Source organism: Sinohyriopsis cumingii, chromosome 5 (genome assembly GCF_028554795.1).
Source record: "Sinohyriopsis cumingii isolate HCF-2022 chromosome 5, ASM2855479v2, whole genome shotgun sequence".
NCBI lineage: Eukaryota > Metazoa > Mollusca > Bivalvia > Unionida > Unionidae > Sinohyriopsis > Sinohyriopsis cumingii.
Genome location: NC_142965.1, coordinates 125,597,100 through 125,669,188, shown reverse-complemented (window position 1 = coordinate 125,669,188; position 72,089 = coordinate 125,597,100). Strand labels below are relative to the sequence as shown.

The 72,089-nt window shown below is 35.1% G+C and overlaps 1 protein-coding gene across 1 annotated transcript; it reads left to right on the top strand.

The window, feature by feature from the left end:
• The first annotated feature begins 14,827 nt into the window (after positions 1 to 14,827).
• On the top strand, positions 14,828 to 71,748 carry LOC149800134 (toll-like receptor 4). The gene is made up of 4 exons (XM_089958353.1): positions 14,828 to 14,925; positions 35,979 to 38,743; positions 68,513 to 68,538; positions 69,502 to 71,748. Exons 2-4 carry the CDS (start codon positions 35,982 to 35,984, stop codon positions 71,004 to 71,006), a joined length of 4,293 nt encoding a protein of 1,430 aa, XP_089814479.1. The 5' UTR covers positions 14,828 to 14,925; positions 35,979 to 35,981; the 3' UTR covers positions 71,007 to 71,748.
• Positions 71,749 to 72,089: the final 341 nt, after the last annotated feature.

The window sequence follows — 72,089 nt, the reverse complement described above, 5'->3', positions numbered from 1 at the left end:
CCACAGTTCGTATACGGCTTCTTGGAATCCTGTCGTCTGTGCTAAAGATGAACTCCCTCATCGCAAACCTCAAGACCATCAAGCTTATGTCATTAACACGGACGACAGTCATCTTCCAGGAACCCACTGGGTAGCCGTCTACTTTCCTCAAGAAGGATGTGTGGAATATTTTGATTCGTACGGATTGCCCCCTTTGGAAGACGATATCATTGACTTTATGAGAAGAAATGCTCAAGCCACCCGATTCAATAATGTGAAATTACAAGGCACAGATTCCTTGGTGTGTGGACAATATTGCGTGTATTTTCTGCATCATCGCAGCCTGGGCTATTCCTTAGAACATTTAGTGACTCATTTTGATCCTCGTTCTTCTTCAAGAAATGATGTGAAAGTAGATCGATGGTTTTGTGACCATTATGCTTATCTTTTGTCTCAAGCTAGGAAACGTAGTGTCCATCAATGGCCTAATGATTTCCAACAGTGGAAATCACAACGTTGTCAGCCCTGTTTAAAATAGAGTGTGAATTGAGAAAAATGTTTGTCATTTGTTTTGAAGAAAAAAATGTTTGATGGTATCATGTTGGATTATTGTTAAAAATGTTAGAAATGTTGTTGTCCTTAATTTCCTACTATCCCTCTCATGACACTCATTGAACGTTGCGACTCGAAAACCGTGTGGGGGATGTTTTCCTTCACGTCCGCGCTTTGGCTTTAAGAACCGGGGTTGTTTCCAGTCTAACCATCCATTGTCGACTCATCCTCCTACGAAGATGTGCTCCAAACTAGCTAAGCTGAACGAAGCCTACGTGAATTTGCATAGGGTCAGACACAGTCTGATACCGAAGCCAGAAGAAATAGAAAATGTGAGAATGTTAAAAGTCACTGAAGACCTGATAGAAGAGCTCTTCAGAGAAGAAGTGAACAGGGAGAAAGAAGAATGGACAGACAAGTACAGACTTCAGAGACAGCAGCAACAGCAGCAACAGCAGCAACAAGAGCAGCAGCAACCTGAAGCTGACAGAGGCTTTGTCGATTGTCGTATCGACACCAAAGAGTTCTTCTGCTCTTTCCGAAGAAGCAGACCTATCGCCAGAAAGTCTATCCTCAGAGGACATCGCATTCTTAGAAACTAAAAAAGATTGCCATAGCAAACAAAAAAACAGCCCTTTTCAGGGCTACCCAATACTCTAGAAAAGAAATAGCCATCAATTTGCCAATGTGTGTAGGTAGAGTAGTGTGAATATAAACACTAACTCTTTTTTAAAAAAAATGTGAGGGTATGTGATTGTGTATAGGATTGTGTGTTTGTAAGTGCTCACGTACGTTGGTGTGGATAGTAGATTAAAATAATGTTTTTTGGTGTTTGAGGTGTAGATTTGGGGTTAGATTGGATTGATTTGCGTATGTAAATAGTCTATTGAAGTGATTTATAAAAAATTTTAAAATAGTGATGGGTAGCATAAAAAGTGAGTGAGTGTTTCTTTTAGGTCCGCGCGTTGTTGTTTTTCGTCATGATCTAGGTAAGATCAATTTTATGTTTTTAGGGGGATGTTTTCCTTCACGTCCGCGCTTTCACTATAAATTGAAACTCGTTCGGCAGTCTAGCTACCCTTGTTGATTGATCAACACCAAAAATGAACACGAGACTGGCGAAACTGTTGGAACTTCATGTGCATCTGGAATATGCCAGGCGCATACTAAATGAACTGGCCGCGGAAGCCATTGTGGAAGAGGGAAGGATAAGAGAGGAGGAGGAAAGAAGAAACAAAGAAGAGGAGGAGAGAAGATACAAAGAAGAGGAGGAGGAAAAGGAGAGAAGAAGAAATTTCAGAATCCCAGATACCGAAAATTGGGATTCTGAAGCCACATATCCTGCCTCTGCTCTCTCCCCCCAAAAAGTAAAAAGTAACTGGGGAACAAGATGTGTATGTGGCACCAGGCCTGGAAGGTGCCACCATTAACCAGGTGTCCATGAAGTTCAAAAAAAAAACAAAACAGCTACACAATACTCAAGAAAAGAAATAACCATCAATTTGCCAATGTGTGTAGGTAGAGTAGTGTAAATATAATAGTGTTTGTGTTTGTGTTTGTAACTGCTCAAGTAAAGTTTGTGTGAATAGTAGTTTCTTTATTGTTTCTTAGCGTATGTGGAGAGTATAGTTTGGGTTTTATTATATGAAATGAGAAAAGTGGGGATGTTTTCCTTCACGTCCGCGCGTTGTTTGGTCATGATCTAGGTAAGATCAATTTTATGTTTTAGGGGGATGTTTTCCTTCACGTACGCGCTTTAAGTATAAGAACCCACAGTATTGGTCGTTCAAACCATTCTACAGAGAAGATGGCTTCGAACCACCTAGATAAATTTCAAACATTGCAAGACGTCCTTGACAATTTGGGAATGATAGAACAAATGCTAGTAGGACTCAATGAAGACCACTATTCTTATAGTCCGCATAGAGTAAAAATGGAAATTAACAATTTAAGAAAAGCAAAGGATATGATAAGTGCTGTGATGAAGGAAATGAAGGAGGAGAAGGAGGATGAAGAGGAAAGGATAAGAATACGAAAATGGAATGAAAAAATTGAAAAAGAAGAAGAAAATGAGAAGAAGAAGAAGAAAGAGGAGGAGGAGGAAGAGAAGAAAGAAGAGGAGGAGAAAAAAAGAAGAGAAAGAGTGTAGGTGAGAAAATAAGAAGTTGGTGGAGAAAAAGAAGAAATTAGAAGCAGAAGAAGAAAAACCAAAGGCCCTTTTCAGGGCCACGCATATTTCTCGAAAAGAGAATGACTTTTCAATTGCCTACCCCTTTTTTAAATTTATTTTTTCAATTTAAATTTAAAAAAAAAATGTAAAACCCCCCCCCATATTCAATTCCCCTTGTCCCTAGACAAGCCCAACTCTATTCCCCCATGTTAAATTCCCCTTGTACGTAGAGTGACCCACGATTTATTGCCATGTTAAATTCCCCTTGTACGTAGAGTGACCCACGATTTTTCGCCATGTTAAATTTCCATTGTACGTTGAGTGACCCAGGGTGGTTTTTAATGCTAATTCCCATTGTACGTAGGGTGACCCCATTCACTACTCTTGTAGCAAATTATAAAAGTACGGTATCCATTTTTCATATGTTTCTTGCGACGAGGATAATATTTCTACGTGGAGCAACTACATGTATTCATGTGATAGGAACGTATATTGTTCATCTAATTCGTCATTAACTGTACGTGTTTAAAATAAAATATAATAGTTAACAACATTCTTACTTGTGTGCACTTCACACACATATACCAAGGCTCTTATGAAGGCTCTCTCTCTCTCTCTGCCTCTGTCTGTCTGTCTCTGTCTCTCTCGCTCTCTCGTCACCTAAGCGCTAGGAAAGGGGCTTTTATCACATCATCCCAAACCTCAATAAACAAAATACCTCTCAAAACCAACAAATGTGGGTCCCAAGTGTTTTTGGTTTCGAAGACTTTCACTGTAGTTTCAAGGCAACCAACGCTTATATACCAATATCATTTCATGCTACAAAATCATGACATTTAAACCATAATGATTTACAGGAGAGTGTTATAGGGTCGTATGTTCATAGCTCATACATATCATTCGAACTATGAAATGTGGATGATTTATTTCAAAATCTCATACCTAGTCAAATTTTGACAGATCCTAGATTGAATGAAAAACAGGTTACGTAGCATTCCCTTTAACTAATGATGCAATTAATTCTTCTGAACAGCTTCCTTGGGCTCCTGACTTCTGTATCAATCACAAAACTTCAAAGTTTGGCAAGGCAAACAGTTGGTGATCAGTATAATAATAGGGGAAAATCTAAACAAATACCAGCTAGATTTGTTACACTAGTACCGTTTGAGCTGCACATATTCCAACCGAATTTAAATTTTGTTCATAAAGATGACACAATATTATCTGAGCTGATGTTTTCTTTATCAACTACACAACTACACTACCCCAGATTGCCAAAGTGTTGATACAACCGATATGTTGCATGCGGTTTAGTGTTACAGTTACTTGACCAATTACACCTCGAATTAATATGGCTCTTGCCTTGACAATTGTAGTAAACAATTATATGGTCTCGATTCCCACCGTTAATGCTGCTTGGAGGAATTTTAGTTGTTTATATCTGTCAGTCAACATGTCATTATCACTAAGGTGTTTGGACATTCCCGATGGAATCAGACTTGAAACTTATCAACTGATGCTCTGTGTCCATGGGCTTGTCTCATGTTACTTTATGTATGGCATTTCGATGTTTCCACAATCATCTTCTGACAACAACAAAAATTGGGATGGAATCTCCTCGATAAACTTACATATAGTTTCTCTTTACCCTTTACAAAGTGTGTGTCTCTTCTCTAACACGAGAGATTGAAACACTTCGACGGATTATCCATCCCGTAGTCTGATGTTCTCAAAAGAGTCTTTTTGACATTACATCTGGGATTTCCGTTCGTAATGTGTTGCCAGAAACAATAGTCGGACAGTAGACATAACAGTTTGGACGTAGCTGCAGGAAGGAAAACCATATAATGACTGACCCCTGTAGGTTTAGATGTTAGTAGGTGATGCGTCTCAGATTCATCTACAGCATTTGTAACATTTTCCTGCATATATTATGAAAATTTCTTTTAACAGTTCTGTCTACAACTGCAGGTTGCAGAATAATACAAAAGTGTGTGTTCCAGCAATACGTTCTTGGCAACATGTTGAATACACTCATGGTGGCGTTCCTGCCATCATCGAAAGGCTCATATTACCACCGTTGTTCTCTTTAGCAGAATCTAAAAGAGGATTTGTTAAAGCTCGATCTAATTTCAGCGGAAGTGTTATAATACTAAAAATACACTTTTTCTATTTCTTCCAAAAAGGTTCCAAAACAACCGCCAATTCAAGATAAATTTCAGATTTTCCACCGTGTACAGAGTGACTTCCTGGCAGGGATACAGCCGACATTTAATTGGTCTAAGTGTAAAATAGAAATAGTCCTACAAATTGCTTCTTCTTTGATTCTTTTTTCTCGATCTTTTTTGTCATTTCTCCTACTTAAATGTTGTCCTGGTGAGTTCACTCCAATCCCGAAACATAGTTAGGAAGGGAACCAACTCAGCAAGGTTAAATGTCAACCAGAAAAATGTGTTATCTTTGTTTACTTATAACTCACTCAATTTCTTTTCCAAAAATGCCACACTAATACAAAAGCATAAAGCAAGGTTGAAGGATGCAGATCATACTAGCTCTTTATACCCTTTCCGTTCCATAGTATTCGGAACTTCGAAACGTCGAATAAACTTAACTGTAGCAAAGTAGAAATTTTCATCCAGTCAAACATATTGCACATAAAGCTTACTTAGGCGAGCTCGATATATATAATTTTGATCTACTTTGAAAACTCCAAACCTCCAGTCCGGAGTATTAGATGATCGTGACACCACCAAACTCGGATCTCTGTGAACATCATTACTACTAACGTGGAGAGTGCTCCATCGACAAGATTGTAAGTTCGTGGATAGTTGTTGCAGCATGGCTTATGCAGTAAAGTTAAAGGGGTCCTCTGTCATCTTGTATCTTCTTTGTAAGGCAATCCCCTTGTTGCAATACATTGATAACCGTCCGGTTGAACTCATGGTTGGCCTTCGGTTAACAATGTATACCGTTGGCTGTCGCAAAGTCGAGGCCGGTGAGTTTTTTGATAGTAACCGACTGGTGCATCGTCGAATACCACAACATTTATGCCAAACTTCTACAGCTTTGACAGTCGCTGCAAGAAAGATAGCCGGTGTAGTTCAGTTCTGTCTCTCTAGGTTTCTAAATCAATTGGCTAATATTATTGGTGGTTTCCGTCAACTATGAGGTGCAGATTAGATCCAGCTCACCATTATCTTTGGTCCTGGTAAAAAGGTGTGATTCTGTACCTACCGTTGAATTTACAATGCAAACTTTTTTAATGCTGGACAGTCTGTGAAACATAAAATTCTTTGTTCCATGAGGGACGCAAGTTCAGCGATTGAGACTCGACAATTATGGTTGAACTCGAGTTTTATTTGTGTTAGAAGCTTTTAAAGTGGCATCACTCACAATATAAAATGATATTGTGTTTACAAACATTTGACATTTAAAATGATATCAGGACAAAGAACAGATATATGTTTACCACAGTGCGACTCAACGGTCTTTAAAAAGTACCAGATAGAAGCAAACCCAACAAGTTTGGAAAACTAAAACAAATAACCTAATTGTCGAAGTTATAAATTGGAAATTAAGATAAAATAACGTTATTCTAAATTAAATTAAAAATATTCATAAATGTGATAGTCGAAAGGAATAGTGTTTCAAACGAATTCCAGGTCTTGAGTGCGCTGAAGTGCCAACAGTTTTGATGTATCGCAATGGCATTGTCCATAACTCCTTTGGATGAATTTACAATAGTCCACAACGTTATATGCAATGAGTACTTTTAATTCCAGTGAATAATTTAAATAAATTATTCGTCTCAAACGCCAAGACATCGCCGTGAGATTATTTCCCAAAGCGAAAATAGACACACAGACGTGATCTTTGTGACTCGTCAACAACCACACATGCATAAAGTGAGTTTGGACAACTTCAACATATTATTACCTCAACGATCACGATCTTATTAATGGCACCAGAATATTATGTAAATTTATGTACATTAATCATTATGATGCAATCTCGCACACACTAGCGTAAATGTTAGTGAATTACAGTTGGATGCGTTCAAATTCTCGCAAGATAGTGGTACAGTCTGGCTAGAATTTATAAGTCCTATGGGTGCGTACTGCAAGGAATCTACCAATGAAGTGATTCTACCTTATATTTCATTGGTAACTGGCAAAAACGCTACATTTTTCATTAGCGAAAATGAGCACAGTCTCAGATTTGCCATCGAGCGGTTGTCCGTGAGAAGAATTTTTGGTTGGCCTGAAAAGATTAACGGTAGTCCTATACGCAACAACTGGATTCCATACCGCGTCAGATAGTGTCAGGATTACCTGAATGATTGAGGTCAATTTAATATGTTACGCGATCAATGGTAATTAAGAAAGCGGATTAGCATGCGTGGCCTCTCAGGGTAATATATATTTCAGGTTCTCCCCAACTGTGGAAGCGGATGATCCATTGTCGATTGCCTCATCAACGACCGGGTCTCTTCCGTTTTACCAATGTGGATCAGGACGGGCAAGTGTTGGATCTCCTTGCACAGATATTGGCACTGTACATAAGAGATCGACTTGATTTGTTAATACAATAACAGCCGTGTGATACCCGTATGTATTTTTAACGCGAGAAAGACCTGTTTACAAATATTATCTTGGTGATGATTTCCAGAGAATTTTCACGAGAGCTCCAAAGCTGCTGAAGGCTTTATTTTCGCGCGATATAGCACTCAGTAAACAGGTCGAAGAGCGAGTCGTTGATTGCATTAATAAAATTTGCTGTGGATCGGTTGAAAACCCTGGAATTACGAGCAGTCGATTCGCGACGTTCTGCATTAATGACTGTTTAAACGGTATTAGACGAAACCCGTAATGTATAAACAATGGCAAATTTTGAAGATGCATAGAATTCCACGTTTCAGTGATATCCGTATCCGGCTAGTGTTTCTGACCAAAAGACCGAGCAGATTTACAGGTCCATGGCACGTTTCTGGTCAGCTGAGTTAAATTTATGTGGATACGGAAAATCTGCAGAGTAATTAAAGTAGCATAAAAACGTCATCTTGCCACATCCTTATGTTTGTGTCAGGTAAGCAAGAAAAAAACATGATCCGTGGTATATATGAAACAAAAAGTCATTTTGCCACGTCTTTGCTATTGTCGAAGGTAGACAAAACAAAAGAAATGATCCGTGTTATACATAAAACAATAATGATACATATATACGGTATACATTTTCCTAGCATTATTTCTTGTACCGTGAAGGACCACCCAATCACTTATAGTGTAAAATACTGTCCTATGTCCTAAACTGGAACCTAATCATGCACGACGATAATCTTTCTAGAGTTTTGCTTACCATGTTTCTCAAGCTGTAATATTAAATATTCAGTATTACCAATCTTTAACTGTTTAACACTTGTATTGTATTTAGATAAGACGACAACAAATTCTGTATATAAAAAAAAAACAATTAAGTAAAGCAACATTAGGTAACCGTATTTGCATCCTATAGTAATAGAAAGTTTCAGGAAAAAAATTAATTTTGAATATCAGCTGCAGTGATAGATTTATAAAAGTTTAGCAGTATGTATTTTGACAGAAATGGACCACATTAAATTGGAATATATAAAATAATAATTTAATTTTTTCTAGAGGGATATGGAAACAACGTACAATCGATATACAGGATCATAATGTTATTTCAAAAATGATTCACACCTATTTTCATAACTACCAAAAAGGCTTTGTTCTCCTGGACAATATTCTATTATCTCTTTCTCTGTCTCTCTAACTATGTCTCTCGCTCTCTCTCTCTCTCTCTCTCTCTCTCTCTCTCTCTCTCTCTCTCTATATATATATATATATATATATATATATATATATATATATATAATTCGATCCAAGTTTATATTATTCATGTTATCTCTTCTGAAGCCTTCTTTGATGGTGATTATTACCATACGACATTGCCTCGATTGTAATCGTCTGATAATGTTCTTCTTATTTAACTCATTTCTAACTCCAGTTTGTACCACTATAATGTTGCGTATATATCTACAGTTTTCCAACCGATTTTGTGGTCTAGATAAATTCGCATGACGTTTTAACTCCTTCATATTTAAGTGCACTATTGTGACTACATCCATTACGTCGTTGAAAATCATTTTTAAAACAAGTTCTCACACCTGTTATTACTAATAAATATTAATTTTGTTTCAATCATTTTCTGCTTGTTAAAACGATTCTTCATATCCATTCCCTTTCACAAGTACATCCCTTTATTTTTTCGTTGGTTTCAAAATTTGTATATGTCATCTCGCTAGTAGTAAACATATAATTTTTGTTCGTGCAATATACTTTCTACATCCACTTAATCTTTTACTTCAAATTTGTCCATAATCGGATGCATTGTAGAGACTGATGTGCTCTCAAGGTATACCAAAGTATCTTGTAACAAATGTGAACGTACATGTGCATTTTTCTGCGACTGTTATCATGCAGTGTACGAATCAGTCGTAGGAGTTTGAAAATGAAACAATGTCAGGTTGAATATTGTATGAAAGAAAATAAGCGAATGCTGTTTTATTGTTTTTAGGTAGGCGACGAAGATGACGGGCAAATGACTGGTCCTCCTTCATTACATTACAGATCGGTAGAAATAACAACTAACCTCGTGTTATAGGTTTGAAATCGACGAGTAAATAAACATATGGCAATTGAATAAGTGTAATTTAGCCACGGTGTTCCTAATTATTTTGTCACGACTTGTGCCAAAGATGTCTTAGAATTTTAAACAGCACCATAAACTTTGCATTGAGACTGATGCGACTATGCGATTTACTTTGTTTCTTTTCTTTTATTTGTAATTGACAGAATTAATTGTCTTGAGACCTATTTTCTTTTGGTTGAAATTTATTTGAGGTTTATGTATTACAAGTATTATCCGTTTATTAGTCAACAAAATCTTTAGTAAAGTATTATCCATGTATACTTGTCCCTTTGGTATATTGATTATACTGTACATTAATAATGTGTTTATTCTATACATCTTTTTAAATCCCTATCTGATTATTTAAAATATAAAAATATTACACAACCTGGATTCTTTTTAAAATACAGACATTATCAAGCTTACTTTCTACATTCTACATGCTAATGAGTTCTAAAGATCGATACAAAACGGATAATATTTACTAGCAAAACAATTAGAACCCGAGCTTTTATTATGACAAATCTTCTCTATATATAATGTTTGCATTTTAACTAATTTGATTGAAGGTTATTTCATTTGGCTACACTGATGTCTTTCAGAATTCTCATTCCATTTGAAGCCATTTCACTCTTCGATTCCTGAATACAAATTTCCAAAGTAATATATAATTGTTTCAATACAATAAATCCCTATAATGAATCCGCTCATTAGTATTGTCTGTACGCTATTGTTTCCATCATTTTGTTTTTAAAACAAAAATAAATAAATAATTGATTTAACTCCTTTTCATCCTACTGTGCCTTAGACCTTAGACTTCTTCGTTTCAGTTTACCTCTTTTAATATTTTCTTCTTGCTGCAGATAAAGTCCAGCTACATATGTAACAAGATATGTGGGAGGGATTTTAGAATTACAACAGAAATCTTTTGATGGTGATACAAATGAAAGGTTTAATAACTAACGACTTGAATGTGCAATCGATTATGATTAATATGTGCCTGTATATGATCAAATATTGGATTAATTAATATAAAACGTACGGAGTTATAATGAAAATACAAATAAATAACATTACACAGTACAAGGACAAGGGGTGAATGATTCACAGTGATTTCACAACAAAACCATTGATGTGTTTTACTCAAATAGTGAAATGAAGTATTTGGCTTATATAGAATATATTCACTCAAATAGTGAAATTATGTAAACAAAATGGACAGATTTACAAAGTATCTTTACAGTCCCAAAAGCACATCGGGTGTTACAAGCCCCAACAATTAGCCCACGGTTAAACGATTACATGTATGGAGTTACACACTCTGTCATCAGCACACTCACACTGGCCAATCAAGCCGTTAATATTCCAGGCTGGTCAAACAAGCAGTCAGCGCCAACCAATTTCGTTCAGCAAATCCCGATCACCTGTTACTCGACCAGCAACACTGTTTACTCAGCTCTACGGCTGATATGGTACAGCTTCACAGCTGTTATGGACGAAGTCTATGGTTAGCTCTGCAGCTTGCACCAAGTCGACTCCGATCACTCTGATAACTTGGATCGCTCCAGTCACTTGGGTCAGCTGAATATACATTTAACACCGTGTACTTTACGTAACACGGGCATATACGATAAAACGTAATGATGTTATATACAGTAAGTTATACAGATTACATTATCGGCACAATAATTACAAAACAACAAACAGGTTCAGAAGTAAACCTAACCTTGCCCGACAAGAATCCTACGGTACTAAACCTTTCTTAAAAATGAAGCTTTATATTGCTAAGTCACTAACCAGAATAGAAAATATTTGCATTACACTACGTAAACCGAAGCTATATAGCAAACATACAAAAATAAACGTGGTTGTACAAAATTTATAACTTACAAAACAGAAATTAATAATTCACAAACCTCTACAGCTGGAGATGTGCAAGTCCTATATCTTACGGTGACACATTTATACACAGATTAAGTCGTCATACTTGTCTGTGCGCTGAAATCATTCGGTTTTTCCCATTGAAAGCACTTGGCACGTGCAGCATAGGATGAACCGAACTCACTATTTCAAAATAGTCTACAATATACAGAAATCGCCCTCGGGTATCGTTGTACAACGAAACCAAACCCGAGTACATGTATTTAATAAACAAACGGACTTTTACACTTCCGTGACAACATAACATGGTCCCATACGTACACTAGCACGATTTCGTTCAGGGACTCTATTCTTGTTGTATTCCAGCATCTCGTATGCAAATCATTTATTCGTGGCAGAATCTTCGGTTAGGGAGAAATAGTTTTCTTTCCTTTTCTAGATCGCCTCACGTGAATGGATTAGAGCTGAAAATGTTGAAAATATTGTGTTGGCTGCGTCGTTGGCGTGACCTCCCACCTGCCGTGTCGAGATCTGTGGGCGGTACCTCTAGGAATAGCGCTTATGTACATGCATGTTTGCACCATCATCTCTGTGCCTTTGTGTGTTCCAAACTCTGAGCGACATGCCCTGTATTCTTTTTATGGCAATCACGATTTGTATCTCATCGATAAAGCATTTGGGTTTTTGTTTGGTAAAATACATGGAAGTGTAAAACGCATGCGCCGTTGGTGGTCTGTAGGCTGTTTTCGCAACCATTGATGGCTTATCACATGGTAACATTAACGTTATTTGCCTGAATGAAACTCCACGTTTTCGTTGCCGGACATCTAGCGATTGTATTTCGCCTCACGTTCTATGTTCTGTAACAAATAATCTCCACATGTGTTATACCATGTATCGCTTCTGAATACGTTGACGCCACGGACATAAACATTTAAGTTGAGCAATATGCAGCGGACGGCTGAAGATTTGGAATTGCCGGAAATCCAGCTAACCCGAAATCTTTTGTTACACTATTAGAGCGTACTTCTTGTTCTCGCGCCTATTGATCAGATTTTATATGTTTATATGTACCTGTGAAAATTCTTGAGTGAATTTGCCTGAGTTTGTTGCTCTACACTACGTGGACCTTAGTCGGCTAATGTAGGAGTGTTTTGTTCTCCGTTCCTAACATTTGCTGCGGAAAACATTTTGACCTTGGGTGTAAATCGAATCGAGGCGTTGCACGCAATATTTGAGCACACAAATAACACACCTTTCACGCACGGATCTATTTTTTTCTCATCTTATTTTTATGACATTTTAATTCTTTTGACTTTTCTTCTTGTAATATTCGTCTTTAATTATATAACGTAAAACATAATGAGACACGGGTAGGTGCTGTAGCCGAGTACCAAACCGTCTTCATATAATATATAGGAGTGTGTACATTTTTAATTATTCTTTCCTCTGTCGCTGTGAGAAATCAATTACTCGATTATGTATTCCATACACACATTTCTCGGAGCTTAAATCACACCAACGTTGCAACCAAACTAGGCTTTCTAGAGGTTACAGTGCCATTATGGGCCATCACACACGCAAAGACATCTTAGCTGTTGCCCATCATAAATACTGATCAGTAGTTTTGATCTGTAATCGTGAAAGATAGAAATGATCAAAATCTACACACCTCAAGAATAGCCAGGTTCATTATAACAAAGGCAGGAAGATTACCCGTGAGCAAAACTCTAACCGTAATAATGCAGATTTAACGGCAGCGTCCAAGTCCAGACTATTTGAATGTTACTCCATAAACCATCCAGCAATCGGACAGAAGACAATAATGATCCAAATAATGCTTGGTTTTATTGCTAATATTATTATAACTCCTACTATTTAAAACTGACATTCAAAAAGGCAACACTGCGTTGCTATGACAAAAATTGCTTCCGATGCCAGAAATAATCTATGATAAGTGGTGGCACGTTTCCGAATTTACCGGTCCAAATGAAGTCATAAAAGCTAAAATTAATAGGGACAACAATCAATTACTACTGGAAAGTCGTGGAAATGAAGCTAAGTGAAACTGCTTTCCTGACATTGAGACTTTACACAAACGAAGAACAATATCAGACCATGATCGGATCAGTAGGTACTTATGCAAATAAGAACGGCAGCAACTTCAGGAACATCGAATAAAGATGTGAAACAACAATAAACAGGGGAAATATATAGTAATAATGTTGGAGTAATTTGAGGTCCTTGATTCAAATTGAACACAATTCTAACTTTGAGAAAAAAATACCGTACCAGACCTAAAGCCAAGAAAAAATATTTGGTTGGGAAAACAACGAGTACAGCCTTTATATATGTAACACGTATGTGGTATTGTGATATTTGCTATGATCGAATTGACATCCATGGAGCAATTGGAAAGCTTTATATGTTTCACACACACACACACACACACACACACACATACATATATATATATATATATATATATATATATATATATATATATATATATATATATATATATATATATATATATATATATGTGTGTGTGTGTGTGTGTGTGTGTGTGTGTATATATGTGTGTGTGTGTGTGTGCGTGTGTGTGTGTGTGAAACATATTTTAAACTCGTACATACAGTATCGATTTTTGTGTTATGATCTACTTCATGAAGAATTGTCTTCTGGCCTTTAAAAGTTAAACTCAGACATTGGGATATATGTGACTTATTCATAAAATCATGTAAGCATTTCTCCCTACATGTATTGTATTCTACTATTTATATAGTTATTTATATTTTATATATAGATATTTGTATGTAAATGCAACATATTTACCATTTGTTCTTGGACACTAGTCCCAATGTGGCATTTTTCCGTTAAGACTAAGGACTACATCTGCATTACGTTTCAGTGTAAGATTTTGGAAACCCCATTTCATGTTCACTTCTACAAATTACAGTTGGCGTATCAATACAATAAAACCTCATCACTCATTAATTTCTTTCAAAACATACACAAAGTATGTCCACATCTTAAAATACAGGAATTTAACAAATATTTCATTTTATAAAATTTAAAAGATCATAAGCATGAATATTTAAGTTGAATGTTTTCTGTGAAATGTTATTGCAAAAACAGCAAATGTGCCACGCTTCACCTGTGTGCGAAGCAGAGCCAATAAGATGGATTTTAACTTTCAATAAGCATTATGTCTGACGGTGATCAGATCACCATTACTTTGTATTTATATTCCAAACATACATTTCTGTAGGATGAACTGATACAAACATTGCAATCACATTAGGAATCCAAGAAGTGACAGTTTAATGATAAATTATTGCACACACAAAGTTTTGTTTAATAAATTACCCCATTTGAGGTCAATCAAGATATAGTTCAATCATCTTAATGTGGATATGATATACTTAACTGGATACTGAACCGGAAGCATGTTATCGTGATCTAGTTATCTAACCTCTTCTTAGTGGGTTATTTTATTTCCTAGTTTTGTAACTATTGGTCGGTTGGGAAGATAAATCAAGTCCATTCAGTACGCCGTGCTTTCATGTGAATACATCATTTCTTTTAATGCCCCTTTTTGCAACGTCCGGGAACAAAACGTTTTACACAGAAATGTAAGTAGTGAAGCGTTGAAAACTTTTATTTCAGGAACTACTTGAATATCTAGTATATTTATTACTATCATATGTAAAAAGCAGGTATCTTTTTACAGTTTTGCACTGATCGATTTTGATTTATATCTTTTTTCTGAATTCGGGTGGCAATTGACACGTCAAACAATTAGGATACTATTTATCGGTGGTGCCACTGGACAGCTGACCAATCAGACTATGAACCAAATGACACTTGTTGTGTATGTACCCTATAGCTGCATGTTGACTCAAACCTGACATATATAATTATATGACATGCACAAATGCGTCGCTGTAGAACGTGTCGATTTTCATCCGAGTTTTTAAAACAAATAAGAGATTTATTTTGTCATCAGCAATTAATAAGGCATACAAATTATCCGAACAAATATATTAAATTTAAAAGAGATTCTGTATGCGAATTAACTGTTTTGTATATATTGTACTGAAAACCTAATCCCTATTTTTGTACTTATTGTGGTTTTATTTGTCAGGCCCTTGCAGTTCCAAAGTGAGGCTCGGACGAAAGAAGTGTCGCTTTTTGTACAGAGAGTAATAATGAACTATTGTGTTTCATTTGCTTGGCTCTCACGTTCTGACAGATTGTTTTCATATTTGATACATATTTGTATTTACATTTAGAATGGGTTGCTAGCACTAGATGGATATGAGCACACCATTTCATGTTACTAGTGTGCAGCATGTATACTCAAATATCTGTCTGATTGGGAAAAGCCCAATTGTAATTATGAAATCGTTTCTTTTTTGTTGTTAATGCTTATAATCTCCAATAATGCGACCACCGTACTTACTGGGGGCTTCCACACTTTAGCGCACATCTTAACTTTGCAAATAGACTCCGTATTTGTATAACGTGTGTGTGTGTGTGTGTGTGTGTGTTCATACAATTATATGAAGTCGCTAATATAGCTTCCTTATATAGCTCTCATTATTCCTTTCAAGGATAAGTCCTATTTTTGTTTCACAGCATTATTTTATCTTGTGCGTGCATATGAGCACCTTCTTTCGGCGGACTCTTTAGATATTCTGTAAGGTTTTGAACATCACAATAATGTGCATTTTGTTTAACGGTGAGATTCTGAGACCTTTGTGAAGAGCATGTCCCCTTTGTGATTCAGCAGAGTGATATATCGATCAGTATATCTCCTTTGTACTCATTTATTGACACATTGCTTTCAAAGTCTTTATTAACCATTATCGAAAGATTAATTTTATATTCCTCTATTATGTTGTAATGACACTGGTGAGTTTTATGTTCTCTTTTCTTTACTAGGGAGCATTGTACTACTACGTGCCTCGTCTATGCTTAACATGGCGGTAATGTTGGGACTCCTTTGATATCCTGTTGCCGTTTTTTCCATCACCTTAAGATTCACGTTTTGTTCCACTTTGTTTGTATGCAAACGTGTGAGAGAATCGTTAGTCCTTGTGTTGGTTTTGGTGCTTTTGCTGTTGTGTAGGACAGCATTCAGCTTCTATTAAGACTCGAAGTTTGTTTTGTACACAATCTCCCGCTTTTTACGTTTATTTCATGATACATTATCACATAAAGACTCTAATATTCTAGCAATGTAAGGCTACCTGACAATAATGGGAGTTATATCGCTGTGGGGACGTAGGTGTATGGAGATCAGAATTGTGGTACGTATTTCATTTTATAGCTCACGCAATCCATTTTAGTACATTGGTTTACTTTATAAATATATTGCGTACAATATGGTTCAAATTTCGTCGGAATTGGAAACATTTTAAAGAAAGCTATTTATAGATACCGATATCATTGCTACAGTGCTTGATATAATCTAGTCATATATAGCACTGTGTACAATATTATCATATCATCATCATTACTTATGCTGTATTATACTCCATGACAGATAGTAGACAGAAAAATGAAATAGTTGTGAAATAGAATAACGGACAAGTATATAATTAGTGAGTATGAGCAACTTTTCCAAAGTCACTTATCATTACTTTGAATCATCATTGTTTAACATTTGCTGAATTTTCCTTTATGTAATATCTACATACTAACGTTATGAATTTACCCTTTTCTTCACATTGTCGTGAAATTTAGACCACATATTTAAAAGTTGTGGCCGAATTAGGCCCTAACAACTGCCAGATATAAGTGATTTAAAATAAATTACTATGAGGTATAACGGTACCAATTGCGCAAGTCCAGGTGGGCGGAGCTTAAGGTGTATGGAACATTGTATTCAGAATTAAAGAACAAAACTAGCTGTGATTGGTGCATTATGTAAGACTTGTGCTTTCTGTTTGGCTTAAAAAAAAGTTGAGCCTCTTGGCAACATGTGAGTTTGTGTTAATTTCTATCTAGATCATATTTTGTATTTTTTATGATTTTTTTAAAATATGGTACACATGACTGAAAATGTGCTTGTTGTGACTAGATAACTCTTACCCCTGTCTAGTTCCAGTAGAGTTATCTCTCTTAAATGCAATGGAGTACCTGGTTATGTCATTGTCAAATTGACAATCTAGCATTGTTCTATATGACAGCGTGTGACATGCATGCCCAAGTAGGACAGAAAGTATATTTATTTCACAAAACATTAGCATTGAGGTATATGGAAAAACAATTGGTACCGTGATACCTAAAGGAAAGAATAGCCTCACAGTGTTTCCATAGAAACGCATACATGTGGGCGGCATTTATGAACTATACTAGTTTGATGTAGGAAAACAAATGTATGCTGAACACTTTTGGTCAAATATTGAAAGTTCTTTAAGAATAAAATGTATGAAATCTTTAGAAAATAGCACAAGATGGCTTTGGATGGGGACTTTTGATAACTATAGCTATGATAGATATAGACTTGTGTTACCTGATGCCTTTATGTATGTGCTGTTACCTCCTAGATTGGAATGCATGCAACAAAATAAGTTATGGAAACATAATATAGTTGATTTTGGCCAAATATTGGCTATTGTACCTGCAAAAGATGAAAAATCATGTGTACAAAAACAACTATCTTGTTCTTGTAAGGCATGCCATAAACCAGGATAGAGAACATTCTAAGTACACTTGTAAATAGATCACTTGTATCATGTGGGATGTTCTGGCATGAGTAAGTTTTAGGTAATTTATTAAGGATTTGGTATTCCTTCCCATTTTGATTTGAATTGTCCTGCTCTAATTGTCCCTTTTTTTTTTTTTACACTCTCCTGCTTTGAAATTGTTCATGTAGTTAGTTCAGTTCTCTTGCATTCCCTTTTGTTGAAGTAGCAGTGAATACCAACAAACAAGAACAGTTTCCTTAAGTCAGCATTTCCCATTGGCACTTATATAAGCCCAATTATAATCTACTATTGACTTTCAATTAATCCTATTTCTTTCTGTCAAGCTGCTCCTGTGGAATTTCCATGTTTGGTCCAACATTACAGAATGATAACCATTTTAGTCACACAGTGCGTATTCATTCCATTCAAATCCACACTGTTCTTGAAACTTTGCATCCCATCGCAAGAATCCAAATTGGCATGAGATGATATCTGCATGGTTATGGAAGGCTGCACTCTACATGCCGGCATTGTAGAAAATATGAACTATGTGATATGAAAGAGCTGCGTCATCTTAGAAATTAAAATTACATGACTCTTGAGGTCTCCACTAAACATAGGAGTCTAAATGTTAGGTTCTCACTTTGTCAGTAATGTATTTTGAGATAATTTAATTGCAATGAAGTTAATACAGGTTGTTGATGAACTCATCTATATTACATGGATAATGTATTCAAGGTTACCACACCTTATGTATATCATTCAGTTATCTCCCTTACACCAGTCATAACATTTCAAGGAAATAAAATCTCACATTTTCAGTGACTGATTATGAAAATAAAGAGAAGATTTGTGAAGTATTATATTAGCCCTCAATCTTGATGCAAATGTAAGTAGAAGCAATTTGATAATTTCTCACAGTAAAGTTTACAAGTTTTAAAACTGATAAGGTATGTTCTGCTTGGCTCTGAGATAAGTTTCTCTCTATCTTATGCCAATTATTATTAAATTCTTATGTAGAAGAAATATACTTTATATGTATCTATATTATCTAAATTATTCACCCTTTTATATTAGATGGAAATGAACACAACTTCACTTGAAATTTGGGTCCTGTAAGGGATGTTATAGCACAGTTGCCTTTGGGCTGTCCTTGGACCTGTTGGGCCCTGCCCCATATATTTGTCCAAGGTAAGGTCATCAAACTTTCACTTCTCATTTTTCGCATTGCTGACTTTGCCACCTTTAATTCCTTTATCATAAGCTACCTCTCCCTTTTAGATAAACACTTTCCTCCTGTTTTTAACTCCATTTGATGTGCTATACTTAGTGTTTATATTTGGCATTTTTCTGTATTTTATTCCCCTAATTTCACCTCCCAATCCAAACATAACCACTTAGAAGCTGCGATTTACTATATTTGGTGACTGACTGGCTTATTGAAACAATTTTATTCACATTACAAAGGAGGAAAGCTTACTATTTGTGTTACAAAGAGGATGGGTAGGTGGACCTTTGTGTGAGGACTGGTGGTTAGTGACCTCTTGTATCTGTAGATAGTGTAAAGTGGTCAAAGCTTATACTTTATAATAAGATTGGGTCATGTCCACCTGTCTCTGATGTTAAGTTCTGCACCTACCAAACAAATATAAATTCCTTTCTTTTAGGTGAATTGTACATTTTGAAGTAGGACAGGTGCATACTATTTGGTACATTGACCTTTGACCTAGTTATTACATAATATGATATAATGTGATTTATCCCATATCACCTATGTGAAGTTCAATAATTGCTGATATGAATAAGATAGAACTCATAGTTGAAAGAATTCATTTTATTTCAAAAGATGATTTTGATGGTGAAGCAAAAGTATGAAAACAATAGTTCAAACAGCTCAATGACATTTCTATACACATTCATATAAGACATAGGTTAGTACCTCATCAAATTGTTTTTCACAAGTGAGACTAAGTATATTTGTTACTTATACAGTCCCGAACTATTTCACAGATTATTGGAAAAATTAAGGTTTGCTATAGGTATAACGGTACCAATTGCGCAAGTCCAGGTGGGCGGAGCTTAAGGTGTATGGAACATTGTATTCAGAATTAAAGAACAAAACTAGCTGTGATTGGTGCATTATGTAAGACTTGTGCTTTCTGTTTGGCTTAAAAAAAAGTTGAGCCTCTTGGCAACATGTGAGTTTGTGTTAATTTCTATCTAGATCATATTTTGTATTTTTTATGATTTTTTTAAAATATGGTACACATGACTGAAAATGTGCTTGTTGTGACTAGATAACTCTTACCCCTGTCTAGTTCCAGTAGAGTTATCTCTCTTAAATGCAATGGAGTACCTGGTTATGTCATTGTCAAATTGACAATCTAGCATTGTTCTATATGACAGCGTGTGACATGCATGCCCAAGTAGGACAGAAAGTATATTTATTTCACAAAACATTAGCATTGAGGTATATGGAAAAACAATTGGTACCGTGATACCATGAACCTTTCTCGGAAGCAAGACAACTTGTCGGTAGGTTTTGACAGCAGCTCAGTTGTATTGATAGAGTTATGATCGTATGTCACATTGTCAAATTGTTGAATGGGGGTGGATTGTGATCGCACTTTTGGAGATTTTCACCGTCCCTGGCATCAAGTCATGGAAATGAGGTGGTATTGCCTAAATATTCCAATGAATCTTGAGTTGAAAAGCTTACATGTATGGGAATCAATAAATCTGATGAACGACACATTAAAATTCATCACATATAAGACTAGGATCCCGGGGTGATAAACAGTGGTCTGTATCTACCCATAAGAAATGTATTCCCTGGGTCAAACCATAGAAATTACTTAAATCCCCACCATATAACGATGACTTACCAAGGTGTTCATCTCTACCCGCAGGGACGTAGACCCTGGATCAAAACTTGGCAAGTATCATGATTATTCGCCTTTATGAACACACACACACACACACAAATATATATTTGATACATGTAGTTTATTACTGGCAAGACATAATACATCCACTTTGTCAATTGCCTGCTTTGATCCCTTTCGGACATCAATTGGTTTCTGTTTTTATCTCCCTTTCATATTGTTATGGATAACATGAATTTTCTTGTTGTATATTACCAAAGATTAACAATTCAAATATGTATTATCACAGTTTTGATATAAACGATCTTTGTAAACACTATCAGTGCATAATGTTAATAATTCTGAAATAAGAATAACAGACGATTCATTGTAAATTGCTTCAATATATTCTTAGGATTTGGGGACCCAGTAAAAGTGAGTAACATATATGATTAACTAATAACGAGAAACTGCTCATTTTATCTATTGCAAGATACACTCAGTATACAAAGATGGCAGACATATATTAGATCAGCTTGGGCTTAAAATATATTTTCAACTCCTTTTATTAAATTCACGGATAGCAGCTATTTCACTGAACAATTAATTTAGTTTGTTATTAATAGGCCTAAATCTGATGCTAATGGCAATAAAAAAGTTTAAAATTTTAAATATTTCAACTGTGTTTTACTGGTCTACATTTAAAAACAGCTACGGTGCTAAATATGACACTCCAGTTGTTTACACTGAAGTGAGACTTGATAAAGACGGCTTAGAGAATCACATTCTAATAGCGGCGTCTTTGATTTAGTTATGAATCAAGAACCCGATGCATCTAAGTGAAACTCCTTAAATAACCAACATTCAATTGAAGCAATAATTGATATATGTGCTGGAAATAATTTGAATGAAATCGGGCGAGATAGAAATATGGATATAAAGATACATTCGGAGAAAGATCAGCTCCATCAATCAATCAACGGTGTATTTCTTCCCACTTTCCGAACCTCTTTCTGCAAGATTAACAATGCCAGTATATAATCAGAATAAAGGACTAAAATGTTCTAGTCTAATTAAACTCATTTTACCAAAAAACACAAAAAGACATAAGATTCTGAAAACGTACCGATTAAAAATATATAATGCTTGTTAAAGATGCAATTACAATCTGGAAAACAGTTATTTATCTCCCACATTGAATTCTAATTTGTACAAGTTCATGTTTCTGAGATGAGATTCTCTATTAATGAACAACTACTGTTTAAAATTAATTTTATTAGAAATATCTAGTACACATATTTCATATGCAGGACAAAAAAGGACAAAAAGATGAACTGGAAGATCAAATTATAAATGCACTTACTATTTTAGCAGGGTAAAACAAAAACAAAGTACGATAAACTGTGTAAGAAGTGCAAAACAGCACGTTTGTTAAAATGAAAGGAATTAGGGTGAGGTCTAAGGCACAATATATTGCGTTTTGGAAAAAAGTTTCAAAATATTTCTGTAATTTCGAGAAAAAGAAACTATGCAAATAAGATCATACCGCATTTGGCTAAAGATGGATCATAAAACATATGAACAAGAAGGGACTATATTGAATAATGTCTCTATTTTATCACCGTTTTTGTGCAAAAGTTATTATTCTAAAATTGCATGACTGTGTATTGTTGTTATAAATGCAAATAAAAGTCTTTTACATTCACCATGTTTATTGATTGCTATTTCATGTTAAAAGTGACCTTTGAACTGGTGTTAGAAATTTTAGAATTATTGCTGCATTTATCAACTTCATAATCAAAATTAAATATGAATGCACTCTTGCTCTACGGAGACATTTTAGCAGACTGTGTGTGTGTTATGTGCAATATTGTTTTCAAAATATCATCGTCGAACAAAGTTGCCCTTAATATTACCCAGTTTTACTGAATACGAAGCATTAGCATTTGTAGTCTACACTACCCGTGTAAAGAGAACTTCTGGTTCCATAGAATGCTATTAAATTATTACCAGTACTGTACTCAAAATATTCAAAAACTCATCTCCCGAAACAGGATTTGAAACAGTCTTTTTTATTTCTCTCTTACATTCTTTATTACTTCAGAATTTAACTTGTGCACATGGCTCAATGGTTAGGATTCGAAAAAGTGTAGAAAGATATTGAGCGTGATAATATTACGTAACGTGTTATTACGTGTTTATCACATAAAGCATGTCATAATTAATAGAGTCACAAGTAGATTATTATATGCTTAAAATGGAAGTATGACAAAAGGATTTAACGTTTTAAATTGAGTTATGTTATGAGACAGCGCATCATGTAGATAAATTAATCTAGGAAATATGTCGTAAATTAAATAATGTGTTTGCCGCAGGGGACATACATATATTTTACTTTATTTTCACCAAAACTAAGAAAACAATGGTTAGTTTAAATCAACAGGATTGTTGAAAAGACTTATAAGTCGATTTTAAACTTGATGGTGCAAGCCAATATATTTGATGAACCTAAGCTTTGGTAAAGCATCCGACAGCAACATGGTAGAACCAGGTTAAAACATCAGCAAGGTTTTTGTTTCTTGTACATTTACTAACCTTAAAACGTGAAAGATATTTTTTTAATAGCGATGGGCTATTTCTTTCACGCTACTTTTAGAATAGTATTGACTATTTCCAATCCGCGATACCCTCACAGACAAGCCTTGTTAAAAGCATTTCTTTCCACCATTCCCCCTGCATACCATAGCTTTTATCTGCATTGACGCACCATTATCTAATAGGAAATAAATATATCTTCCACAAACCCTAAATATAACCCAAAATGTCTGCCATAATATGTACATATATTTGTTGGTCCATGAATACGTGTAGTTCTTTTTGAATAAATATGCATGTTTAATAAATATTGGTATTTAAGCTTTCCAACCGTCCTAAAAAATCTTTGATATATGTTACAGTGCATAGTCATAAGAGCATGTTTTGCCCATCTAATCAAAGACGCACAATACTTTATAGCCACTGAATCCCCGCATCAGAAATAAAACAATGATGATGTGTGTTGTTTGACATTTCATTATGAAAGGATTATAAGTTTAAAGGTGTAATCATACTGTCGATAATGAGAATTATTTGCTTTTAAACCTGGAAAAGTTCTACTAAACGTTCGTCTTTTCAATTAATAAAGATTTAGTAGCGTTGACACCATATACGGGTGTGGGTTTGGATATGGGCAAAGCTTTGCACCCTACACATTATAATGCAGTTGAGACCTATTTAGATATGATCAAACCTCAAATGCGCCTTCTTCCTGGAAAGCAACACTCCATGCGCGTGAAAGGTTACAAGTGATATAGATTAGATATTTCGGTTGTCAAATAAACAATGTATTGATTTGTAAACTGTTGCATTACATTTTTACATTACATTGTGGGGCCCCGAGTGGCCGAGTGGTCTAAGGCTCTCTTCGTTACGGATCACTGCCATCTCAACTTTATATGCGGCGGTTCGAGTCTCGGATTCAGCTAGTGTGGGTATGTGAGAAAACTTGCCAGTAGCTTCTCGTGGGTCGGTGGTTCTTTCCGGGGTTTTCCCGGGTTCTTCCTCCACCATTAATACTGGCCGCCATGTATAGCCTATCGTGTGCTGAAAAATTACGTTAAACCCAACAACAACAACAACAACATTACATTGTTAAATTACATTGTTATATTACATTGTTACATAGCAAGTATGTCAACATGGGGTTGACTAAACTGCATGTATTGTGATAGTACTTGTTTCATTTTATTATTTTATTGATCAGGATCAGAGTCATTGTAATGTTCCACATTGAAACTAAATCAAAATGGTATATTTCTCTGATAAGATATATGTTACAAAGACCCAGAGAAGATATATCCTCCATAGATTCGAACCATGTTAAGAAAGACACCCAATTTTGTCATTTTGATTACAAGTACAAATAAAAGAATTAATTCCAACGTTATATCTGAAAACATTATGAAAATCACGATTAAACTATATATCATGTGCTATTTTCTCTTATTATCATATGAAGTGATGCGCTGATGATTTTCGATAGACTTATATCCCTTTATCTCAGCTGACCCATTGACAACTAGTAATCCCAAACTATTTTGTTGTGATCCCAATGGACCGCTGAGATAAGGACACAATGAACCTAGTGAAACTTGCTAAGCAATTGCATCTAAACTGCTTGCATAGTGGGGATCTCGCATTCAGACCTGGTCATATATGCCTAAATAGCATATACAAATTTGTCGAACAAGAATTTTTACATTTTTCCAGTTTAGAAAAAATAGATCAGCAGTAATACATCAGTCGATTTCTTAACAAAGATATGCAAATTACCAGAATAACATAGTTAATTTTAATTATGCTAATGAGAATATGGTGTCGATAGGGACATTAATTGTTGTTATGTATCTTGTGTGCAGACCTAACTTCACTTTATGGACGGCCTATGATATTCGGTAGAGTCTGTCGCCAGGAGAACTAAATGCACTTATATTTATATAGTGAGGTTCAGACAAGAGCAGTAATGGAATACTAGTTTTAGACAGGTTGTCTGTCTCCCCGTTTATGAAAGCGCTTGCTTTGATATTTGATAGATATATTGGACAGACGTTTCTAAATTTGATAGGGTTTGTCACCATTAGATGCAGATAAAATTTTCACTTATATGCGTTGGCTCGTATCGTTTCAAAAGCACAACCAACAGCTGTATTAAATGGACAAAGCCCAAGTTAATTTCAGACGTTTTGCTTTTATTGTTGAGTTGTTTATAATTAGAAGCACATCCGTCAACCTTATTTGCAAAGTTCCTTCACACTAGACAACATATCTTAGGTTTGCAAGAAGGCTCAGTTTTTAACATTTTGCAGGTGTTTTACCATTACCTAACGTTGTGAAACAGTACTTGCTCATCACAATGTTACCCTATCAACCAAGTAAAAGATGTATAAGCAGTGGTCTTGACTTACGTGTTCTTCGGCTGCATGCCGTTGAGTGAATACCGCAGACACGTCAAGCAGCTGGAAAAATTCCATATGTGGGTTCTTCGCTCTATCATTTTGGATCTTATGCCAAGATAAAATAACCAACCTCGAAATCATGGATAAAGCCAAGACAATAAATATTGAGGCAATGCTCCTCAAGGCCCAGCTCCACGGATCATGAAATCTCATCAGCATTGATGGTCTTCTTTGGGGACTGGCACATGGGTTAAGAAACAAGGGCCGCAAACGTAACCGCTACATAAAGACAATCACATAGAGAGAGAGAGAGAGAGAGAGAGAGAGAGAGAAAGTAAATTGGTGCGGCCTCAAATCATCGGCGCTTGCGAAAACACAGCAGAACCGAACTCGCAAATCGTCATTTGGCCTTCACAATAAACGCTGGAGCCAGACGCATATAGCCTGGGAGCGTCGCCACAGATCAGCGTCCGTTGCTGAAGCTACAATGGACATATAATATCTCATCTGTCATCTATTATGAAAGTCAATACTGGTCTTCGAAACCATCCCCGTGACCACACGTGCTCTTCGGATTTGAAGGACTTCCTTTATTATTATTATTATTATTATTGTGTCGCGCATATAATTTCCTTTTCCGTCTCTGATGAAAATGTATGACTGTTATGTCCTATGTTGGCCCTAACGCATACGTGTATATTGCAAGTGAATTTGATCTCTTTCTTTCTGCAGCTTCTTTGAAACTTTTGCAAGGTTTTAAACATTTCACGAAGTTGCTCATTTTGTCATGCCCTGAACTTCTTCGACTTTTGTGAGACTATTTTACATTTCGGACTTAGCGGAGTGATGTAATGACCCACTGTTATATGTATTGTTATGTATATTTGATTTAATTTATCTTTTATTTAATTTAATTGTTTGTTTGTTAGTTTTAAATACTTTTATTCCATAGCATGTTATAGAAATGTAATTATTTTTTACTAGAATTTGAACTTTTCCAGAAATTCGTTTGACGAGACTGCTTTTTACGTAAATACCTAATTTTAGGACTTTGTATCTTAATGCTGACCTAGTTTCTAACCTTAATTCAAATTTATTAAGAGCTGAAGTAAACAACTTAATTTTTATTGTTTTATTGTGGGATTTATAGGTTGGAATCGAAGCTGTGCTGGTACTACGTGACTTTAGACGTAAATAGCTTCTACGATGTTCTCGAAATTTTGGTTTTACCAGTAGGCTGAACCTCATCCAGGCGTCAGTTTTACTCAGTAGCCAAACGTAAAAGTGATCTTTTGAGATATAATTTCAGTCGGGCTTTTAAACACTTGGACGTAAGGGTTTTTATTCTTTTGTGACCAGTTTCAGTTTAATATTTTAATTTTTCTTCACATTATTTGGATTCTAAGAGATGTAATTCTTTCCCCTGGGAATATTTAAGTGTTCATAGATAATTTTGGACAAAGACAGTTATTGAAATTTTATTCGTAAATTCAAACTGTGGAATATAATTTTCTGTGCATCAAATCAAAAATGTTGACACGGCAGAACTATACTGACTACATTACACGTCATCGCCTTTCATTTTGGATTTTTGTCCGGACTCAAACTCAAATTCATTTGAACATTTTATTAATAGGACTTATAATTCTGGGATCATTTCTGGAATATTTCTGAATTTGATTCTTAAAACCGTGTGTCCTTTTTTATCTTGTTTTTTTTTTAGGGAAATAAATTATTTGTTAAATTTGACAAAGCTTGTCGTCTCCACTCTTTTCTTGTTGAATTTATCAAGAGCATACACGTAAGAATTTATTTAATTTATAGTGTGTGTTTGACTTTTGTCCGTGATTGAAAATAGAGGTCTAGCCTAACTGACAATTATCATGTAATGTCTACTAGACTTTTGCCATGTTTAAAAGTGGTAAACAATATATTTAAAGAATCTGAGTTCAAAACCTTAGCTTTGATTATGACAATATAATATTCTGGAAGAGAACTTGTTGACAATATTTGATGCAATGTCTATATGAAATAACCCATATCCAGAACATTCTGTTATGTCATGGGTGGTTCGATGACAATATGCATATAAAGAGCTAGGTACACAGTTATGCATTACTGTTTTAATACCAATCTGTAGAATCACTTTTCGGTGTGTTCAGATATAATTTGAGAGGAATCATTTATTCAAATTATTCATAATTGTGATATGCTGTCTGTTTTATAACCAATATATTAAGATTAACTATTTGATCCATATTGTTTGATGATTTCTGAGAGCTTGTGCTCATTTGTTCTCGCTGTTGTTGTTTAGGGCACCATTATATTGCTCTTCAAACTCGAAATATGTTTGCGTGACTCGTCTTTCGACATATTCCGGTTTTGTTAAAGTCATAATTTACCATCGCATAAAGGTTCAAAGATTTTTGCAAGATACTGCTATCTGATCAATTCTGAGAGGGTCAAATCGCGGTTGTGACTTGGATCAGTGGGAATGGTAGTTGAAACCTGAACCACATTAATGGAATTTTTTTTACTCTTAGTGCGTTTAAATAATGTGCTTGTTTCATCTTACTACTCACAAAGTCCATTTTCTACATTCCCTTTCTAAATGGTTTGCATATAATACGGTACAGTTTTCATATGACTTTGATGTGTAGTGAAACCTCTCAGAGCCAAAACCGCAATCTACCGGAATCCCCTTGACACCCAATTTTGTTTTAGTCCCGAATTTTTCATTCTCTAATTTCATAAATTTTACCATAAAACCCTCAACTCTGAATATATAATCAAATCTCGAAACTAATTTAAAACTTGAAAATATACTTAATTACTAATTTCTGACACACGTTGGAACAGATTAATTACGGTTAACAGTTACTGTACTGGCATTATCTGTGAAACAAGGACCCGGAAAATGACTCAAGGGCACGCGTGGTTGAAACACACTTGAAACGCGCACCGAAACAGATTGGATTGATAATATGCTAATCTGAAGTCTTGACATGATACAGATGATTCAGCTTGTAAGTCTAATTATATTTATTAATAAATAAATGCTTGAAGGTAAACCATTTAAGAATGACTTTTTATCTGATGAGTATTTAATTATGATCGATGCTATTCCTTTGTATACGTGATTAATATAAGATTGTATGCTTATCTCTTTAATTAAAAATCAGGGCATTATTAACCTGGCATGTGGCGTCGATTTTGATGCTTTGCCGACGCAGACCGACAAAGCAAAAAAATATTTTAAAAGTTTCATTTACGCAAATGATTTAATCAGCCATAACTATCGCTTATATTTACTCACAACAGTGAGGTTTTGCATGGAATGCTACGGGTGAGAAGTTGAACAACTTGTAATCGGCAATGATTACTCATATAATCGATAAATAGATAAATAACGTAAATAAATCTATACGTCGGCAGGAGAGACAAATCATTATGTTCCTCGACATTGCTACACCATACGGTCCAGGCCTATGTCTGAGTCACCTAACTTTGACAGTGTGGTGATGTCTTGCGACGCCAATCAAGTCGATAATGCAGGCGATGAATATAATGACGAGAATGAATGTCCTAGCCACCTGGCTGTGATATGACATGCCCTGAGATTTTAAAGCTTATGAAAAACATTTGAAAAATGTGTGATTGCTAAGGACGATTTTTATGTAGCTATGGCATAATACACGGATTCGTTAACACAAGCAACATTAGTCATAGTACGATGTCAAAGCAAGATCAACCCTCTACACTGTTTTTAAAGCTTGGCTTATGAACTTTACAAATTATAAATTATACTGAGATCTTAAACATTGTGGAGTATCAACCATAATTCCAGTGGACTTGTAGCAAAGTTATAAAAGTACTGTATTCATTTCTATGATGTTTCTTGTGACAAGGACACTATGTCTACGTGGAACAACTATATTTGTTCAAGCGGTAGGAACGTATATTGTTCAGCTAATTCTTCATGAAATTCACATATTTAAAGTAACTATTAAAACAATAGCATATGACTTTTGTGTACTTTCACACACACACACATACATACAGCGGTTATCTCTCTATCTCTCTCTCTCTCTCTCTTTCTCTCGTCATAAATATCCCGGAAAGGGACTTTGATCAACCTAAGTAAACAAAATACTTACTAAAACCGAAACAAAACAAATCGTGGGTCACAATGGTTTTGGTTCTTAATGGTTTCAATGTAGTTTTAAAACAACCTTATCGAAGATACCGATCTCATTACAAACGTAAGAGATTTAAATCACAATGATTTGCAAATAGTCAAATTGTATTAATTTTTCTTCCTTTTTATATTATCATTATCTAATTTACTATCAAAGTGTACTTCTAATGGGGCTCACTCTAACCGGGCACATAATTAAGAAGGGAACCAGCTCAGTAGGTTAAACTACAACCATGAAATTGAGTTATTACCCTAATCAGACATGAACTCAAATATTATAACATCCTATTACAAAATTTGAAAAATTGCTGATATAATTATTTATATGTCTCTGGATGAAGGTTTGCAGAAGAAGGAAATGGTTTAGCTGAAAATTAGGAACGAATCCGAAATTTGCAGATGCTATTATGTTCGACAAAACAACCAATGACATTTATGTAATACAAGTACGTGTAGGAAATTTACATTATAATGAGAATCCTGGACCGCTACCAAGTGTCAGCATACATGCACTAACATAATTAAAATCGTACAATGTGTGTTCTATCTTAATACTAGAGCTCTCAAATCGGCACATATCTTCTTACAGATCAGCCAAATCTTGATCTCAGATTTATGATATAATACAAATATCACCTATGTAACACAATACTGATTATATATATATATATATATATATATATATATATATATATATATATATATATATATATATATATATATATATATATATATTATATTTAAAACATTTTAATATCATATTCATGAGCAAATGAATGGAACTATGAAAGTTTGTGGACTATTGGGAAATCTACAAGACTTTACAGGTATTAAAGGCCGCATACTGTGTTGACTTTTAAGACATGGCCATCTGGAGAAATCCTGAACTAACGTTTTCAATTAGGGTGTTATGTTCTAAGCATGATTCACTAAGATCATATAGATCAAGAATGGTTTACCTGAAGTGATGGGTTAGGGAATTAGAAAATCTGAAAGCACAACAGAATGTGTATAAAAAAAAGGCTACCTACCTTAGGAATGTTAGTGACATTTCTAATGGGTTTATTACGTTTTGCCACACAAGTAATTGAACTTGTTATATAAAGCTCATCTCTTTCTGACACAGTAGTGATTATCCTCAATCTGGTGGTTTGAAATACCCTCAGATGTTTGATGAATGTTTTGCTGTACAAACTCTGTAAACTTATGCCCAGGGTTCTCCGTTTTGCCTCAAAAACTTTCCTACTTTTGCGAAAAATTTATTGTTTCATCACCTGACAGCAGCTGAAGCTTTAAAACAAAAATGAAAACGAAAGATTCTTATTTAATTCAGCATCATCACAATGCAACAACCTGAATGGTGTGCAAGTATTATAAAGACTTTTGCACGCTCTGAATTATTATACGCACATGATATTGGTGTACTGTCAACATAATTGTCAAACAATTTGAAGTCAGTCAATATAACGCTCTTATTCACATAGAACACCTCATTATATGGGTTCAGCATTTTGCCAGAGATAATTCCATCTAATCAGAAGTAACAACAGATCTGTTCAGAAAGATTGTTGGATCACAAACAAATAGCCCTTTCATGATAGTTGTATCACAGGTAACGAGTTTTCAACTATTTTGTTTTGTTGCATATAATCATTATCTTAACTTAAAGTGCGAGAAGAATTTTCTAAAATGTAAGGAAACAATATACTTGCTTTATGAGCTGACATGCTATTGTACTTGAATGCTATGTGCGTCATCAATATTAGCAGACTGACTAATTGCAAAAGGTCTGTGTGTGATGACTAAAACTTCAAAATTTCTAATGTTGAAATTATGTAATCAAATGGAATCATATCATGTTTATAGCACTGGCAGAATGTAACAAAGCTCAAACAGAACAGTTACCAATTTAAACATTCAAAAACAAATAATTGCTAACTATCATCTGACCCGATCCATCACTGAAGTTTTCATTTTCCTCTACCGGATTGTTAACATGGCATGATATGCACAAGTCTGTTTCACTGCTTTAAAGTGTGACAATATCTTGTATTATTCCCCTGAGAATCATTAAGCTGACATACAATTATCTTATTTATTAACTACACAACTACACTTCCCCTGACCGTCAAACTGTTGATACAACTGGTATGTGGTATATGGTTGATTGTTGATACAACTGGTATGTGGTATATGGTTGATTGTTGATACAACTGGTATGTGGTATATGGTTGATTGTTGATACAACTGGTATGTGGTTGATTGTTGATACAACTGGTATGTGGTATATGGTTGATTGTTGATACAACTGGTATGTGGTATATGGTTGATTGTTGATAAAACTGGTATGTGGTATATGGTTGATTGTTGATACAACTGGTATGTGGTATATGGTTGATTGTTGCAAATACATGACCAGTTACGCCTCGATTTATTACGACTTTTGCCTTGACATTTGTAACGAACCAATTTATTGCCGTAAGTCCGACTTGTAAGGATTTTGAGATGTTTAAAGCTGTCCGTCAATATGCCATTTTTACTCTGGTGCTTGGATATTCCCGATGTAGTCGGACTGGAAACTTATCAATTGATACTTTGTATCCATAGGCTTCTCCCATGTTACCTAGTATATGGCTTTTCCATGTTTCCACATTTTTCTTCTGACCAGAAAAAACGAGTTGGGCTTGAATCTTCGAGATTAATTTACACAATATTTCTCTTTAACTTTCACCAAGTGTTTGTTCCTTATCTAAATCGAAGGAATGGCAGTCTTCAATGGACTGTCCATCCAACAGTTTGATATTGTTACAAGATTCTTCCTCAGACATTACATTTGGGTTTTCTGTTGCAAACAAACAAAACAAGTGTACGACAGTAGTCAATAACAGTTTTGACGTAGCAGCAGGAACTGAAACCATATAATGACTGACCCTTGTAGGTTTAGATGTTTGTAGGTGATGCGACTCAGATTCGTCTATTATATTTGTAGCAGTTACATGAATATAACCTGAAAAGTTCTTAACAGAATAATAACAAAAATGTGTGTTCCAGCAATTCACTCGTCGTTGGTTCGTGTCATGATGGTATCAAAAAGCTCATATTGGTATGGTTGTTCTTTTCAAAACTATCTAAAACAGGATTTGTTAAGTTTCTATCCATTTCCAGTCGAAGCGGTATAAAACTCAAAGACAGTTTTCATTCATTTCATTCACATGAGCATGTGGTCTTGCTACAAATACTTCTTTTAACCACAAACATGTTCATAAATAACCGTCCAATGAAGCAAAACTTATCATGTTCCACCATATACAGAGTTGGCTTGCCGGCTGCCTATGTTTAATCAGTCTAAATTTTAAATATAAATGACCATCATTGCTTCTTCTTTCATTTGTATTTTCTCTCCGTTCATGTTGTTGTCATTTCTCCTACTAAAACAATCTCCTGGTGTGGTCAATAGAATCCCGATACATAATTCCGAAGGAAACCAACAGGTTTACCTTTAAATCTTTCCCATCGGAACACATATAGTCAATATTATGATAAGGAACTTGTAGATTCAGTCAAGTTTGATGAGGAAGGAAAGTCAAATATGAATGGCTGTATTTTACCTTAAATTTATATTCCTCCCAAAATATCTTCATTTGACAATTGTTTAAATGACAACTATGGTAAAAGCATATTGGAATTATACAAAACCTTCATCCGTATATAGCAACTAAAAAGATTTCCTGTGTAAAAATGTTGCTGATACCACATGTATAAACTCTTCGTCGTAAGCCAACGATCATATTACTTTACATGCCCTAAACACCCATGCTGAGATTGTTTTGTTTTTCTTGAGTACACATGAACAAAACTATGCAATCAACAAAACAAAGTAGCAGCGTTCTACTACTAATGATATAAGATCAATAACTCACTGAGGTCGGAACAGAAACTTTAATTGGTTTATTCAAACAACGTCAAGAATATGTTGGGTCATAATGACAAAATATATTATACTAGCGCTCACAGTAATTGCAAGTGTATGCATCTTTATTTAGAAACAAGGAACTCTCCGGACAGGCGGATGATGGGTAATGAAGGAGCGTATGATAATATAGCCCTTCACTTGCAAGGATGGTATATATTCAGTTATTGATTATATTATGGTATCACCTCTTGCATAATCTACTGTATCTAATTTCAAATGTTACTATTTTCTCTTCTGAGTGGTATGCATAATCTTATCATTTTTTTTATACGTATGTAGTTTAATAGTACTATTTATATTAATAAAAATGATGTCAATTTTACAAACGCATGGTGTTCCACAAATAATCAATTTTCTTTTCCAAAAACGCCTCACTATTAATAATCATAAAGAGAGGTTGAATGATACATGTCATAGCATTTCCAATACCAACGATATTGATAACATTTTTGATGCGTAGAATTTAATAACGTGTAGCTATGTTACATAAAACATTGAAAAGATTCTTACTGTTAAAAATCAAAAGGATAGCATGAAATGTGTGGCAATAACATTGTTTTTATTATTATACAGAATTATTATTTAAAGCTGAGAGTAAAACTAAAGCTGTGGAAACAATGACAGCCTTATACATTGGATTAAATTACAAATTAAAGCTCAGAAAAAGATCTCTGTTTTGCAGAATGTGACACCTGAAACTGTTCATGATCATTTTAAAATATGAACGCTGTAATACGTGATGTCAAAACTGTACAAATATCCAACTATATCTTTAAATTAAACACTGAACTTAATCGACCTATTACTGAAAATGAGTTTGTTTAGTGCTGTTTATGTTCTAGTCATGAAATTTGATATTTGAATGCTGTGATACATTGCAACCATAGAAGGCCACGATGGCTTGCAGGTTATGCAAAGTATTTGTCTCATGTTCATGATGACACAATTCGTCCATGCAATACACATCTAAGGCTAAAATAAAAGCCTTTTCCGGCCTCTACATTTGGAAAGAGGAGCAAATATCTTTATTCCATGGTTGACTTTCCAGGTTATTGGTTACACAGTATATATAATTATCGGTTACTTAATCAGACTAATTGTAAATTGTACATGCAAATGAGTATATGAATTAGGTGAGTGGATTGCATGCCTCATGCTTTTGTGGGAGACCTCAGATATAGTAGCTATACAAGGTAATGCTTGATGAATGAACTGTGCTTTCAATACTGACTATCGCTCACAGCTTAATCAAACAATGTGATGTTCTCCCATTAAATCTACATTTTATCGGTGGACAGTGACAATAGTTTGTATCAATGTTGTTGGATTTTCGTTTTTTTTTTTAAAAACAAAAAACGACAACATGCACTTTCTGGGTTCTATCATTTGATGACAGTGTGTCTAGCTTGACACCATAGAAAAATAATAATCGTTTAAACTATTTTATATTTTAATGCTCTGTCACAGTATCTGTGTATGTGTGTTGCAAAACAACATTAATCGCTTGTTATCATCATCCCGTTATCGTACGTCAAGTCTGTTTACAGTGCAAAAAATAATATTCGTTTATACTGGTGTATATCGGTATGCCCTGTCGCAGTATGTGTGTGAGTATTCACGTATGTATCTATCTATTGTATTTGTAAAGTTTAAAGGATGTCACAAAAAAGGGTTCAATACACTGATTAAAAGTTTTAATTTTAAATCTTTGAAATATTAAGTTAAAATTAAATATCGAGAACTTTAATTCGATAAAGATGTCTAGATCTGATGCTTAGTATCACTTTAGTCTGACCGTATCTTCTGAACGAAAATTAAATCTATCTACTGGCACACATGTGACATAACCACACCAATAGTTTCAAAACAGTGATCAAAATAATGACGCTTTTGTTGTAGAAACTCATATGATTCAAGTTTTTAAAAATCCAACATGGCTTAATTCTTTACATGTTTTGCAGATTATGATGGCGGTGTACTGGCTGGTTGGCCTCATTCAAGCAGTCATATATACAATGTCACATATGACTACTTCTAGCTTTTCATGCAGTCAGACTGATGCAACAGTATGCAATTGTTGGGAGGACTCAGAGAAACGCCTGATCGTTGATTGTTCACATTTAAATCTCACAGAAGTCCCTGACGTTCCGCAAAATGCAGTTTTTCTCAGTCTCAGCCAAAACGAGTTGCAAGTATTGAAGAATGGATCTTTTTCCAAGCTCTCCAAACTATTACATTTATCATTATTACTGAATTACATACGAGTAATTGAACTCGATGCATTTCAAGGTCTGGAGATATTACAAGAATTAATTCTTGATAACAATATTCTTCCTTTATCAGCCCAAGTATTGCATAAAGGTGTATTCCAACATCTGCCAAACCTATGTCTTCTTTCCATGCAAAATATTATCAAGGACACTGGTCAACATCAAACATATCTGGACGATGTATTTAGTGATTTGAAATCACTGACCACATTAAAAATAGATGGAATTCATCATCCAATTTTCGGATCTGGTTTTTCCAAGCTTACAAAGCTCAGAGTCCTTAACTTCACGCCAAAAAGATGTTTTCTGAACACCCTTTCAAATGAAACGTTTCTTCATTTAACGTCTTTAACTCATTTGGACATCAACGGTTGTCACATTGAAAGCATTCAACCGGGCACATTCGTTCCACTGCATGAACTCGAATATCTAGACATGTCTAACAATGAAAAGCTTGGTATGGATGGATTTTTTAACGCAACATTTGGACTCCAAAATACCTCTATTTCCATCCTGAAGGCTAGAAAACTTTATCCAACTTTCCATATTGGAGTGTTTGTAAAAAATAATATATTGGAATTTTTAAAAAAGACAAACATTAGAGAACTGTATCTAGACAGTAACAATGTCCAAATCATTGAAAACGATTGGGTTAACTACTATCCCAGTTCATTAGAAAAGGTATCACTTCGAGACAATAGGTTTTCCTTTGGATCGTACCTATTTGACATGGCAAAATGCAGTGGCATGAAAATCTTATATGCGGATCAGCAGGACACGGCGCATAACCCATTTCCTTTATCAAATAAAATGCCTACAGTGGAAACGAATACAGAAAAGGAACGTTTCACATCCGATAGTGAGTTTGAACAAAAGAAAGAAACGTTCTTAGAAAGAGATGCTGGACTTATAAAAGAAGTAAAATATAAAATCTATACCGATGCAACAACAACTCAAAAAACTTATGAGATACAATGGGGAGAAAACATACGAAGGAGGGACAAATTTCATGAATGTAAAGAGCATACATGGAGACAAATAGGAACTCAGTCAAGTGGCAAAGAATTAGGGTCTTCTACAAGTTCTGCCACAAAACATTTAGTCGCTTTCCCCATTCGTTTTCCTCCAGATTTACAAGAGTTGTATCTCCAAAATTCAAATCTCAGATACGATATTCCAGCGCTTATTTTCTATAATAACTCGCTACACAAAGTAAATGTGTCGGGAAATGCGTTATTCAAGTGGACAGGGCCTATGGATGGTCTCAACAATCTCCAAGTAGTAGACTTGTCAAACAACCTTTGTTCCGACATTGGGAAACATTTCTTTGAAAATTTCAATAGTCTTGAGACTCTGCTTATCGGACATAATCTTCTTGGGTATGTAATTGAGGGGGACATTAACGGAGAAATTTTTTACAACCTGAAGTCTCTCAAAAGATTGGACATATCAGATAATAGGATTTCATTTATACCTTCAAAGTTTTTGTTAGGTTTATCAAGCCTGGAAATATTGGATGTCAGCAAGAATTTTCTGCAAATACCCGATTTTGAAATCGATCACATGAAGAAAATTTCACACCTGGATTTTCGACAAAACCTACTGAGCTCAATCCAAGGTAACATGCGAAGACATCTTGCTGATGTAAAATCTAATAATATTTCCATCTATTTGGAGGGGAATCCACTTAAATGTGATTGTGATGCCACTGAGTTTTTGAAATGGATACATAATGAAAAGAGCAAAATAACGTTTGTAAACCTTGAGAACAACACTTGCAAATTTAATGGAATCAGTCGATCATTTCACGACCTACCTATATTCATTAATGATTTGGATAAAAGATGTGCAAGTTACACTGCAGTAATTTTGATTGCCTCTATCAATTTTATTCTTTTCATAATTGTTACAGCAATAGGAATAATGTACCGATATCGCTGGAGACTTCGTTATTTTTACTACATGACCAAGAGAAGATACAGAGGTTATACCAGTCTTGATGAAGTCGACTCAGACAACTATCAATACGATGCATTTTTGTCCTACGCCGAGAGCAGCATACATCTAGTAAGGTTCACACTTCTTTCAAAACTGGAGGATGAAGGACTTCATGTATGCATTCATCAACGTGATTTTCTACCAGGACGGACAATTTCTGCTAACATTGCCAACGCTATCCATTGCAGTAGAAAGACGGTAGTTCTGCTTGATGATGACTTTCTTAGCAGCTACTGGTGTATGTACGAGTTGAACATGGTTAGGATGGAAAGCATCTACTCGAGGAAAGGAGAAGATATTCTGGTGCTAGTTGTCAAGGAAGGGATAGACAAAAGTAAGCTTCCACTGGAGTTGTTGGACTTAATTCATAGGAATACGTACATAGAAGTTCCACAAGATCTTCGAGTAATTGATACATCAGGGATATGTGGCCGAATTAAAGATGCTATTTTAGGATAGTTAGAGATGTAATTATTTGCAGTGTTTCTGCAGATATGTGAAGAGGAAGAAAAATGAAATTCTTAAAATTAGTGGTATATCTGTCAGTTCATGTATCTTTCTGCTATGACCCATCATCCCGTTAGCACAACTAGTCCTGCAGTTTTAATGTCTGGCACAAAAACCTAACAAATATTGTAGTCATCGCGTTATGCGCAATTAGACAAATCAGTACTGATGCTTTTAATAAAAAAGTTGTAGCTTGTTTTCACCTGCAGCTTATCATAGAATTATAATCAGTTTTCACTGAATTGCCACGAAACTTAGTAAATGTTATGATCATGACCAGAAGATAAATATAGCAACGAATGTTTTTTGGAGTTATTAACCTTTTCGAAACTGATCTACTGTATGATAGAATCATGTGAATACGATGAGTATCGTGGTATTGAGTGGATCACCAAGAAATGTTGTACATATTATGGTCGTCATTAGAAGATGTGCATACTGTCAGATTACTGTCCTTCCACAATATACGTGAGAGTAATTACCCTTTATTCGTGCAGCTGAAACAAATGAATGATACATTCTTGGAACATAACTTGTCCCAGGCTTTTTCTTGTATCAGTTTGGAACTTGGAAAATATTGTTGATATCATCTGAAGATGCACATATTAACTACTGTGATTGTTGTTAGAGTTGTTGCTAATGTTATACTTAGAGCTTGATATAGTACAGGGGTCAAGCTAGACGTGACCTTTAGATAAACATGACTACTTTTGGACAGAATAAGGAGACTTGAAAGCTGAATAGAGAGTAGCAGGAGGAACGCAAGAATTGGAATCAGTGAGTGTGTGTGCTTTGGGTTTTAATAATGTGACTTTTTCTAACTCTCTTTTTATGAATATTTTGCATTTAACATTGTAGTAAGGAATACTTTATTTTCAAGTAAAATATTCTCAGCATTGTATGTATATCATAAACATATTTTGTAAATATAAGAATTTACCATATCATATGCAGTTTATTCATATTGGAAAGTGTGTATATTTGGAAAAAGAGACATATTTTGACTTTTCTTTATGCCTTTAAATGAGAACAGCAGAAAGTAAGCATTTTTGTTAATTTTACCTGACTGGCATGCATATATTCAGGTCCAATCAGTGTCGGCTGGCCATATGGCCCTGGACTCAATCCCAAAAGGGGCTTCGAAAGTCTGCAAATAAAAACTATCCTACATTGTGTACTTAGTTTTCTTTCAAACCTTTATATAGGAAATTATATGGGCTTGTTTTGGCATTCGATTCATTTTCAAAGTTCTATATCACCAGACCCTAGGGGCATCAAACAACAAAAATGGCCCAGGAATTTCTCGAGCTCTGAGAGTAACGTAATTAACACAAAGGAACAAAAATATCAGCTGCCACGAAAACAAGCAATTGATTATTGTACCAGGACATGACAGTCAAAAATATTTCCTAACAAGTTTGAATATCCCTTATATTGTCTACACGATAATACGTTCACGTCTTCACACTATAAAGTTCACCTATTCAAACCACAAGATCACTGTTATTACATATTCGTAACCATAACTTTGTGAATCTTTGCAACTGTCATTGTTTGGTAAAATTTTGAAAAGTAAAAGAATGAGACTGCTAGGAGTCTTGATGAACTATTTGTACATTAAAATAATGTAATCTAAGAACTCCGGTCTGTTTGGATTAATTACAAAGCGTAATTTCTACCGGGTTCATAGGAAGTTATGTGAAAAAATACATGGTGAAAAGACCTACAAGCGCATATACTGTAAACCTAAAGTAACAATATATAGGAGAGTTTCCATGTATTTTATGTTGATGATATTTGCATTAATGAGCAGCGTACCTACGATCAAATAGTTAATGAAATATATGACTCGGGATGTGTAAGAGTTTGTTTTTTAACCGGCATATCAACAGTTGTTGAAGCTGCAACACGTTTTCCTAGGGTAAAACAACATAACAATTCGGCTGGAATGACGGAGTTTCACAAAACCCAAAACATGTTGTGTACATCTAAAGTATCGCTTTCCAAACAGAGAAAGTAAAATTTACATTTTGTCGACAACCTTTTTTGCCCAGATCTCCTGGTAGCATGGTTTTCTGCAGTGTTTTCCAAAATTTTGTGAACTCAGTGAATGGCTATATACATTTATTATGTCGAGCTTTTAATGGTATGCATATTGGCAAATCACTCTCAATGTTTCGCTCTTGGAGTCTAATGTACTAAAATGATATATTCAACAAGATTAGACCCTGGATAAACAGAACTGTTGCCAATAATGTGTAATATTTTTGTTCTGAATGCTTTACGAACTCTGCCACCTGTCCAAGGTGTTTTTGACGGTTACTGGGAATTGTTTGAATCTCAGATGTTCTCTGCGTCATACATTAAGAGACTTAGTTTACATGTTACAGCCTGATCACTACAAATTAGTTATTGGTTTGACAAACATGTAACTAAAATAAGACACTGAACATTGATACTGCAAACATAACATGCTTGTATATGCGATAGCACTTCATAAATAAAATGCATAGCAATGCTACATAACATATTCCTTATTAATAAATTCCTCAACTATACATTTTACCACATACCATTATTACGTATCTGTCTCAGAATCCATGACAGATATTAATCACAACAAAACGCGAACTAGAAGGACGGGACAAGTAAATAAATAGCAAGGGCAAACCACGTTTCCAAAATGACTTGTCTTAGACAAATGGCTGAAGATATGTGTGCAGGGCCTTATTCAATATGCCTTGTATTGCAGTTACCTCTAACTTCAATCTAATTTAAACGTTATAAAGCTCCATAACAACGCGCCGGTGCTTAAATCCGACGTCGTTACAGACTTTCTGAAGGAACAAAGTATTCAAACTTTGCCATATACTCGATACCTCACTGTCTCAGCTCCAAGTAATTGATAATTTGCTGAGACGCAATCGATTTGCAAGTCGTGTAATTGTGACCAAAGAGTGTGTTTCGCTTGTTAAAACGATTCCTTATATCATTTCCATGACACAATCACATTTTACCCTTTCTTTGTTATGGTCTTCAAAATCTTATCAACTTGCATTTATGATCTTGCTTGTAGAATATAGGTAACACTTGATAGTGAAATTTCTACTTCTGCTGCGTGCCTGTCTTCAAGTTTGAAAACAACAAGGTTGACAAAAAGTGCTTCTCTGAGTTTGAAAATGCTAGAACGGCAATACATTATAATGTACGGTTTTGCATGTGTTACCAAGTTTTGAATTTATGAGTTCCAGATGTATCAATGGTAAAATAGCCAAAACAATTGGTCGATATTATCCACAAATCCTATCCAATTTATCAATGATTACAAGTTTTTTTTTTAAAACTCCCAATCGTGGATTTAAAAGCAATTGCTGCAAATATCAATTCCTCAAGTTCTGTTAAAAATAAAACTTTGCCATAAAATATGCGTCACTTACATTATTGAATCAATGTTGGCTGACCTTTGAAGGTTTATTAGATCTTCAAAATATACTGAAAATGTTTCCCAATATTTCCAATACAAATTTGATTATTATTTCTTCATACCATACCACTCAAATTGCAATAAACATACATTATGTTTGATACTCAGTTGGCTGATGCCATATTCAACGCATGAACTACTTCTTTCACCGTCTCGAACATTTTTAAATATATCACAATGAGCTTTGTGCCAGTATGTATACTGTACACTAATGTTATTATTGCGCGCTTTACTCCCTGCATAATCAACACTTTAAAATACTTAAAACACGAGCGATTTAGCTCTGAAATAGATTTCTTCTCTAGGGATATTTTTGTGAACGTTGATTTAAAATCTTTGAATACAAATATGAAAAATCTATAACAGACTTAACTATAAACTTTCACACTGCCGACATCGTAGAGATATGCATGAAAAATTAAGCTACGTTAAAAATCCAAATCACACACCCAAATACACACACACACACACACACACACACCATGGCTGACATTCCTATTAGATCCGGTTTGCACATGCTAGTGCAATGGTTAGTCCAATGGGTGGTGGAGATTTGAATATTGTTAATCCTTCGATTCAAATCTGTTTATTATGCACATCATATGAGAGTAACGTTTTTGTCTATTTGGATATCTAGCAGATTAGTTACTATGATATAAAGAAGCTTCTAGTATTATGCACCGATGATTTTCTCGAGAATTATATCCATTTTTTGAGTTTGGGTGGCAATTGACACATGGAATCGGTTCACAATTAATACTTCCAGTTCAGTACCCACGAATGTAGTTCTAGTCTATTTTTAGAACATTTGTTCCTCTCTCATTTTGTTGGTGATAGAAGAGTTTTATTTATGCATGTTTTGGTAGGGATTTAAAGGTAACTGTTTATTCTTGATAATATGAGCTCAGGGTGTTGTTGTCTGTGTGCATTTCCGCGACAGTGCACAGTGAGTAATAAGGCCTTGGTGATGATCCGGAAGTGAAATATGTGTTCTGTTTACATGCTGCTATGTTGACGGTGCAGCATCTAAAAAAGGAGCAGGTCAACCTTTGACGAGAACTTCACCGTGAAGTCATCTTTGAAGGTACTTTAGATTAACATATGATTTGTATTGATTGTAACACAGTGGAAAGGTCAGTACTGGGGAACAAATGTAGAGAACATATAGTAACATTAATTGTGTCCTATGTCCACATGGACAGCTAGTAATCAAATAATTTTTATCGGTGATGGAGCTGAACTGCGACGTCAATCAGACCATAATCAAAATGGCACTTATTCTGCTAGGACTTCTTAACTTCTCTATTAGTCGGTAAATCGGACACCAGGACATCTACGATTATATATCATGAACAAAATTCATAATGCTATCGCTTTTCCATTTTCCTCCAAGTTTGGAAAGATGAATTAACAGTGAATCATGGGTGCAATTAATAATGCATGCACACTGACAGGACAACATCTGTATTGGTATCAATTTTATATGCAAATCGGAAGACAATGCCGATAGGTCATCAGGTTTTGGACTAAATATATCACGAATACCTTGTCGTCATCATAATTAAATGTACTTCAATTTCCGTTGTAAATAGATTGCTTTGATATTAGATATCTTCGACATAATTGTTTAACATTTCAATTGGAATTTTATCATTAACTGAAGACTGTATAAAGGGGTTTCTTAGCCAAATCCTCTTTTGAACTTGGACGACTGCATGATTTGTTTACCCCACCCACCCTAATCCCACAAGCTTGGTCTAAACAAAATTAGAAAACAGCTTTGTGGAGGCAACAACATCGATTTTATAATCTATTTCCTAGCTCAAGAACGTTTCAAGGAATTCATTATCGTCGTCAGACAAAATAGGGTTGGCTCAGAAACCATCCCATTATACAATATATTTTTTGCTGCTATTACCTATTTGTGACATTTACATAAAATGTACTGTAATAACCAATGGACAAAATCCATCTCGCTAGAGTCAACATCAAACAATTGATATCCTAACGCGAATTTTTTAATGCCATCAGAACACTATCGCTTATCATCAAACTTAGACAGACCAAATTGTATGATAACATCAGTCGTAATTTTATGAGAGTATGATCTTAATGCTATCATCTCAATATAACCAGAAAATCCGTCTAGCGCAGACTTATAATTATCGAATCCTATCACCTTACCTTCTACATTTCTTTTGAAGCCTTTTTCTCATTTTTTAACTTTATTATCAGCTAGTTTTAGACATTACATTTTACTCCGTAATCCGATAAACAAGTATCGTTTCATCCTTATACTTTCCTATTACTTTTTTGTTGTCGTTGCATTGAAATCCGTTTTTTTGTGTGGATAATCTGAAAGATCAAACTATGATCGGCTATCGTGAAACTCTTGATAAATATCATCAGATTCTATCTTGTACATTAGAAAGGTCAGTGTCTGTAAATAATAATTCTGCATGGGGCCACTTAACCTTAACAAAATCGTAGTGGAACCAGTACATTAACTTATTTGATATCTCAGGTACTGCCATATCGACATACACTGGCTTGTTTAACTTCAGGCTTGTCGTTCGTTTATGAACGGCTACTAGATGTTCATTAAATATTCTCCTACTGACTAAATCGTCAGGTGTAACAAGTTCATTACGACGTTCCACGTTATTACAAATCAAAATAATGACTAGCTTTCTTATATTTTAAATAGTCTTGCCAAAGACGCTTTTATTTATGTCTTAAAAAAGTTTTTTTTTATCGAATTCTGTTTTTGAAACTGTTCTTCGGCTAGTACTAACGTCGAGACAATTTTTCAGCCAACACGACTGATTAAATTTTAAAAGTCGATGAACTTTTCTTGATATCAGACCATGATCAAGTGCTTGTTTAAGATTTTTGCAATGCAAATCGTATCTCCGTTTTTTCTTAAAAAGATTAGGAACTAGTTTGTTTGCATTAGATTTACACCGCGAATACTTTTTTGTTTTTCTGATAATAAATTTGTCGATCAGCATTGATTCTGGACAAAATGGACAGTCATTATATGCATCGTGCAGCTCAACAGGAAAGTCAAGATTACCTTCAATAAAATAACATATCTTCCTGTACAGGTTTATCAGTTTCATCAAAAAAGGTTTTGCTCTGATCCATTTGAATCCACTAACCGGCATTTACTCAGACATACCATAACCATACAGGCTTTTGGCAACGAGGTAGGTCGTAAAACTAAATGGCATCGTATCATAGTCGTGTAAATATATATTACTGGCGTTGGCATATTTTTGTTCTGATACTTAATCCGCCTCTGATTCCCAGCTCGATGAAATAGAACATATCTGGGTCTGTAATAGGTTTTATTTTATTGTGCTGTGTTTCAGGAATGCATCCCAGCATAGTCCCGGTGCAGAAAAGTGCAAAGCCCGGTCGAGTCTGTATTTATAATAATAATAATAATAATAATAATAATAACAATAATAATAACAATAATGAGGACTTTGTATAGGGCCTAATTTTTAGAAGCTCTAAGCGCTTTACAACATTAGACAACACCAATAATATAAAAACATATAATGATATGATTACAAAAACAAACACCATGAAATTAGAAAGCATTATGAAATAACCTGCTGAGAATATTTAAGGTAGGAAACATTATTAGGTCTTTAAGTTTGTTCTTGCAGTCGAAATAAGTGAGTTTTGAGAGTCCTCTTGAATGTGATCACTGTGTCTTTGTGTCTAAGTTCAGTGTGCAGTTCATTCCACGTTGCTGGGCCCTGGTATTGCAAAAGAACTCTGTCCATGTGACTTTGTTTTCATAGTGGGAATAATGAGTATACGATTGTCAGAAGAGGAGCGCAAGTATCTTGCTGGTGTGTACACATGGGTGAGGTCAGATAGGTACGTTGCAGTAGAGTCCGACAGTGAAACGTAGCACAGAGAACAAATTTTGTGTTTGATTCTGGATCGAATGGATAGCCAGTGTAGGCTACAGAGCAGCGGGGAGGTGTGCTCTGATCGTGGTACTCTAAGTACGATCCGGGCAGCTGTGTTTTGAACTTTTTGAAGTTTCTGGAGTAGATATTGAGATGAACAAGACATAATTGAATTACAATAGTCCAGTCTTGAAAGTACTAATGAACACACAAGTGTTTTAGTGGCATCAACTGAAAGATATTTGCGAAGAGCTGATGCGTCTCAGCTCAAGATATGCAGCCTTGCATATGTTCATGACATGTTGGTGCAATGTGACCAGTTGGGAGAAATATTGTAATTGCTATTAACGACACACACTGCGCATTACAATTTGTTCTCAATCAGTGCAGCGCGCAAAGACTATACTGCGATCAACTTTGGTGTACATGTGAAAAATCCCAGGAAAATATTTAATACGCCATTTCCATGATATGTCATGTAAACGGGTTTGCTCACTGTGATATTAAATATCCACGTATAACTGACATTGTATTTATGAGATCGATATCTAATGTAGTGTTACATTACGAAGATTTTCTGTGGATATCGAATATGTGCCCGACCTGATCCATAGAAGTACTGTAAAACAAAATTGTGTCAACCAGGGATTGTGGCATAGACTGGTTCTGATGAGTATTCAGTATAAAAAATTCACCTGGTTCCACATTTGGTGAAAACCCCAAAAGTACGTTATCTTGGAATGCTACGTTCGCTTTCGTAACTGCCACTTCTTGCCTCAAGTTAAATTGATCTTAATCGTTGAGGTAATCCTGACAGTATCATGCGCGATAAGGTATCCCTTATGTAAAATTCGCTTGTCCACGGGAATCTCTTCAGAGCAACCAAGAATTATTCTTACTGACAACAGTTTAATACTAACCACATATTATGTGTATTATTTTCCTCTTCTAAAATAGTATTATCATTTGTAATTTGATCTTCCTGTTGAGCTTGTTGTCTTTTCTTATACGGAGCGTAATAAATGAGTTTTCTCTCTTATTTCAAAGTGATTCAGTATTATTCAAAGAACGAGCTAAATGCTCCAGAAATCGTTTAAAAATAATAAAGCCGATGCCCAGCAATTCAATAAGAGTATTTTTGTACTGTTTTGATCGTTATTTAACTGTAAAAGATAGGCACATTTTTTAGTCTTACAAACGTTGCTCTATAGAGTTTCTTTTTATTTAAAATATCTTTTGCCTTCAAAATGATCTAGCTTCTGTAGTATGATTCATTGTTGTACACTACTTCAGGTCGATTATCTACATTCAATAAATAAAAACCTCAGGTTAGAAAAAGAAATAACATTCCAATGCTTGAAGAAATACTGTAGACAATAACAAGGTAAGGCAACAGGTAAATAATTGGTCTACACATGTCATGAATACAAATACTCGTCATTATGCACGTCATTAGATGATGGCCACCATAAAGCGTACAATGTATCATAGCTATTCAAAAAAGCACAAGAAATGGTCACATTGAGAAATCCTGCCTTATGCGGCATTCAGCTGAGATACCAAAAAGCCCCCGACGCCTAATCAAGAATCCCTCAAAAGGACCCGTACTCTACTGGCCGTAAGTAATTTTCAATAATTATATATATGGTAATTTCTTCCTTTTAATACATAGAGGTGAAACAAGATTTTTAAGAAGGCTGCCATTGAGTAAATAATGTTCGACCAGTGCCATTTTCATTTAGATAGTTTCATTAGTCTTTTAGCAAATTCCCCATGTTAATATTACCATCAGTTCAGGAGTTATAGCAATTACAAGATTTTCAAGATGGCCACTGTGGTGGCCGTATTTGATTTGCAAGTTGCATTCTTTTTATTCAAGACCACCTAGACATCATAACAAGTCTTCTGGTGAAACCCCATGGTAATGTTACTTTTTATTCATGAGAAGCAATGACAATTTTCACCATGTCTGCTTTGGAGGTCATATTAGACGTTATATTAGCACCGTTTTCATTTAGGACTAACTACGCATCATAATAAACCATTTAGTGAAAACCTGATTTGAATGTGACCATCCATTCAGGAGGAAAAGAGATAAGATTTTCAAGTTGGTCACTTTGGTGGTCAAGAAGCAATAACCTGACAGCAGCCATGGCTACTGTGGTGGCAATACTGGATTGTCAGATCGGAACCAATTTAATTTAGGACCAACTAGAAGTAACTAATTTAGGAAACGCCCCATGGTGATTTGACCATTTGCTAAGGAGGAGTTGCGATAAGAACATATTCAATTTAGCAGCTGTAGCAGCCATACTGCACCTCAGATGGGGACCATTTTCAATTAGGATCAATTAGACATCATGGCAAGTCTGTGAAACCCCATGTTGATATAACAATCCATTCAGTAGACTAGTGACAAGATTATGAAGACGGACACAGCTTCAGGACTCACGGTACTAATTCAGTTCCCATTGTAAACCTATGCAAACACCATGATATTTAACATTCAATAACTTGAAATGTCTGAGTGATCTTGATCAAACCTATATTTATCAGTATAGATGAAACCTGGATGTCAGCTTCTGTGTACAGAAAAGGATATGAGCCGCGCATATTCTGGACCTACATGTGTTTGAAACATGTGCTTTCAAATGTGCTTTTCCAAAGAGCCAGGTGCTAATTTCAGCATTGAGTGCTGAAGGCTCAAGACTATTAAAGAACTGAAATTCCATCAATAAAACAATGTCACTCACTAGTATTTTTTCAATTACAACTAAGATAAGCTCTCAAAAAATTCCTTTTCCTAAAAAATAACTTACATTATTAACCAATCATGGTCAGACAAAACCATGTATACTCTATTTTATGTTCACCCATATCCAAACTGGTTCCCATTTTTCGATATAATTAGTACCCTTTTGTCCTAGGTCCTCCCTTGATTTTCTTTAGAGGCCTTGCAAAAGTAGTTCAATGCATAAGTAAGCAATGTACATAATTCTGCTTGTCCAAGATTACATTAGTGAATATTAAATTGTATTGCACGTTCATGTTTCAGGCAATATTTAAGTATTTGAGTTTTACTTAAGAAAATCAAAAAATAATTATTAAAAAAAGCTGTGTAATAAGAGTTACCTTTTTTAATATCACCATTTATCCCTCTTTAATTTGATTCTGAAATATACTACCATCCCTGTCATACCATGTAATTAATGAGTACAATATCAAGGTGACCATCTATAGGAACATGTATTTGTACGGAAAAAGATATATAAATGACTAAAATTAACTAAACTTCCTCCCAAAAGACTTATAAATTAAAACTAAACTAAGATAGATATAAGTACATTAAAATACAAAATATGAAGTTTCAAAACATTCACTTAAAGAAATTAGTGGGATACAAAGTCATGTGTGGAAGAGACCTAAGTGATCATATCTGAAGCAATATGTTTCAAAACACAACTAGTAAATATCATATTGCTCACCATAATTACTCTATAAATTATAAATTGTATAAACTTTATGTAAGTAATTTCATAGATATAAACTAATGTGGAAAACACTCCACCTAACATAGTCAAATCTACACACTCTACACACTACAACCCTCTTTCTTGTCAACTGTTGATATATCTGAATTTCACATTTGCTCAGTCCCATTTCGTAAGTCATGCATAAACTAAACAAGCCATGCTTTGATGTCTGAACACTGCCACAGGCTAGAGTTAATCTCTTGTGCAAGGTTACAGTGACCAGAGAGAAAACCGGCATCTTGAATCGGCACAGGCGTTAGATCGAGCGACTTCCCATCTGTGTTACAGCTTTGTCCAAAGATCAGAGGAACCCGCAAAGAACGGGGCGTGCTCTACATCCGTCCCCACGTGGTCAGACAGCGAGAAGGACATTGTCCGCTAAGTTTGATTGGATTGGGTCAAAGTGATAACCAATCTGAATTGAGATAGAGGGTGTGGTAACAATTTCGATCCGAATTATTACTTCTAACTAGCAAGCAAAAATTGTCTCACCCAGGCAGAATCCTGAGCAATATAGAGTTACTCCGTGAGTGCCACTCGTAATATGGCGGTAAAACTTAGAGCAGAGATTCTAAGGAAAGACAAAGCTTGGTAAAAGCCAGTAAGTTATTTGCTCGATTTTTGACGAATATTACAGCATTGTATTTTCTCGTTGTAAATATCAGCACAACTATAATGATCAATTGCTCAACATATTTTCACTCAGCAGGTGGTTGAAGCAGCACTGGCAAGCCTTTGAATCTGCTGTCCAGCAATTGTTTGCGTAAGGAGAACTCCTGCATTAGTGATTGTCTGCATCCCAGATATAAAAACAATTGTGTCCAAATATGCGTGATTGTTTCCGAGATATTTGGTGTGTTTAAAACATGTGCTTTCAATTCCGCACCAACCAAAGAGTCAGGTGCTAATTTCAGTAATGAGTGTTGCAAACTCAAGACTGTTAAAGGACTGAAATTCCATCAATAAAACAATGTCTGTTTTTTTCAGTTACAACTAGGATGAGCTCTCAAAAGATTCCATTTCCTAAAAAATAACTTACATTATTAAACAATCCTCACCAGACAAACCCATAAATATTCCATTTTATATTCACCCATTCCCAAGCTGGTTCCTATTTTTCCATATAATCAGTACCGCATGTCCTTCGGCCTTGTTGGATGTCAAAGGGCCACCATTTTCATTTATGAACAACTGTGTGATACTGGATGAAAGACAGAGCACAGATCATCTAATAAGCTCTTCTCATTTATGACCAGTAGAGCTAAAAATTGAAAGTGATTTGTCATGTTAAGAAGCTCGACATCATATACAGAGAACGTCATGATGCTCGACATAATAAATATTTATCAAAAATGTCATGACGAGCCATTCACTGAGTTCACAATATTTTGTATAAAACTGCAGAAAATCATGCTCCCAGGCGATATGCGCGACTAAGCTGTCAACAAAATGTAAACTTCACCTATTCTGTTTGGAAAGTGAAAATGACTTCAATCTGCAATTGTTTTAGATGGTCTATTGTGTCAAATGCTGCATACAAATCAAGGAGGGTGAGGACTGTAATCTTTCTGCTATCCAACGCAGAGAGAAAGTCATTAACTACTTTTAGAAGAGTAGTTTCAGTAGTGTGGCTTAGGCCGATATGCAGACTGTACATTGTTAAAAAGACTATTTGAATTTAGATGCGATACAAGCTGGGATAGAACAACCTTTTCTAAGACTTTTTATATGAATGGGAGATTAGAACATGGGCGGTAGTTCTTTAAATCGTTGTTGTCTGGTGTTGGTTTCTTCAGCAAAGGCTTTAGAATGGCAGTTTTGAAAAATGATCGGAATTCCCCAGATGAGAGAGAGGTATTAATAACATCAGTTAGTGAAGGCAATACTGGATCTATGCACTCAAGCAGCAGTGATGTTGCAGTTGGATCAAGTTCACATGACTTTGGTGCACTCTTCATCACGACTGTACGTACAAAATCCATAGAGACAGGTTCAAATGCTGCTAATGGTTGCCGCTCAAATTCTGTATCCCAGCTGTATGGTGATGACGAGTCAATTGAAATTGTGGTGTCAAGCTTATCTCTAATGGTTTGTACTTTGTTATGGAAGAAATTTGCAAACATGTCCGGAAGGTCGACTGGAGAGAAGGTAGTTGGAAGTGGTGTTGATTTGTTCCTTGACATTAGCTTTTTAGTAATCTCGAAGAGCTCTTTCCAGTTGAAACTTTGCATGATCTTTGTAGTATAGTGGGCTGATTTCGCTGCATGGACTACATTTGTGACATTCTTCTTAGCGGCTTCATAGATTTGCTTATGAATAGTGAGTCTGGTGTAAAGGCAAAGCCTCTCAGCTTTACGACAGTCTCTTTTAGCAGTGCGAAGCTGGTCCCTAACACTGCTAACACTTTTGAATTGATAATCTGCACTTGGTAGCTGGTGCATCTTTGTCAAGCAATGAACGCAGACAGTTATCGAGTTGTTCTGCGGTAGGAGGTAAGCAAGTTGTAAGGTTAGCTTGGATGTCGTGCATTAGTTTGGTCCTATTTATCATACGGAGGTTTTCTTAGTAGCAGATAAAGGTGGAGGGTTAGTGTCTGATACGTCAAGATGGCATATAATGCAGAGGCGATCTGATGCAAGGTCATGGGATACCAGGGAGGATCGTAGAATGTTATCATCAGGTCTATGAAGAATCCAGTCTAAAATGTAACCATGTTTATGGTTGAGTTGTTTAACTGATAGTTTGAGGTTGAAAACAGTAATGGAGGTTGAAAACAGTAATGGAATCTATGAGTTTTGATGTATTTGGGTTTCCGTGACAGTCAAAGTGAAAGTTGAAATCTCCAAGGATAATCAGGTTACAACCTATCGAATTTCCATAGTCCAGGAGATTCGGAAACTGCTCCAAAATGAGAGAGTCAGCCAGCTTGTTTGTTCTACTAGGAGAAGGGCGGTGTAGGCAGAAAAAATGGACTGATATTGTTCCAGTGTGAGTGTGGTTCGGACTAGTTCAGACGATGTATGGTCGAAATTGAATGTTGTGGTGTAGTAAAGACGTTTTATCATGGAGTTCTTTGTAATGACAGTAATTCCACCTCCGCGAGAATGACGGGGGAACGACTTGATGGAGTAACCAGTGGGTGTTAGATCCGCACACCTGGGCTCATCGCCTGATGTTTTTAGCCATGTTTCTGTCACGATAAAGATGTCAATATTCTGGTCGTTGATAAAATTAACTATTTCTGTGCGCTTTTCCGGTGGTCCTACTGAATGGGCGTTGGGTAATACAATACGCAGAGTTATCGCTTGGATAGCTGACACAAAGGTTGACGAATTAATTGGGATTTGAATTAGGTTATCTAAATTAACGGTCGAACTTTTTTTAAATTGTTGAACCGAAATAAGTCAGATAACTGGAATTCTTCTTCCTGTTCTACGCCGGCCAGCTTTGAAACAACGTTTCTTTTTCCGCTTCTGTTTACATTTAGGTAATGATGAATGTAGTCCCAGTTGGTTTAGTCTAGAGCACAATGTAGTGTGGAGAGCCAAGTAGTAATCATTTTAAGCAGTTAATGAGGGTCCATCATAGCATATACGGGTTGATTGGCTAGTATCACGTGATGGCGGTTTGTTCCAAAACAATTGAGCAAGACAGCTGAGAAAAAATCTAATTGTTCTCATTTCCAAGACAAGGAGATGAAGAAACACATAAAATTTAACAGCCAATAAATAATGAACAGAATAACGTAGACGAAAATAGAAAACAAGCACAAATATCGTGAAAACGGCACTAAAAATAGAAACAGCTGCTTTAAGCCGGTTAAGCGAAAGCGGCCATCTCGTTCTTTTTTCAGTTATCACCGCTGACATCTCTGAAATAGTAAAATATATCTGCGAGCAACAACACATCTTTAATAAGAAACAAGTTTTGATAATCACCGACGTTTTTACAGTCAAACGAGTCCCTAATCGATTTAGCATAAGCATAATCATCATTACTAACACTCTCAACATTTAACCTAGAATAAAACTGTTCCTTGTCAGTCAAATTATCAAACTTACCACAGCCATTTACAAGCTTGTCCAGCGATGCTGCCATAAACTGTAAACAATTAATAAATCTTATACTGCCTAGTGTCGCAGACATGTACTTTTCTGTGGGTTTTTTTGGGATGCACTTTATTGTATCGTTGTTCTTAACTTTAAGACGGTTTATTGCCGAACGCTTCAACTATTATATGAGAATCGTATTCTCTGGAATTGTAAAAGACAACATCAACGAAATCTGGTGAGGTATATTTTAAATTACATTTTTCAAGTGCTGGACCGTGCTACTGTCCTTTTACATGACAGTGATCTTTTACTCTATCTTGAACAAGCGTCGTTCACAAATATGATATATGTTTGTTGCAGTATTTTTCTTGTCGATGATTTATCAGGGTTATTTTCTGCTCCTAGCACTGAAAGTAAAATAGACTCATACATTTTTATAAATGGCACTTTCATCTTTTGTCTGTAATTTGTAAAATATAATATCTTTTCTTCTTAGCTAGGTAGAGATATCAGCTGTACGTCAGAGCAATATTCGACATGTTTTCATTGCTCATAAATATATTGACCGCGTCGAATAACAGGTTCATATTTAAAAGTTTAGTTTTGACGATGCGTCTTATTTCCTCCGATATTGCATTACATTAAAATAACTACAGTACTCTTATTACTTTATTACAGTAATTAGATAAGAGGGTTATGTATAAGAGATTTCCCTAACAACTCTGTTAATCGCGAAACGATTGTCGGAACTTTACTCTGATCTCGATTGTGATCCATCGGATCAGCATGTATAGCATCTCAATATTGTAGAGTGCAAGTACTTGCATCAGGATTCTGAGAATCTAAAAACTGTTAACAGCATCAATTTCGACCAAGAAATGTATTTATTTCCTGTCGTCGAGTATACATTTACTGACGAACCAGTTATAATAACTCAAGATGAAAAATATTACCATGCTAAAAAGGTTGAAAAGTGTAATTGTATTATCTCTGAGAATGAGATATTCTGGAATACGTTTAAGAAATTGATGCATTGTGGGCAGCTAGAAGTTTATGGTCGTCGACAAAACACAAAATTTGAGTTTTGGTTTGTTAAGATTTGTAACCTGATGGTAGAGCGCTAGCACGACGCACTAATAACAGCACACACTTAATATAATTATGCAGGCCAGTGGAAAGTAATTCTTCTTTTGAAATACGAAAATATTTACAATGATTGGATCGCCTCATGCTATGCAACACACGATCGTTTCGCTAGCGATTTAATCAAAGACTTTTTATTTCACTAGTTGGTATCCAACTATTAAAACTATTACTATAACCTCTGCATTTTACTAAAATTCACTTGCTTGTTCTAGATATTAATCGCTCGAAAACAAATATATCCTGATTTGTCCGCTGCACCTGCTGTTCATAAATCTTCCAATAACTTTTTCTCCTGATAAATCATTTGGTTTGTAGGTTACTGGTATTGTTGTTAAAATTTTATCCACAACAACTATTTGCTCGTACCAGTTTGGAGTGATCACTTGTTAGAATGTTTTCTTCGTTAATGAATTTCTGACACCATCATTGACTTTGAACATGTGTCATCGGTACATATTTTCTTTCATTAGCACTGGATTTTCAACTGCTTCGTTGGGTGACATTCATGGTGAATTATATTCAGTGTTATTAGAATCCGATACACTGTTCCATTTTCATCCTCAGATCGTAAAGTTTTAACAGACAGCAGATATAATAATTTCACATCCGAAGATATCATAAGTACAGAGATTTTCTTGGCAATCCTATTAATAGTAAATTGATTGTTATTGTTGATAAGCCTGATGCTAAAAATACCAATAAGTTTGTTTATATTTATTTGTGTGGGCAAAGTTATATCACAAATGTTATAGAAACACGCGCTTATTCCGTGTTCACTGTTAGATCATTTGATTTGTCAGACGTTGTGAGTCTCACTTACAGTTTTAAAGTGATGAATTTCATGGAATGTCAACGTGAGTCGATGGGGATGTAAACATATAAACATGTAGAATGTGATTACACGATGTCACTAGTTACCTACGTATTATAGCGCTATGATTTGTGAGATTGATTGTACGTACATGACGTTGTTAAGTTATCGGCAATTGAAATAATAACTGAAAAAGTTCCATAATGACAATGAAATAATCTACTTCAATCATATCTCATGAGGTCTATTAGACACTGAAAGGGAAGATCTGATCAGATACTAGAAATATTATCGTAGAAAACTTTACTATCTCAGACGTGCCAGTAAAATAATAGGAGTACTGACTTGGATTCCAATTTACTAATAACAACTGGAATCGCATCATCAGAAGGATTAGGAAATCCATTACCCCTGATAGTGTCAGGGGCAGGTATTATATTATCTGCAATAAACAGATAGATCGAACCAAAATACAAGACTAAAAATACGTCTTGTAAAATAGCAACAGCGACCTATAATAAAAATGTTAATCAACTTCGAGCTTGTCTCAGAAGTAAAACGTTTATTATGTTAGATCTGATACAGGAACTACGTGTCAAAGACGATTTGCTCGTTGATGTAATACTGAGTTGCGAAAAAGCAAAAACGATATTCAGTAAATTTGGTGTGAAATATGAAACATGGAAGACATTATAATGGAAGATAACACGTTAAAGATGACAAAAATGTTTTCTAGGGCAATCGTATGAATATTACGCTTGACAGTGAAAAGTACAGCACGTATTTCAAAAGCAGAAATAAAGTAAAGTTGTCCCTGGTTCGCACAGAAAATTGCTATTATAGTAAGTTTGCTTGGGTTACAGATTCACTTTCTGATGATATTGATACTCTTTACAATCTAATATCACAAGACAAATACACAAAGATCACAGTTGATGATGAGACAAAAATTGTTATGCTGATAAATCAATAGTCTCACATACACATTTTATCAAGATGCTAGAACCAGGCTCTCTCATCGGTGGTAAAATAAATTTATATTTGCTCTGTCATGATGATATACCATTTCACAATAATTATCTGGCGAATCCTAGTTCTCCTTTTGATTAAGAATCGGACTGTACTGTAGTACATGTGTGATTATCAAGTCCACTATTAATTGATTATTTTGTTGACGCTATTAACTCTCATTTCAAGATTAACTTTGTGCTCCATCTTGTTTGATGATTATCTGAGAGAATTTGTTTTCCTTGATCTCGCTGTTGTTGTTTAGAGCAGGATTGAACAATTGTTCCAATAGAAAATGTGTGTGCGTAATTAGTTTTTATTCCTTTGGCGCGTTATGATGCATTATTTACAATCGTATAAAGATTCGAATGTATTCGCAACTTAAGGCTATCTGGTCATTTCTGAGATAATTATATCGCCGTGGAGACTTAGGTAATTGGGGACTTATAACACGCTAAACTGGACTTGAACCAAGTAACTGAAACTATTTTTTCTTACGTCTCTTAAATATTGGGCGTGGTTCATCCTAGTACTCACAAAGTCCACTTTTGTAAATTATTGTGCCTTCTAAGCACTTTGCTTATATGGTACAGTTTTCACATGGCTATGAGTTAGTATTCAGACAGAATATATGTAGATAACGATATCAGCTTAAGCTAAAAGGCAAAAAACCCCACTGATTTACAGGATAGTATACTAGCGTGGTGTGTTCTTACCTCATAAAGGTCCAAAGCAATATGAAATGTTAAATGAGAAACTTATTGCACAATTTCATACTTTGTTAAGTTTTGATATATACCTGAGTCCGAACAAACAAACATATCGCGAATGACCTGGAAAGCAACGTTCACTTTAGTTCAAAACGCGTGTACATATTGTGTATAACTGTCTCTTTCTCCCGACTTCCACACCCTGTAGAGAATCTGATGTAATTTTTGTGATGTCATATTGGTATATGCAAAGTAGACCGCGTTTTAATTGTTTCTCGCTTTTACAGATTATGATGGCAGTGTACTGGTTGGTTGACCTTATTCTAGCAGTTACTTCTACAACCTCACATATGAATAATTCTGGCGCTTCATGCAATCAATCCAATGCAACAGAATGCAAATGTTTAGAGTATTCTGACACGCGGAAAAGTTGTTGCAATGCACATTCATTCACAATATGACTCCAAATTTCAATATTAACTAGACACGCCATTTTCTTTCGAATGTTATGTCGAGCGCGCGACTAAGTTCAAATTTATCTGGCCGGAGTTATGTGCGCAGTAATAATGTTGATTTGTGTAATGATGAATATGCGCTTGTGTATTTAGTTTGGAATGCGGGATACATTCATTTACGTTGTTTCTTGTAATGTATTGTGTTTATATAATTAAACCTTAGTAGAATACAAAAATGAGCATACAATAAAAAGGTTACTGCATTTGTATGGGAAAATATGAACTCGTTTTGTCGGAAGGATATACTGCCCTCCCAAGGTCGTGCAGTATTCATTCCGAAAACTCGTTCATATTTTCCCATACAAATGCAGTAACCTATAATTCTTGTTTGTGAAAATCTTATTAATCTGCCATCAATGTGGCCACCATTATGAGCATTGTATTGGAAAACAATAGAAAGATATGTGAACATTGACAAAAATATATTTTTTTTAAAAAACAATTACGTAAACGTTTTTCAGATTTGTACAAATGATGCCAATCACATAGAGCGGTTTTTGCTCAAGATGAACCAAAAAATCTAAACGACATATTCTTTAAATCGACGTAATTAAATTTTACAGAAAGAAGTATTATCGTGTCAATGGCCAATCGTATTATAAATAAATACCCTTTAGTACGACCTATTCTTTAAACCCGCTAAACATAATGATTGATACATTTTAAAAATGACATCATGACACGAAGGCCTTTTGAATTATTTTGCTTTATACAAATATATAAATTACGACACTGATGTTATGATACGGGTTTTTATCATAACCTACTTTTCATCTCTTGCTATGAGAAGGGATTACTCATAAGTTAAGAAATGTCTTTGCTCCTGGTTACAGAGAGAATGATCATAAAATTCAATAGTTGGGATTAATGCGACAATCATTATGAAAACATTTAATAAACTTAAAATCGAATACTCATTTGGAATAGGTTACTAAACATTGCTCATTATTACTTAAAGAATCTTGTATTTCCAAATTAAATCTAAACATGACGTTGGTAGCGAATTCATCGTTTCCAATAAGACATACCACAAATACAATTAAATATTCCATTATATTATAATATAAAATATAGAGACCTCACAAAATTGTTGGAAAAATATGAAATTTACCCTTAAAGTCTCACATATTAAAAATTACCCATTCTTTAAAGACGTTTGTGAAGACAGACGATTGATGCCTGTAAGGAAAAGACAGTGCTGTTCTGACTCGAGGAACGAACAAACCCTTCGTACGCCCGCTTCTCTATTTATACATTTTTAGCATACATATACAACCAACGCAAATCACTATCACGAACACCGTAGTAAAATTGGCCCTTGTGGCGATAAAAGGTGCATCACCTGTCAACATATGGTTGTGATCATCACATTTTCTAGCACAGCGACTAGCGAAAACTGAAAATACAAGGTCCAAACAGAACGGACAAAACATAGACTGTAATGTGTGTCGGAGAAACTGAAAAGCTACATAAAAGGGTCTGTCTTCACAGATCTGATTGGATGACAATAGAAGCTGTACAGAAGTCCAGTTACAGAAGACTTCTCTTCCCCGTGGCTACACGTTCAGTGATATAACACTTACTGAAATTGCTCACAACCCCAACTGGATTTCTGAAACAAAAAATGGAATCGTACTGGATTCGCCGCCTTATAACATTCAAACCAAGCGGTCTAAATCAAGAAGATTAGAAATAGACAGCCACTCACAAATAAAATCATCATCTGTTTCCAGCCAGTACATTTTCATTTAAATATGTTTTTAAAAATTGCTTATTAGTCACACGATCCCTTTGCTGGATCCATTGCACTTGAAAGGGCTGTTTTTCTCCATATGAATTGTATTCTGTGTGTGTGTATATATATATATATATATATATATATATATATATATATATATATATATATATATATATATATATATATATCTCCATCCATCCATCCATCCATACATCCACATACATACATACATACACACACAAATTTACTTCAACAGACCTGTCAACAGAATTTGAACACCTTTGAAATAAAACATCCTGGTGTCTTGACCTTACATTTTGGACAAATGATGCAGGTATGACATACAGTTTGGACAAAGACACACAAAACTATATTTAAAAAAATCCCACATAAACAGATGTTTTCATAATGTATACAATAATCTACATTGGAAGAAATTTCTGTTGAAAACAATAATTCTACTGTCACGGATTTATTTAGCAATTCTCGTGCACTTAGCTAGTTTGCAGTTGTCAACCAGATGAGCAATCTCGAGACCACATCGGCCTCTTTTTAGCTCTTCTGATCGAGTACTTGCAATACCATAGTCAGAATATATCTCACCATTAGTTTGTACCATCTTCCAGATTTTAAAAAACGAAACACATAAATTTGATAAAATGATGCATAAAACTAAGTTCATTTATTGACTTATAATTTCAAACCTGATTATGCCGGGGGGGGGGGGGAGCTTTAAAATTGTTATCGTCTGCGCGTTTCATTCCAAACGGAAGTTTTCAGTGCAAAAGACTAACCTGATTGCCAGTCATTTCCAGTTCTTGAACAACTCCATTTTCAGTGAAGGGCTGTTTGCACGACTACTCATGTACGTATATAGAAGGAGTTACTACGTAGTCTGCTTCTGATATTTACAATGTCGAAGCAAGAAAGGAAAAGAATGACAACTAAAATTTGCCCTTCAGATGGATTTAATAAGCGGTGTAATTGCCATGCTCATTTGTACAAAGTGATATAACTCTAACTCTCAACGTTATGGTAATTTACGGAATTATACGGCAGTTACCGAATTGTATGAAATACGTCACTTTGTTGTCTGAGGACAATAAACTAGCCCATAGTGTACGCAACATGGCTCCGTGTAAACACTGAAAAGCGCAAAGTATGCCAGTGTTAGGGCCACCATTTTGATAGTGAGGTTAGAAATTATAAATTAATGAAATAATTGACTAAGTTATGTAGACATTTTGTCACAGTAAAGATTTGAAATCGGTGTAGGGGGTAGATACAAACAAACGGGGAGGTTTAGTCAGACTGTAACAAAGAATCAATCTTGCCTATACTGTCAAACTGAAAGCATCCAATTCGTTACCCTGTTTATCTTGCACCCCATCCACAAAAATAAAATATGTTGATCTTTCTCGTTACACAAAATTCTCAACTAATCTTCTTTATCAGATTAAGATTAATAAATATGGCAAAACACGTGGAATAAACACGGCATGAACCGATTCATGTAAATTCGATCAATGACAAGTTGCTCGATTCATTTTGTGAAATCTTACATATTCGTTGCAGGAATTTTCTTTTAAGGCATGTTCATGGCACCGTCTGGTTGCTTACAAAAATAGACAGAGGAAAAAGAACAATCAACATGTACTAACGAGACGAGTGAGTAGATTAAACAATTTTATCGCCGCTATAACGAATTCTACTTTCTTGAAAATCTCAAGTGGAAATATTAAAAAAGGAAAAAGGAAAAAGTGTCATCGGTAAAGATATAAATGCGCGTAATTACACATAAATGCTTAGGGAAGGTCAATGCTATTATTAATTCAATCGAGTCCTCAACATTAGAAGATACATTAAGTAATTCATTGTATGTAAAAACTAGTGGCTAGTTCAAGTTTCGATTGTTCCGGAAAAAGGATGTATCTTAATTAGATAATGGAGCATTTTAGCTTTTCGAAAGGCGGACTGAACAATAATATGATCATTTGCAACGCAAAAGGGTATTTCCTTAAAATTACAAGTCACTGAATCAGATCACCTTCAGAACAATGGCCGGAATATTGTTTATGACTTATGCTTTATATATGTACCGCCCTGGTCGTCATGATCTCTGTTAACATTTAAGTTTATTATATGGGTCATTACTTTGCTCATCTCCGGGATGTGAAACATCCAGTTCAAACATAGCACCTTTTAATTGGAGTAACTGACATTATAAGGTAAGATATTTTGTATATTATATTTTATTTGAACATGTGTTTTAATGTGAATGATCAACGCAATTATACTATCCAAATTGATTGTTATTCAGCAAATTTAACAGTTACTCAGGCCTGGATATTTTGAACTGTATGTTTTGACTAAATCAATCAGACACGAATACTATGCAGCTGGAAAGTAACTTTGAACCAGCTAGAAGTGGAAACAGGTAAACAGGTTATAGTTTTATGATATCCACGCTGGACTGATACACGATAGATTTATTCAACGTATCCGAGGTTTGTAGGTTTCAGGCATATAGCATATAGGGGAATTTTGTTCAGAAACCCCTTTTGCGATTCCCGATACTTGATGGAAGATGATGAGCCATATAAGTGATACAGGATTTCCTAATAATGTAAGATTTGCTGTTGAAATGCCTGAAATCTAAAAACAATATGGACATCATTTGGATATAATTTATAAATCAATTACTCATTTTAGAAAAAGAAAATAAAACTGCACAAAATTGTAATATCCCGCGATGCTAGTGCCTCGAGCGAATCTCAAAAACCCCTTTAAAACATACCTTGGAGGGTTATTGATGCATATTCCCGTACCCACTTTAACAATACTCGGGGTTGTGGATCAGATCCAACAAAAAAAGATTAAACATATTTAATCTTTGAAACTGTAATACCCTAGGAATGTTTAAATACTTGACAATAAGTAGAGGAAATCCTCAAATCAGAAAAAGTCCTAAATGTTCCAAAGCGAAAAAGATAAAAATAGGAAAGGAAAAATCAAAAGAAAGAAATGGAAAAAGATAGGGGTGATTAAAGGAGAATAATATCTTGAAAATATGGTGACGTGGCCCTTGTTGACTAACAAGGGTAGAGCTAAATAAAATAACCAGCAGAGGGTCACATATCTTTCTTCCGTCCCGAGTGGCATTTTAGCTCCGTGTGCCTCTGCATTGCAGAATTGTACACCATTTAATCTTAGACGCTTGTCCTAAACAAAAGTTTAGCTGTGCGATTGTCCAGTTCATAGTTTCTTTATTTTCCAGTTTCTAATATGAAAAATCAGTCAAACTGTAGCTGGCGATAATCTGAATCGCATTGTCAGATTTATCAACCATCTGATTGCCTATACTTTCTGTACAATAATGCAAGCAGTTTAAAAGACGAAGGACTCCAGACACATCACTAACTATTAGTGGCATGTCTGTACTTAAGTGAAACATTTATTTATTCCAATCACGTCGAACAAATCAATTCTTAACTCACATTACTTTTTATTCAATAAGTTACATTTCAACACGCCATATTGGCAGATACAGCGAGAAAACTACGGATTCATCGTTATTAATAGTAAGGTTATGAGGGAGATTGCACATCTAGTGAAGATGGTATGTAAGGAAAAACGATGCATTCAAAGTTGTGATAGTCTCTTAGAAAAAAAATTGCATATAAATATATATATATATATATATATATATATATATATATATATATATATATATATATATATATATAGGATAAAAACATTACAAACGCCAATAATTCTGTGCAACTAGTTTCAAATTTAATGTATGCTTCTCCAGGCACAAAATGTTTTGAAAGAAATGGATCACAGGTGCCCAACGCGAGCTTGATGTTGAGAAAATAAAATACAATACTCTGAAGGAGAAAATCACACAGAATTACATAAATACCTTAGATTACCCCTATGACCCGTTCTGACATAGAACCCTCTCTATCACACTATATAAGAGGGAAGGTACGTAACTTCCAAATACTTTATTCTACGTAATACAAATGTCCGCTTTTTTTAAGTTCAATACGTTCACGTTTCATCATTGTTGAAAATATAATTTGTTGGAGAATAATGACAGAGTTCATGGAACATGAATTTTGCTAACCATTGTAAAATCTGAAATTCCTCGAGCAGACTGTGATCCACCAAATTCGTATTAAAATGACCAATGACATGCACATTTTTAAAAATGTAGCATGTTATGTATTGAAATAATGGGTGCCTAAGCTATAGGAAAATGTGAGTTATATTCGATTGTATGTTGTTAGCAGTGCTTATTTTGAAATTACAATTATTATTTGTTGATACTTCGGTGCAGTTATTTACATTATTTGACATTCGGTTTGAACAGAAAGTCACAACTACTCACCGACCATGCCTTTTACTGTGATGATGTTAGTGAAAAACCGCAAAAGACTAAAATGCAAGGACCAGTCAAAATTGCTCAAATTCGCTGCGGTGCGACGAATGATGAAAGTTCCTTGTATAATCTACGCGGATATTAAATGTTTAAACATTTCAGTAGAAAGCTCTGCCTCCAAAGACTCAAATGCAACTAACCAAACAACACAAGTCGCTGACCAACAACCATGCGAAGTATTTTGCATAGTAGTTGGGTATGACCAGCAAACTAAGCCACCTTTTCATGTCGTGGCAAAGAATCGATTGATGTGTTTGTAAAATCGCATCGAGGCAACAGCGAAAATCGATTCGACAACAACTCATCACCCACTAACTTGAATATGACCCGTGATAACATTCGTGAGTTTTCCGCAGCCGCTTATTGTTGGATCTGTGAAGAAGCCTTTACTTCACGGATGCCAAAGTCCGTGATCACTGACACAACACTTGCTCGTACAGAGGAGCGACACAAAACGCATGCAAACAAAACAAAAATAAACTGTTACATAAACTGACAAGCTTAATCCTCAGCAACATGGATAAAAACATGACATTTAGACTCGGCCAATTCCAGTTCATCGATTCATTTTAGTTTTTGTTTTCATCCTTGGAAAAGTTAGCGAGAAATCTAGCGTCAGAGAACTTTACAAGCACTCGTTGATACTGTCGAAAGTGCGCTAGACATGCTGACTAATTAAGCTGTGTATCCATACGAGTACATGAACAACTGGGATAAAGCTTAGTTGCCATCGATCGAAACACTTTATTTATTTCTGTCACGTTCACGTGAAGGTATTTCATTAAAAATATGAGCACGCAACACAAAGGTTCGTCCGCATTTGAATGCTAACTCCTCGGCGACTATCAATATCTTTATCTGCGAAACGATGTGTTGCTGCTCGCTGAGACGATGGAATATTGTTGACGCTGCCATACAAGTGTAAAAGCTCGATCCTGGACATTACTTCCCCTCAAAGGGTATGGCTTGGGATGCGTTGTTTTCCAAAACAAATCGAGTTTTAATTATTCACCGACGTTGACCAGCATCTGTTTATTCGACGCGGTCTTTGAGGCGAGATTTTGGTGAGTCACAAATACCCGAGCGCCAACAACACAAACATTGATGGGCATGATCCCTCTGCCCCTAACAGTCACATGATGTATCTCTGTGCCAATAATATCTATGAATGTGCAATAATCTAACCATTGCCGGTTGGTGGGTTTCAGTGGATTAACCCTCCCACCCTCACACCAACACTGACGTGCAAAAATACATGTGCGACTAAAACTATCAGCACTGACCACACATATTTCTGTGAAGTTGATCTAGAATACCCTGAACTTTTACACGAGGCAAATAAATATTATCCGCTGTCAACAGAAGATTTGTAGAGGACTCATACGTGGTTGTTCCTGTATCAATGCTCGACCGTTGTAAAATCCGGACGCAATTTACTAAATGCAAAAAAGTAGCAAATCTTAAGACGAAACTAACTTACGTACTGCACGTACTAGGTTATCTCACAATTCTTGTTAATTATATCCATAATTTGCTACAGTTTGTATCAGTGTTTTGCGAAAGAAAATAGCTCTTAACTCCTTTTCTTGCTTTTGGAACACCTGCCTTTTCACAGTATATATCTCCTCTAAATTAAATCATAGCAAACAATTGTTTGTATTTATGATTGCTATGTTTACAAAACTGGTATCTATCATACTGGGGTTGTCCATTTATTTTAAAACACAGAATACCTTCTTTTTTCTTACGACTATTTTACTAATCATCTGGAATGTTTTTGTGTTAAGTGTACTTTTTACCCCCAAATAACTTTAAGCTTTGATAGCCTAATAATTTTTAATTAATCATCTTAGTATGTTGTTATTCTAACACGACATGTAAACACATGAAGCAAAGTTGGCTCCTTCATAATGTTGTTTAGTTCGGGTTTACGCTTCTTCGACATCAATCAGTGAAAATTGTCAACACAATGCTCGTGGTATAACTGTTTCATTAAGAGATCTCGCACATAAATAATTGCATTGTCTCAACACTTTCAGCCAAGGGGTTTTGTTCTATTGCTTTATTACCGTTCCTGACCGAAAACATTACTGCATTATGATACTCTTTTTGAAGCACCGTGTATATTCTCCAGAGAGTAGCTTTATAGTTATGTTGATGTAATAAAAGGTGACCTACTTGTCTTTACTGCCCTAAAATACATTTGTAAGAAAACTTCATTTGGTACTTTGGAACAATTTTGTATCTTTTGATGACGATGCAATTAGTTCATTCAGTTTGGATGATGTAAAACAGAAATATTAAACAGAGTAGTTTTCGTGAACTTGACATTCCTACCAAGGTATGCTTGCTTGATAAATGTTCAAAACAAACACAATGGTAATGCAGTATTGCAAGTAAGGAGAAACTTTGAGCGTTATATAGCAGGTGGTAGACATGTACTGTAAAAAAAATAATGTTGGTACTACCGGATATATACATAGCAATACACCGAAGACAATCCGCTACACACTTTGATTATTTGTGTTTGCCAGTGCTGAGATTTCCTACGTTTTCATGAGTACTATAAACAAATGCCCCGTCATCAATTAGATAGTGAAACAGTCGCCTCGTGTCAACTTGTCCATTAGGTTGATTGATTCACAGCTGTGCTGGAATGAGTGGCTTTGGTTGATTGATTGAAATTATGTGAAAAGTATGTTGTGTCACTATGCCGATAGAAACTTGAGTGGGCTCACATTATTTGGTAAAGCAGGTTTATGCAAAATTATTACGCTACAGAAAAGGTCGACATGTTTGTTACTGTCAAACATTGTAAAGATATCAGAAAATATAAGGCTACAAAATGGTTCTTCATTCAGTTATTCTTTAAAGCATGACGTTTTCCGCAAACCGTCATTCAGCTTATAAGAACTTAGGAAACCAATTACATTCTCGTACATTGCCATAAAGAATAAAAACATGTGCTTCAGTATCAGTCAAACAATGTAAAGCGCGAATTGTGGGGAAACTTAGAGGTCTTCCTACAGATGATCCAGGACCACATTGGTCCATGCTGAGTAGGTAACGCAGTAGTAGCACATCTATAACGGAAAAGTTGACGCTGGAAACTCTTATAATCGTTTTGAACTTATGAATGATATAGCTAATAAAAAATAATTTTACAATTTTCGAGCTATATCTTTAAATTTAACACTGAACTGAATCTACCTTTTAGAGATGATGGGCGTTGTTTGTGTTGTTTATATTCCAGTCATAAATCTTGATAAATTATTAATAGTACATCCCTACAACCATGGAAGGTCACCGTGACCTACAATTAGTGATCTACTCACATGTGTTACGTATTTGTCTTTGGCTCATGATGACATAGATTCTTCCATGTAATACATATTAGTAGTTAATTCAAGAGGCTGATTACAAACTACTTGAAAATGATTACAGTAATTAGGTGAGTGGTTTGAATGATGCATGCGTTTGTAAGAGGCCTCAGTTGTAATAACTCTAATTATTGATACATAAACAATGATTATACTACTGACTGTCACTCAAAGCTTACTCCAACCTCTGATGCTGCCCCAGTAAATCTGTCCCATTAAATCTGCATTCTATCGGTGAACAGTTAAAATTATGTTACATTGATTTTGTAAATAATATACACAAACACCAATACTATATGGCTTGTATCATCTCATGGTAGAACTTCTAATTTCATGTTATAGAAAAAAATATTTGATTTTAATTTTACATTTTAGTGCACTGTAACAGTAAATGTGCATGTATGTTACAAAAATCTACATTAATATATAGTTTTAGAGTATCTAATTATAGCAATTCTAATCTGATACCAGAAGAAAAATTCATTTTTGCTGTTTAAAATATTAATACACTTTTACAGTATGTTCTCAAGCATGTATGCATGTATATAGTTTCTTGTTATATCACCATAAATCTGGCTATATATTATGGATTCAAAGCAAAAAGCCGACATCTTAAAAACGGTAAAAGTTAAAATTAAAGGAGAGAAATTAGTAAATAAAGTAACTTAAAATATAAAAGGATTCAAGAGCTGGTACTTAGTATCATCTTTGTTTGATGTATGGTCTGTAGAAAAATGAAATTTGCCTACAGGTATATATTAGACAGAACCTAGGCATCACCTTAGTAGATTTCAAACGTTTGATCCGTAGATTAGTTTCTGAAGAGGCGGATTCTGTTATCAATGTAAATTATATGCGTTTCAAAGGGTTGAAAACAAAATAATCGGATTAGTTTGATATAATATGTATTCTCAATTGTGACATTGGTTTCTAAATCCTTCACATATTTTTTAATTTTCTGTCCCAGCCGGGGGATAAAACTTGAGCAACAATGTAAGTTAGTTGTTGGAAGGAAAATTTCTCAGTATTCTTCAAGTCTGGTAACACCAATTTATCCATCTTTTTAAATGAGTTGCATTAAGGAATGTTACATTGTGCACGCTGCTAAATAAATTGAAAGTCTTTGCTAGTGCCAATTTATCCACTTGTTACCGAGTCTCAAACAAAGCCTTAAACATGGTTGTATTTGTCATAGTATAATCATTGTTCCTATGCGACTGTATCTGCATATGCATGCTGATAAAAAAAAATCATCCATGCAATATTATAAATCTTCTTCAAACTCAGGATGTTGGATACTCGTCTGCATATGCGTAATCCCTCATACCCAAATATCTTTAAGCCCGTGTTGGTTTTGTAGTACAAGAGCACCTTCTGGAAGTTGAATATACATTGACAAAAAAGGTAACAGCTGAGACATAATATTTCTCTGAAAATAATCAAAATATTTCGACAAACGTTTCTGCTAAAATCGTTTTGGGATCGTTTCTCTTTCTAGCCTCAATTCCACCAAAGGTCGGCTGACACTTATTTAGAAAATCGAAAACTATCATGGACCACACTTTCCCTTGATCTTTTTCATTACGTTTAACACCTTAAAAACGTCCCATCTGTAACACTGTACGTCCGATTACAGCAAGATGGTAATCACGTTACATCATGTTGCATACACGTGTTTGATATTATACCACAAACCACAATTTGTAATCCAACACACAGCACTGTTCTGATCCTCGCACAGGTGGAATATTCCCTCTTCCTATTATAGTGGTAATGGCTGGCTTTTGTAATTTGTCTACACAACGCGTTAACATATACTTTTTCATACTTTTCAACTTTTAAAAATCTTTGAAATCTCAATTAGTAAACATTTTATATTAGATAGACTAACTAATGGTAGTGTTGTCTTAATTCAAGAAGACTCAAATGTGTGTACTTGATAATGGAGAAAATAAGTCGTTGAGGTGATTTATGTAATCTGTAATAATTACATACAGGTAATCGAACTGGATGCATTTCGAGGTTTGGAGAACTTGAATCAATTAGTTCTTGACTACAATAGTCTTCCCTTATCAGCTAAAAATTTTCAAAAGGGTGTGTTCCTGCCATTGACAAGAATTTCTTATCTTTCAATGCGAAATAGTAACAAAGCCATTAACCATAATATCAAATACGATCTTTCAAAGTTCAGAATGTTTAATAACTCACTACCCACAATAAATGTCTCTGGAAATGCATCGTTCAAGTGGACAAGACATATAGTTGGTCTCAATCATCTCAAAATACTGGATTTGTCATGCAATCTATGTACCAACATTGAGAAACATTTCTTTGAAAACTTTAATAGTCTTGAGACTCTGCTAATCAGTCATAACCTTCTTGGCTCCCTGATTATGAATGACATTAAAGGAAAACTTTTCAGTAACCTCAAGCATGTCAAAAAGTTGGATATCTCACATAACGGTATTTCTTTTATACCTTCAAAGTTCTTCCAGGGTTTATCAAGCCTTGAGATAGTCGATGTCAGCAAGAATTTTCTACAAACAGCTAATTTTGAAATCGACCACATGAAGAAACTTTCACATCTCGACTTTCGAGAAAACCTGTTGACATCAATCCCAACCAATATGCTACGTCACCTAGATGATATAAAATCTAACAATGTTTCCATGTCTTTGGAAGATAATCCACTTGAATGTGACTGTGATGCCTTATACTTTCTGAAATGGATCAACAACGAAAAGAATAAAATAACATTTATACACGTTGACAAAACCACTTGCAAGTTCAATGGAATCAGTAGATCATTTCGCGACTTAACCATTGTCATTATTGCCTTGGATAAAAATTGTGCTAACTATACTACAGTAATTTCCATTGCCTCTCTCAGTTTTGCGCTTTTTATAATTTTTACAGTAACAGGACTAATGTACCGATATCGCTGGAAACTTCGCTATTTTTACTACATGACCAAGAGCAGATATAGAGGTTATACCAGTCTTGATGAACACGATTCAGAAAATTATCAATATCATGCATTTTTGTCTTACGCGGAGAGTAACTTACGGCTGGTAAGATTCACACTTCTTCCAAAACTGGAGGCCGAAGGACTTCACGTATGCATTCATCACCGAGATTTTCTGCCAGGAGAGGCAATTTCTGCTAATATTGCCCATGCCATTAATTGCAGCAGAAAGACGGTAGTTCTGATTGATGATGACTATCTTAGCAGCTACTGGTGTATGTACGAGTTAAACATTGCTAGAATGGAAAGCATATACTCGAGGAAAGGAGAAAATATCCTAGTGCTGGTTGTCAAGGAAGGAATAGACAAAAGTAAGCTTCCATTAGAGTTGATGGACATAATTCATTCGAATACGTACATAGAACTTCCACAAGATCCTCAAGTAATTGATACATCAGGGATATGTGGCAGAATTAAGGATGTTATATTAGAGTAGTTTGCAGCAGACGAAAAATGAAATCCTTAAAATTGCTGACGTGTCTTAGATTCAGTCGTTTCGTCATATCCAACAATCTCGTTAGCAATCTAGTTCTGTAGTTTGTTTACTTCTGCCAGTACAAGGTGGCAAATATTATTGTCATCTACTGATGCAGAAGGAAAAAGCAGTTCTACTGCATTTATAAGAAAAAGAAACTGGTATTTTTTTTATTCTCAGCTGAAGGCAGTGAACGACTGAGTCCTCTGAGGGCAAAACGTCTGAGGGTTTAAATGGGAATGTCATGAATCTTTGTAAATGTTATGATGGTCAACTGACACTAAGCATATCAACAAACCAACTTTGCCTTCATCATGTTTTCTAGAATTATTTCGCCTTTTTATTTGGAACCTGATGTAGTGTATGACAGAGTCATGTGAATACCGCGTTTTCAGGTATATTTTCTATTCATCATTGGAAGATCTGGATATTATTAAAATACGGTCCTTCCGAAATGTGTGTTAGAAGCATTACTCTATTAACTTGCACACGAAACTAACGAAAGACAGGATATTGTAAATATATATTGTGCAAGAGTTTTTCATGCATCAATGTGAAACTTTGTCAATCTTATGGTAATTGTCAGAAAATGTGCACGTCTGCAAAGCAACGAGCACCTTTGTGAATCGCTGCTCTTCAGATCGTTGCTCTTGAAATACTTAGAGCTGGATATAGTGCAGGGATCCAGATATGCTTTGCATTTAGAGAAATATCATTTTTCCTTTTGGACACAACAGAGAAAAGTGATATCCGAACACAGAGAAATGGAAGCAAAATAAGAAATTCATTGTGTATATATATATATATATATATATATATATATATATATATATATATATATATATATATATATATATATATATATATATATATATATATATATATATATATATATATATATATATATATATATATATATATATATATATATCTATTCGTTCTCTTATTTTAAATGGGGCCTCTATTTCTGATACTGCATACTTGCATTTAGCATTGGTTTTGAGCAAAACTTTATCTTCAAATCGAAACTTCTACACTCGCTCG

What these genes read in the sequence shown, in the direction of transcription:
- LOC149800134 (XM_089958353.1), top strand. Translation starts at nt 35,982, where the DNA reads ATGATGGCGGTGTACTGGCTGGTTGGCCTCATTCAAGCAGTCATATAT. An exon ending in AAAGATGCTATTTTAGGATA is followed by an intron (nt 38,744 to 68,512) that starts GTTAGAGATGTA and finishes TTTCTGTCCCAG; the next exon opens with CCGGGGGATAAAACTTGAGC. An exon ending in GATAAAACTTGAGCAACAAT is followed by an intron (nt 68,539 to 69,501) that starts GTAAGTTAGTTG and finishes GGAGAAAATAAG; the next exon opens with TCGTTGAGGTGATTTATGTA.